The sequence below is a fragment of the Nannospalax galili genome, unplaced genomic scaffold, assembly GCF_000622305.1.
Source record: "Nannospalax galili isolate Female #2095 unplaced genomic scaffold, S.galili_v1.0 scaffold1532, whole genome shotgun sequence".
NCBI lineage: Eukaryota > Metazoa > Chordata > Mammalia > Rodentia > Spalacidae > Nannospalax > Nannospalax galili.
In genome coordinates, this window is record NW_008330832.1 from 538764 (window position 1) to 610852 (window position 72089).

The 72089-nt window shown below is 47.8% G+C and overlaps 1 protein-coding gene across 2 annotated transcripts; it reads right to left on the bottom strand.

Annotated features, from left to right (window-relative positions):
- Nucleotides 1-17909: 17909 nt before the first annotated feature.
- On the bottom strand, nt 17910-58157 carry Phf2 (PHD finger protein 2). 2 transcript variants are annotated; one of them, XM_008852682.3, is made up of 21 exons: nt 58025-58157; nt 53953-54067; nt 45153-45313; nt 41990-42131; nt 40282-40468; nt 38793-38955; nt 37681-37768; nt 37226-37332; nt 36653-36744; nt 35422-35511; nt 34562-34930; nt 33331-33450; nt 32781-32896; nt 30541-30719; nt 30370-30440; nt 29556-29716; nt 24657-24931; nt 22469-22564; nt 21874-21983; nt 20567-21014; nt 17910-19820 (listed from the first exon to the last, which is right to left on the bottom strand). In XM_008852682.3, the coding sequence occupies exons 1-21, from the start codon at nt 58137-58139 to the stop codon at nt 19732-19734; spliced, it is 3294 nt and encodes a 1097-aa protein (XP_008850904.2). In that variant the 5' UTR covers nt 58140-58157; the 3' UTR covers nt 17910-19731. The 2 variants fall into 2 exon arrangements, with proteins under 2 accessions (XP_008850904.2, XP_029411816.1); XM_029555956.1 differs by having other exon boundaries at nt 29556-29719.
- Between the last annotated feature and the right edge of the window lie 13932 nt (nt 58158-72089).

A 72089-nucleotide genomic window follows, 5' to 3' on the forward strand; every position in this document is an offset into this window, starting at 1 on the left:
AGATGACTACTGTAGTTCCCCCCACCCAACCCTTTCTGTCAAAATGGCTTTGGCTGTCTTTTCTAGCACTTCCATAACAAAGCATCACAAGCCTGGTGGCTCAAGAAATAGAAACTTATTCACAGTTCTAGATGCTTAAAGTTCAAAATCAAGGTTCTTTCTGGAAGTACTGGCTCCTCTGAGGGCTATGAAGGAAGGATCGCGCCCCACCTCTCCCAGCGGTGTGTGCATACGGCCTTCTTACTCAGCTGACATGCCCCTTGTGTGTGTTTGTCTCCAAGCTTCCTCTTACTATAACAGCACCAGAGGGACTGTGTTAAGACCTGCCCTAATAACCCCATTTTAACTTAATTCCTCTGCACAGGCTTTGTCTCCAAATAAGGTCATGTTTTGAGGCTAGAGGTTGAGAAATCAGCATGTGAATTTGGGAAGATACAGTTCCACCCATAACGCTACTTGACATGCTGTTCTATGTGGATTTTATAACAAGCTTGCCTAAGTCTACCAAAAACCTCGAGATTTTGATAGGAATTACATTATGCCTATTGATCAGTTTGAAGATCTCAGCCATTGTGGTCCTGTGGAACTTTACTCCATGAACATGGGATGCACCCTGTTTATTCAGATTGTCTTTGATTTATACCATCAGCACTCCATGACTGTGGCCATTTTAGAGCCTACACCTGTCTCCTTACACTGAGACCATGTGTCCCTGCTTCCTTCTCCCTGGGGTGGGTGTGAATGTGGTGTCATTTCAGTTTCAGTTCTCAAATGTTCGTTTCTGGTATATGCAAACATAATCAACTTTTCTGTGTTGATGTTTTAATCTTCATCCTTTCTGAAATGTTTTGGCTTTGTATTTTCCTTTGAGTTTTCTATACCTGTGGTAGTTTGAATGAGAAGTGTCCCCCACAGGCTTGAGTATGTGGACCCTTGGTCCCCAGTTGGTTGGCAGTGTTTGGGGAAGGTCATGGAACCTTTAGGAGGGGGACTTTGTTGGAAGAAGCAGGTCACCAGGGTGAGCTTTGAGAATTCATAGCCTCGTCCCACTGCCCGTTACTTCGCTTCCTGTGTGTGTTTGAAGATGTGAGCGTTCAGCTCTCTGCTCCAGCCTCTTCTGACACGATGCTTTCCCCATCATGATGGACTCTTATCTCTCTGGAACTGTAAGCCAAATAAACTCTCCCTTCTATGAGCTGCCTTGTTCATGATGTTTTATCACAGCAACAGAAAAGCAACTTTTATGATGTCTGCAAATCACAGATTTCATTTCTTTCTTTGCAAGTTGTATTTCCCTCGCCTCATCGCAGTGCCTAGACCATCCAGCACTGTGTGAAGCCGTGACTGTGCAAACTCGAAGGGAAGTGTTCTGCAGCATCAAGCATGGCATTAGCTGTCAGCATTCTGTGCGTAACCTTTAGCAAACTGAAGTAGTTCCTTCTGTTCCTAATTTGCTGAGGTTTTCTTTTCCCTGAATGGCAGTTGGATTTCATCGGAAGCCTCTTCATCAATTGATAGAAGTATACAATTTTCTTCATCAATCTATTGATACAATTGGATTTCATTGTTTGGCTTTTAAATAATGATGCTAATTCCTCAATTGTTGTTTCCTAAATTTTTTCAGTGAAAACATTTTGGCATGGAGGGTTTTTTGTTGTTGTTGTTTGTTTCTTTGCTTGTTTTTGTTTTTTAGTCTTTTTGAGATGGGATCTCCCTGTAGCCCCAGCTGACCTGGAACTCGCTATGTAGACCAGACTGGCCTCAATCTTACAGAGATCTGCCTACTGAGAGCTGGGACTAAAGGTGTGTGCCATCATGCCCTGCTTAAGATTCCTTTTTTTAGATCTAAATGACCACTTCAGTTTATATAATAGTTATCAGAATTTTCCACTCCTCTCATTTATGTTATTTCTACCACTTGTGGTTTTTGAGAAATTGGTCTGTTTCTTCTAAGTTTTCCAGTTTATGAACATAACTTTGTTGTGTTGATTGCCCTTATTGATTTTAAATGACTATGGAGTCTCTTGTGTATCCCATGTTTGAGTCTTGATATTAGTAATTTAGGTTTTCTATCTTTTTCGCTATAAAATTAACAACTCTAATGAGTTTTCCATTAATTTTCTTTCTTGTTTTCCATATTTTCATAGCTCTTTGCTTTAAATGTTATATTTCTGTCTTTTGGATTGTTTTGAGATATCTGCTTTTATTTTTATTTTTTAATATTTTATTATTTTTACTTTACGTGTATGCGTGTATTGCCTGCATGTAAATAAGTGTATCCATGTCATACAATGCCTGCAGAGGACAGAAGAGGCTGTCAGATCCCCTGGAACTGGAGTTATGGACAGTTGTTAGCTGCCATATGGGTGCTGGGATTCGAACCCAGGTCTTCTGCAAGAACAGTCAGTGCTCTTATCCACTGAGCCATCTTTCCAGCCCCTTGCTTTTATTTTTTAAGATTTATTTTTGTTTAAATGTATGCATATGAGAGAGAGAGAGAGAAAGAGAGAGAGAGAGAGAGAGAGAGAGAGAGAGAGAGAGCACACACGTGTGCATGTTGCAGGTGGTTATGGAGGCCAGAAGAGGGCATCAAATCCCCTGGAGCTAGAGGTGGTTGTGAGACATCCATTATGGGTGCTGGGACCTGAGTTCTCCAATATATTTGCTCTTCTCTTCCTGATTTCTAGAAGTGACATTGTCTTAATCTGTTGAGGATGCTGCAGCAAAAATACTATGGTGTGAAACAACAATTCATTTTTCACAGTTCTGGAAATCCAAAATCAAGATGAGTTTGTTGTTTAGTCTGCAGCTCATGGACTATTGACTGCTTGTGTCCACGCACAATGTGAGAAAATACTAATCCTCTACAGTCTCCTCTATAAAGGCACCAATCCTACTTATAAGAGCTCCACCTCTGTAAGCTAACCACCTCCCAAAGGACCCACCTCCTAATACAACTGTGTTAGGGGCAAGGATTTCGGCACGTGAGTTTCAAGGATGGGTACACAAGCATTCACTCCTTCCTGAATGTGTATAATTAATTTGAGACCCTTTCTATGTTTCTACTGCCAGAGTTTCTGGCCAGGGATGCAGCTCAGTGATAGAATGCTAACCTAGCATGTACAAGGTTCTGGGTTCAAATCCCAGCACCACCAAAAATAAATAAATAAATAAATAAACTAATGTGTTTATGCTATAAATTCCCTCAGCACGTTTTTAACTAAATGTTGAATGTTTTCATATATCTTGATTTTCACTTAGTTTTATTTATTAATGAGTTTTCAATGAAAGTTTCTTTTTGCACCATATGGATTATTTAGAAAACTGTTATTTTCTGTGCATTTGGGGTTGAATTTGACCTTATGATTTCTAAGTTAAATCAATATAGCCAAAGAATATCATATGTATGGTTCCAATCCTTTTAATTTGCTAACGTGTTTTATGACTCACTATGTAGTTGATCTTGTTTATTTTTATTTTTTTGACAGGATCTCCCTAGTCCCAGCCTGCCTGGAACTCACTATGTAGACCAGGCTGGCCTCAATCTCATAGAGATCCACCTGCTTCTGCTTCTTGAGGGCTGGGATTAAAGGTGTCCACCACCATGCCCAGTTTGATTTTGTTTATTATCACATGGTTATTTAAAAAGAAACATTCATGGTGTGATTGTTTGATGGGATGGTCATGTTCTAGCAATTGCTGAGAGTCACATGTTCATGTTCCAGACACAGTTGTCTATTCTTTTTACGTTGTTGGCTTTTACTTTATTGCTTTGAAGCTCTGTTGTTTAGCACATTAACACTTTGGTTTGTTATATCTTCCCAGTAGACTGATGCTTCTGTTAGTGTTAAGTCTCTCTTTTCTTCAGTAATTGTCTTTGCTCTAAATTTGACTTCACATTCTATTGACATAGGCACTTATTCAGATTAAGTTAATGATTGCAACACATGTACCTCTTTCTATCATTTTATTCTCTGTCTTTATATATGAATTTCTTGAAGCTACTGTATAGTTTGGACTTTTTATTCATACTGTTCATCTCTGTCTTGCAGTTGACATATTTATACTATTTCCATTTAAAGTAAAAACTGACATATTAGAACTTAAGCCATCTTATCTTATCATTTTCTATTTTCTTTTGTATTTTGCTCCTGTTTTTTGTTTTCTATCCTCTCCTTGATGTAGGTTATCTGATAAAGTTTGAGAGTTCCATTTTTGTTTAAGTATTATAATTTCCTTGAGAAAGGTCTTGCTATAAAGCCCAGATTGGCCTTGAACTCTCTATACACTCAGACTCCTGAGTGCCAGGATTACAGGTGTGTGGCTCCATGCACGGCTGTAAGTACATGGCTTTGTGCAGTTTGCACAGCATTTGCTGTGGGTATTACCACATGTATATTTCACTCCTTGCAGCCTAGTCATGTGGCTGTTTTACCAGTTTGAATGGCAAATGGAAACCTCACTTCCATTTAGACCTCCTTTACGGTTTCAGCTTTCCAAACGCAGTGGCCTTGATCATTTGTTCTTCACACATGGTGCAGCATATCTGAGGGCACTATGACTTTCGTTTCAACCAGAAATATGATTAGAGAAACTCTGTGGTGACGCGTTCGTGCCTATTTTGTTTGTGCTTTTATCGGCTCCATTTATTTCTGGTTTTTTTTCTCTATTCTGTTGGTTTTTCTTTTTTTTGATTTATTTTTATGTGTATGAGTGTTTTGCCTGCATGTATGTAAGTACACCGTGCATACAGTGCCCATGGAGGCCAGAAGAGGGTGTCAGATCACCTGGAACTGGAGCTATGGACTGTTGTTAGCCTCCACGTGGGTGCTGGAAACTGAACCCCGTGTCCTCTGGAAGAGCAGCCAGTGCTCTTAACCACTGAGCCATCTCTCCAGCTACCTTCTTTCTTTTCTGAATGTTACAATCTTTTTGTTTGTTTTTCTTTTCCTTTTTCTTTTTGAGGCAGGATCTCCCTGTAGCTCCAGCTGGCCTGGAACTTGACCAGGCTGGCCTCAGTCTCAGAGATCTGCCTGCCTCTGCTTGCCAATTACTGGGATTAAAGGCATGCACCACCACACCAAGCTGGAATGTTCCAGTCTTATTATGTCACTGTTTTCTGCCTGTAACAGAATCTCTTGCAGGTTTTTTTTTTAAAGATCTGGTATGTATGCAGCATTTATATTTATTGCTTCACTATTCACAGTACCCAAGTTATGGCATCAGCCTAGATGTTCATCAACTGATGAATGGATAAAGAAAATGTATTATACACACATACACACACACATACACAATGGAGTATTACTCAGGCATAAAGAAGAATGAAATTATGTCATTTTCAGGAAGATGACTGGAACTAGAGATCGTTATGTTAAGCAAAATAAGACAGAAGTAGAAAAGGAAATATCACATGTTTACTGCCACACACAGAGTCTAGATTTTTCAAAAAGACATGAAAGTAGAAGGACATTATTTGGGAAGAAGGCACTGAGGAGAAAGGAGGACAAGAGTCATTAAGGGAGGGGTGAGTGTAAGCAAAGTACATGATATACGTGTGCGAAAATGTTATAAGGGGCTAGGGAGATGGTTCAGTGCATAGAATGCTTGTCACACAAGTGTGAGGACTTGAGTTTGAATCTCCAGCACCCACGTAAAGCAGAGTGCAGTAGTGCATGCCTATAATCCTAGTGCTCCTATGGTCAGAAGGGAGGCAGAGACAGGAGAATCCCAGGACATTCACAGGACAGCTAGCTTGACACAGGAAGCTTTGAATAAGCTTCCTCAAATAAGGAGGAAGGTAAGGATAGGCATCTGAGGTTGTCCTCTGACTTGTACATGTGAGCCATGGCATGCACTCACCTCCCCCACACACACATAAACACACACTCATAGACATAAATACATACATTCAGAGCTGACTTACACTCTGTGTTTTTTCTTAGAATCGTTCCAGTAGCTCTTTTGTCAATTTTTTTAGGAATTCCTATGGACACAATAACACATCTGTGAATGTCATCTAACCTGCATGCCTTGTATTGGCTTTTCTCCCCATATTGCACTGGCTGACTAGAGCACTGACTGGAAGAATTGAGAGTGGACATCCTCTCTCAATTGTTTTGGGGGGAAGGTTTAGTTTTCTTACTGTGAAGTGACATGCATAGATGCCCTTGATCAGACAGATGTATCCCCTCTCTTCCTGAGCTCTAGGGAATCTTTGTGTTGTATAGGTGGACAATTTATCAAGCTGTCTTTTAATTTTTTTTTTCTCTTTTTTGTTTTGTTTTTAAAGAGAGGCAAATTTAACACATTTTCCCAGAAATAACTTGAAGCAGGTTACATAAAAATATCTACACAATGAAGTTTAAGGGGGGAAAATAGGAATAAGAAATCAAAGACCAAAAGAATTGCCAACATGGGGTCAGCTTTGGTGGAATAATGAAGGTTTCCATTAGCCATTAGCTCTGTTCCTTTTTTTTTTTTTTTTTTTTTGAAAAATCCTAACAAGTTTTTTGGGCTTGCTAACAGAGGATAGGGTTGGGGATTATTTACACAAGAGTGGGCACCCCACATTTACTGCTGTGCTGGAAAGTCCACACTCAAATATAGATCATGTGACTTCCTGACAGCCACACAAAATGATAAGAACACCTCATGGTGTTCGCGGCTTAGTCACTCGCCCACATGCAGCTAAGGTCAACTGATTAGGTGGGTGGGGTAGCTGACTCCCCTTTTGACTCCTTGATGAACATGGGAAGGAGGTGTGACTATAGCTTGCCAGCACAGTGGTCGGAGGACACTTCCAGTTAACACTCCACCCCTTCCCCAGGCTCTTACATTCTTTCTGCGGACCTCTTCTGAAAAAGTCCCTGAGCCTTGGAGGGGGTGATAGGTGTGGGATGATCTTCCTCCCATTGTGGCAAGGCATTGAACTTTCATGTCTCTGCATCATCTGTTTTCCATGGGCTGTTGGCCCATTTCAGTGGGATTCCATCTGCTATAAAAATCACAAACAGGAAGAAGCAAGAACATCTAAACAGTGGCTGCTATAATAACTTAACCTATTGGCACAAATACAAATACTCAGACAGTACTTTAGCAGGTGCATCACATCTGTCTAATGAAACAACTGCAGTGGCTTCCCACCGGGACCTATATTCTCCCCTGCCACAGGGGGTTGGCCTGGTCTACAGTACCAGATGTGTGTTCCACCTCTAGGAGCCAGCATTATATCCAATAAAAAATTTGCTTGTTGTACATACACTAGAAGCGTCACTATTGCAGTGGCTGGAACATTTCGTTTGGTATGTTCATAGTGCAGCATGCAGGGTCCGTCACTGAGCAGAATTATAGGGGGTAGTTCTCCCCCAGGTATCTGCATGTTGCCTTCTGGCACTATGAAAGTCACCAATCCAGTGGCATGGAGTTTCCAGCTTAGTCCAATCTTGATTCCCCCCTCTCCTGTGCTCACGTCATATGGTGTCTTCAGCAATGGGTTTTACAGTCTGCTTCTAGTGTACAGCCAGTTTATGTGCATGAGTGGTTTGCTTCCATGTTTGTAAGTGTGATGCCTACAGAGACCAGAAGAGGGCATCTGGTCCCCTGGAACTGGAATTACAGACTGTTGTTAGCCACCACGTGAGTGCTGGGAAACAGAACCCAGGTCTTTTGCAAGAGTAACCAGTACTCTTGACCACTGAGCCATTTCTTGGTGTCCTTAAGTGGTTTTTTTGATCTGATGTTTTCCTTCTTTATTCACAAAATATGGAAAAATACATCAACTTGACTATGGTGCATCAACTTTGCCTTCTAGAGATAAGCTAAAACACAGCATATTGTCCTTTTATATATTGTTGGTTTTTATTTGCTAACATTTTACAAAAAGTCTGTATATGCAAAGGACATTGCTTTTAGTTTCTTTGCAATTTCTTCATATTATTTTTTAAACACACTTTATTTTATTTTATTTTTTGGTAGGAGAGGCACATGAGTGGAGGACAGAGGACAATCCAAGGGGGTTAGTTCTCTCTCTACCATGTGGGTAAAGAGAGATTGAACTCAGGTCATCAGGCTTGGTCGCAAGCACCTTTATCCACTGAGCCATCTCCCCGGCCCAATTCTACTTTGATACCAGAGTAGTACTAGCCTTGAAATATGAGATGTGGGGCTGGAGAGATGGCTCAGTGGTTAAGAGCACTGACTTCTCTTGCGGAGGACCTGGGTTCAATTCCCATCACTCACATGGCGGCTACAAACCATCCTTAACTCCAGTTCCAGGGGAATCTGAAGCCCTCTTCTGACCTCCGCGGCACTGCATGATACGGGTGCACTCACATACATGCAGGCAATACACTCATAAAAATAAAATAAAAATAATAAATATCTTTTAAAAAAAGAAAAATGAGAAACAAAGTATGGCTTCATCTATTTTCTGGACAATTTTCCATCATACATCATCATAAAAATATTACTAGACAGGCTGGAGAGATGGGTTAGCAGTTAAGAACACTGACTGTTCTTGCAGAAGACCCTGGTTTGAATCCCAGCACCCACATGGCAGCTAACAACTGTCTGTAACTCCAGTTCCAGGGGATCCGACAGCCTCTTCTGACCTCTGCAGGCATTGCACAACATGGGTGCACTTACCTACATCCAGGCAATACATGCATGCACATAAAATAAAATAAAAAATATCACTAGAATTCACCAATGAAGTCATCTGAGCATAGACTTTTCTTTCTTGAAAGTCATTTTAATTATAAACTCAAAAATATTTTTAGTTTTTATTTTTATGTATGTGAGTGTTTTGCCTGCATCTATCTATGTATATTATGTGCATGCCATGCCTATGGAGACCTGAAGAGGGCATCAGATTCACTGGAACTGGAGTTACTGATAGTTGTTAACTGCCATGTGGGTGCTGGGAACCAAACCTAGGTCCTCAGGAAGAGCAGCCAGTGCTCTTAACTGCTGAGCCATCTCACCAGTCCCTCAAACTTATTTATTCTTTGGTTTTTTTGAGGCAGAGTCTTCCTGTAGACCAGACTAGCCTCAATCTCATAGAGATCTATCTGCTCTCTGCCTTGCAAGTGCTTAAATTATAGGTGTGTGCCACCATGCCTGGCCCTCAAACTTAATTTTTCGTATCTTTTTTTAATTAAATCTTTGAGAGTTTCATAAAATATTTTTTGTGACAGGGTCTCATTATGTAGCCCTGTATATCTAGAATGCAGAGATTTGCCTGCCTCTGCCTCCCGAGTGCTGGGATTAAAGGTGTGCGCCACCACGCCTGACACCATGCACTGTATTTTCATCATAATCTCCTCGCCCTCAACTTCTTCCAGATTCACCCCATTTTTGTAATTTAAAAAAATATTGAATTTTTGCAATGAGGAGTGGATTTAAATACTATCAAATTATGTTGTATGAAAATTTCAAACTTATCTCTATGTCAAGAGCTCATGCTGGTTTTGGTCCCTTATTGTGTCCATTTTGGTTATCTGCATCTTTCAAGGGATTTGCCATGTCATCTAAGTTGTCAAACTTAGCCAAACTCAGGTGATCATAGTTTGTTGTTACTATTTTTTGTTCATTTTCAAAATTTTTGCCTTTTATTCATGTTCATACGCATGTATATGTGAGCATGTATGTGTTGTATGCGTGTGTACATATGCAGGTCAGTGTACTTACGTGTGCCTGGAGACCAGAGGAAGGCATCGCATGCCCTGTTCCGTCACTCTCTGCCCTGTTCTCTTGGGACTGGCTCTCTCACTGAACCTGGAGCGAGGCTGGCAGCCAGCAGGCCCCAGAGATCCTCCTGTCTTTGCTCTCCACAGCACTGGGATTACAGGCATGTGTGGCCATTTCAAGATTTTTATGTGGATATTGGGAATTTGAACTCAGGTCCTCGTGCTTGTGTAGCAAGTGCTCTTACCTGCTGAGCCATTTTCCCAGGCCCCTATTGCTGCTGTTACAATTTTTTAGTATTTTATTTTTATTTATGTGTATATGTATTAGCAAATATGTGCAGGTGCCCATGGAGGCCAGAAAAGGGAAGGTATTGGATCCCCCCTAGTTGGATACAGGTGGTTAAGAGATGCCTGATATGGGTGTTGGGAACTGAATTTGAATCCTCTGGAAGAACAGCAAGAGCTCTTAACCACTGACCCACTGAACCCTCTCTCCATCTCCCCAGCCTTTGTTGCTTTTGTTGTTGTTGTTGTTGTTAACAGACATGGTCTCTACATACATAGCTCTGGCTGGCCTGGAACTTGCTATAGTTTGGTCTCCCGAGTGCTGGGATTAAAGGCGTGCGCCACCACGCCGCGCTTCCCTGTCACTGTTTTTAAACCTGCCATCCTAACCGTGCTCTTATTTTGGTATTTGAACTTCATCTTCACCAGATTTTTTCTTAGTCTGCCCAGGGAATGGTGTACTGATATTATTGATCTCAAAGTATTGATTCTTGATTTCACAGATTTTTCTCTATTGTTTTTCTATTTTCTATTTCCTTGAATTTTATATGGCTATATACATTTGAAGTGAAGTAATTAAAATTAGGCGAAATTTCAGTATCAGCGTTCAGTCCTAATCAGCTACATCTTCAATGGTGATCACTCTGTTAGGAACATCTCTCCTTAGACCAGGCTGCTGGGCAGCCCTGCAGTGCGGGGTGGAGTACACTGTTCAAGTAGCCCAATTGCTCTTGGCTGAGTATTTTCTCTAAGCTTCCCAGAGTTGCTAGGAGAACTAGGTAGCTCTCACATCCACCCTGTCCTCACCATGGCCCTGGCCTTGGATCCAGCTTATGGCCACCTCCCTCTTCCTGGTCCTCAGAGCATTTGGTCTATTCTCACTTCTGCTTCTAGAGCAATCTCGCTCAGTGAGTCACAGGCTTTTCACTGCTCCTTGTACCTGGGCTCCCATGAGTAGATGCATGTCACTTTCAACCCCTGTATGGCCAAAGGGTAGGAACTAGGAACAAAATCTGACTGAACCAGAGATCCTTATGGGATTGGTTTATACACCTCACCCCAGAGTTGCTTGGGAAGACAGGTTCTAGGCGCCGAGCCCATTCAAGTTCAGGGTAAGATGGAACATCTAGCAGGCATGAGTGATACCTCAGTCCGAATGCAGTCAGGCCAGAGATGACTTGTGTGGAATAGCTGCTCTGGCAATTCCAGACTTTGGCCCCTGTGTCTGGGCTTCTGGGAGGTCCTGGTTTGCCCATCAAAGGTGATAGCAGCCTGAGCTGCCTCACCACCTCCTGGTCAAGCCCCTGACCACCTGTCTGATACCCTCGGCTCATGAATCACCCTGGCCTCACAGGAGGAAACAGCGATAACCTCAGGCCCCAGCAGGGTCACCCAGATGCATCTGTCCTAATCCTCTCTGCTGACCTGGCTCAGAACAGCCTATTCCTTCCTGCCCCAGAGCCTGTCCCAGCTCCCCAGTATCATTCATCTTGACTGACACACCTTCCCCTTGTCCCTCTACATCCCCACTTCCCCTCCTTCTGTGTATCCATAGTATCTTGCTTAGAGCTCTACTTCCTCTCCCTCCTTTTTTCCTGTCAGGCCCCTTCTCTTCTTGTAAGACCTCTCAGGTAGCTCCTCTTCAAAAAGCCATTACTGCCCCACCCCTGTTCTCCTTCAGAGATCTGATTACTCAAGCATCCATAAGATAGGGATCCTGCTGTGCACCCCCTGCCCCCGTAACTCCCAAACCAGCTGGCATGGGGTCAAGTATAGAGACCATTTTCCAGGGCAAACTGGGCCACAGGGAGGCCTGCTTGACCACCCCAAGGGTATCCTACTCTGTATAGCTGTGGGACTTAAGAAGGGGGCCCCAGAATGTCGGAATCTCATTGACAGGCAGTAGGGACCCATAGATGGCTGAGCTGGAAGGCGACCCGAAGAAAGGGTGCTTCAAAGCTGAATATGGGGGCGGTGAAGAGGTGAGTGACACGGACTAACCAGACCCCTGTGGATAGGGTGTCCAAGGTGGGGGGTGTCCCTAGGAGGTGGTACACTTCCTCTCTGAACTGCTGTGTGGACACAGCCTGAGGCACATAGAGCTTTCAGAACTGCTTCTTAGATCTGCAGACTGGCAATCTAAGGAAAGCTCTAAGGGTTCCATGGGTTGTAGACACGTCATCACACAATGCCATGGAAACTATTAAATGGTATCGAGTTAGGACAGAAAACAAAACCCAGCATGAAAAGACAAAAGAACAACATTCAAAATTTGTCATCTGCATCTACCTCCAGCCCCCACTGCCCCCTTCTAGGAGCTGCCCACCTACCCCGGCAGGGCTGCTAGACCCCCAGACACCCTAACCCAGAGCCCAGACACTGATTAAACTCCACACCATGAGTAACCCAAACACAGGGAAGAAGGATTCCCTGTAATACTGATGCGACACACACACCATGCATGTGGGGGAGCGACTCAGTCGCATGCCAGCATCAGCTGTGAACTGTATCGTGTCCCAAGAGGCAGAGCCAAGCAGTTTATGGCAAGGAAGTAGGCTTTGTCTCCCTGACTCAGGTGAAATAGATGATTTTCAGAGCAGTGGTAGGGTCCTAGGTGACCCTGTGTGGGCCTTCCAGGAGCTGGCATGGAGCTGATAAGGGTTATCTCTGAAATCCTGGTGGCACCCAAGGGGAACATGGTTGTCCTCAGGTCACAGTCCATGGGGGAGCTTCTCCTTAGCTGAGTGATCCGAGCTCCCAGATTCTGAAGGCTTCTGGAGAAAAAGGCGTGTGGTTCTCAAGTGTAAATGGAGGAAGGAAACACATTTACGTAAGAGCTCCTGGCTCAGTTGGTAGGGTGCTTGCCTATCACACACCAAACCCTGGGTTCTATCCCCAGCACCATATAAACCCAGCATGTGGTACATGCCTGTAATCCCAGGATTTGGAGGCAGGAGGATCAGATATTCATGGTCATTCTTGGCTGCATAGAGAGTTTGAGGCCAGCCTGGGTTACAAGACTCTGTCTCAAAAGAAAAAGTTCTCTTTGACTCGAAGACAAGACATGCTCGGTCTACTGCTGTTGGACAACACTGAAAGAAATGGCCTCTGCAGCATAAAAAGACAATGGCAACCATGTCCCGGTGGCCTATGTATTTATTAAATCAATGTAAGTATGAGTGATGAATCAGGGCACTGCCTCCTGTCTTGTGTGCAACACGCTGCCTTTCCTCTCCCATTCAGGACCAAGTAGCCCCAGAAAGTGGTCCTGGGGGACTAATATTCAGTTCTCCACACTCTCAGTGTCTCCATATAGTACCAGGCACTTGGCTGTCAAACTTGGCCAGGTTGGGGTGGAGGACAGCACTACTGCCCCATTTTACAGGGAGGAAGTTGAGGTCCAAGGTTACTTAGTTGAAGAGGGCAGAGGGGGACCGGTCCCAACATCGGAACCACTAGTGGGTGGGGTGCACCCCCTCTTCCTGCTCCTTTTTACCACCCCCAGTACATCCGCTGTTTGGTAAACACCATGTCTAGGGGTGGAGCAGGATTGGGATTTGGATATTGGGCTGCCTTGTGGGGCCCAGTGTGGCTGGGCCAGCAGCAGACAATTAATTACTGGGATCGTGCTAAGGCCGGGCAAGGGCCCAGCGCTGGGTGTTTACACCGCACTAGTCTGTTTGGGGCCAGCAAATCCGTGTCAGATGTTAATGGAACTGCATCATTTTTCTGCTGTGGTGGCATCCCTGGGGTTGTTTGGATGAGAGGAGGCCGGCTGGACTCAGACTGAGCGGTGGGCGGCTCAAGAGGGAGGACGCCATCTGTCAGGCTGTAGACAACTCAGCAGGCTCCCATCCCATGGCCTTCCCTCCTACAGCAGTGGACAACATTTCCCAACACCCCCAAACCCTGTCCCAGTCATGGGGCTCTGGGAACAACAACAACAAAAAAAACCCTGTGAGTTGTAAAGAAAAAAATTACAAAGGATTCACTCCAAACTATAAGGACACTAAAGCCTAGAAACAGTTAACATTTCATTGAACACTGTTCAATTAAACAATAGTGTTCAGCTGAACATCCCAGGAAGATCCAGCCATGTGTTCAAGGTTTGCCCGGACCACTGGGCAGCCTCCACTGGCACCTCACACCCCAGGAACTCTTGGGGAAGGTCTGGCCACCTGAACAGGACAGGTCTTCCTTTCCTATCACATGGATTTGCCCTTTCATCAAGAAAGCAAAGGACAGAAATGCTCAGAGAGGAAAAGTGACAGGCCCAACTTCACACAGGTAGCTAGGACCTCTGAGCCCGTGTGCAAAGGAAGAGAGAATCAACTCCTACAGGGGCCTGGATAGGGATATTGGACACCTCAGGAGGAGCTGTCCTAGAATACCTCTGTGGGAGGAAGTGGCAAGTGCTAGCCAAGGACTAGAGAAGACAAGGGTAGCCCTCATCTTGGTCTTTCCACTTCTCAGTGCCTCTTAGCTCCTCAGCAACCTTGCCCTTACCCTAGGGCCTTTGCACAGGCTGTTCTATCTGCCCAACAGTCTCTCTTCAGGGTCTCAGGGGTCTGTGTATTCTAGAGTCACTCCTCAGAGAGGCCTTCCCACCCAGACTGGCTGCCATGCACCCAGCCCTGTCCCTTTCATGGGCTTAGGCTTATAAGGAACAAGGTCATGGTCAGTTAGCTACAAAAGAACTTGAGATCCCTGCCCAGCACACAGCCTGACACCTGAGAAATGTGGCCACACTGGCTATAAAGTCACTTGGGAAAACTGCAGCCTTCAGTCCCGATACCCAGTGTCGCATTTTGAATTCCTGTGCCGCCTTCCCACTGGCACTGAGTCAGGGGCTTCTATCCAGAGGGCTCCGAACAGTAACCCTGGGCAATGGGCCTCTCAGCTCTCCTACCACACCTCTGCTGAACTTCCTGATACCATAAAAAGTAGACCAGAGACCCTTAGCTACCATGTATCCCAGTCCATCCCTCCTTCTGTGTCCCTACCTGCAAACCAGTCTCCTCCCTTCAGGCAGAGCAGTCTGGTATGGATGCAGACCCAGGTCAGTGTGGGGACAGAAAGACCCAGAGGGAAGTGAGAGGGCAAAGGTGGTGGGTAAGACGCCTGCAGAGCCATCCTGGCCGCCATCTGCAGGGGTTCTCTCTCAAAAGTTCATTGGGCACTACTTAAATTCTGCTTCACCAGCTGTAAGTCACCGTGCCTTGGTTTCCCCATCAGTAAAGCATGCTCCCAAGCCCTCTGTCAAAGGGTGGTGGTGTGGAGTGTAAGAGATTATATTGTCACCAGTGTTTCAAATAGTTAAGAAAGGGCTCGTGTGATTTTTCCCATCCCCTTCCCAACACTCATACTGAGTTACTATCCCCTGCCCCAGGAGAAAAGTAACCTCTGGCCAGGGGCTGCCCAATTCCTGGCCCTGTCCTGCCCCCTGCTGTTCATTTTGGGCATTACCCCCACAGGCTCCCAGCTGGATCCTTTTCTGACAACTGCAGATTCAGGGACTGGCTTTGGGACCAGGTGGACAAAGGTTCTAAACAAGTTGGACCACAGGGATAGATTGAGTGACCCTAGATACATAGAGTGGTGACCTTGCTGAGCTTCCCGCCGGGCACAGAGAGGATGGAAACATGCTAAAGGTGGGAGTAGGAGGAGCCCCTCGCTTTTAGATCAGTCATGCTCTGTCTGCTCACTTGCACTTCTCTGAAATCCCCCATGTGGGTTCACCGGAGCCTTCTCAGAGTTGGTTGTGGTCCTTCCTTTTGGTTTGCCCAAATAGTGGCAATGTGGATCTGGCTCTGCTTGGGCATGTGGGTACCTGTCCTGAGTCTCAGTGGGTACTTCTCCATCCTTGCATTCAGAAGGCCAGCAGGAACCCCTGAGAGGCTGGGTACCACCACATCAGTCAGGTGAGGTGAAGGTGGTTGGTTGCAGGAACAGCCAGTCCAGAAGCCTTGGGAGTCTGACACTGATGCCCCGGGAATGGCTCTTCCAAATTCAAGCTCTAAGAGCCAGATGAGCATCATGTGTTGGGCCCAGCACCTGCCAAAATGGCTACAGTGGCCTTGAGCCATGCCTGTCTGAGACACTGTGGCCCATTACCCCCTGGACTGGCTTCCCTGGATTTCCCTAGTGCTGGAGTCACAATTCCTGGGGACAGGTGGGACTGACCTAGGAAACACCAGGGCCTCCGTTCTCTTTGCCAGTAGCTGTGCTACTGAAGCTGCAGCCACGGGTTCAGACCTTGGACCTGAGGGAACACTGGTAGTCAGGGCCTGGCATGCATATATTTCAACTGTAAGGTAGCCACTGAGGGCAGAAGAGGGGACCAGAGAGGAGCAGTACTAGGCTCCTGGTGGCTCACAGAAGCCAGTGGTAGTGGAGGATGAAAGAGTTGTGGCCTGCCGTGTGAAGGTTGCCCATATTCTCTGCCCATAGACAAAGAGGCTGTCTGGCACACAGCACATAGTTCCAATGCCCAGGCCTAGCTATATGACGCAGGATGACTGATGGGCAGGCAGCACAGGATGGAGCTGGGTCCTGGGAGATACTGAGTGGCCTTGGGAAGCCCCTCCCAGGCCCTGGACCCTCCAGCTCCCTGAAAGTTCTCCCAGCCACTTTTGGTTAGGGATGGAGCCACCAGGCCCAGATAGCCCCACTGCCGGGACCCTGGACTCTGAGCCTGCCAGCCTGAGGGTAGTGAGAGGCCCACCCAATTGGGGTGCTGCTGCATGGAGACACCCAGGGCTGGGTGCTGGCTCCTGTGAGGCACGGATAGGGTAAGAGCAGCTCAAGGCAGTCTCTTGAGGGGTCATCAGGCTACCCTTGGCTTGTTAGGGTCAAGGACATGCAAGGGTTGTACATACTAAGATACCTGCAACCTGCAACCAGTATGGGCCCAAGGCACCACCTGGTGGCAGCACTGGGACCCTCCCCACCCCCATGCAAGAGGTTGCACAGGGTCCCTTCCAGGAGCTCAGCCACTCAGCTCAGGATGGAGCCTCTCTTCTGAGCATCCAACAAGTGCCAGATAACACAATGCTCAGAGAAAAAGGACTCACCCAAAGTCATGTCACGTGCTACATATCAAAGGGTATAAGGAATCATAGCCACCAGTTCACACCCATAACCCTGGGTCTCCCTGGGGATCTGCTTCCAGGCTTGCTTAGGGTGCTGGCAGGCGGGTCTCATGCTGGCTCAGCTCCTTGTACCTCAATGCCTTGGGCAGTCTTGGTCACATTCTGGCCTATAGCTCCTTATCTGAACATTGGAGCCCTCCCTGCCCAGTTCTGGTCACAGTTACTGGGTGAGACCCAGACACACATGGGGCTGGGATAGCACAGACACCTGCTCAGCAGGGTGTGGTCAGTAGGCAGGGCCACTCGCTGGCCATCATTGGAACCCTTCATTCTCACACAACTGGCCTGCCTAATTGACCTACACTTGCCTTGTGTCTGTTCTATCCATTGTCATCAGCCTCCCCATGCCCCATCCCCAGATAGAACGGGGCCTCACCCAGTTCCTCAGCATGGGCAGTCATGTCATCTCCACAAGACACTCTCCCCACCCTGTCTTTTTAGTGAATGTCATAGGGGTTTCTGCTGGCTTGCTATGAATAATATGGATGGAAGCTGGAAGGTGCATCCCAGGGACAACCCTCCTGGGCTGCTGGAGTCAGGCAAGTCTCAGTGGAGAACACAGCCAGGCCCATGGCTGAGCTGCCGGGTCGGGGTCTTGGGCAGCTGCCCTGGGGATCCCAGGAGCTCTTCTGCACGCTCCTGCTGGACATCTTGGGGCACAGTAGCTTTGGGGTGCAAGCTGAGGCTCTACCTGGGGAGCACAGGAGCTGGTCCAGCCTTTGAGGAGCCCCCAGGGTGACAACAGTGGAGGGTGACGAAGGAGGCAGGAACAACACAGACATAGTTCTGTACAAAACCTGAAATATTTTTACTTTTTTAAAACTTTGGTCTAAGATGCCTTAGACCTCATGGACTCAATACAAGAGTAATATGAACTGGGAAATAGAACACTTTAATAGCCACGATAAACTTTGTTAGAAATGTACATGTCGCCAAAATAATAATAAAATTAAAAAGAGAGAGAACAGCTTGATGCCTGGGTTAAGATTATAGAAATGTTCACAAGGACAGGGTCAAGGAAACTTTAAAAACACCAGTTCTGAGTAAGCCTGGGGCCCGCGAGATGCCCCCCTTCCAGCCCCGGGCCCTGGGGATGGTGTCCCTCCAAACAGGACAAGGGGAGTGGATAAGGCCTCCGCCAAGCTGCATTCCCTCATGGACAAAACATCCAGGTAATGGGTGTATAAACAAAGCTCATAAGAAATGTACAAATATAAAAAGCTACAAACATTAATAAATTACAGCATCACAAAACACAAACACTTCACAAGGTGCTAGTAAAATAACTGTATCCCCAACCCCCTCGTCATACAAGAAGGAGAGCGAAGAGCTGGTATAGACTGAAGACGCAGCTTCAGGGCGTGGGAAGGGGATCTCTGTGTACTATCCGCTTCTGTAAAGACAGAGTGTAAGGCTGCGCAGGCGCCATTGTTTTTCAGGCAATACCTTAGTTCCTAAGGAAAAATAAAAATAACAACAAAAGGAAAGGAAAGAAAAGGGGAAAAGCATTGAAACCCGACCGTCCATCAGAGTCGGCAAAAAACTTGTATAAAGGTTAATGAAGGACTCTATAGAAAGAAATTCCTAAAGATACTTTTACTCTTATAAAAAAGAAGTCATTTAAAAAGCTATTTACACGCTACAGTCTATGAAAAATATGCTTCCAGAAATACATCTAAAATGAAAATACAGGATTGCCTGAGAAACAAACCCAGCTCCTCCGTGTCAATGGGTGGACACGCCACCTGGGATGGCCCACACTCATGATGCCACACAGGGGCTCTCACAAGCGCCACTGTGCTGGCTCTAGCCCTGTGGCCCTGCCCACCTGCCTGCTCACTTAGGGCAGGAAGCCTTGGCCTAGAAGTGCGCTCACTGCAGGGCTCCTCCACGTGGCTTAGCCTGGGTCCCCTGGACCCTAAGTCGTGGCTGAGACATTGCCCTTCCCATGGGACCCCACAGTGGCTTCTCCACCCCACTAGCACACCAACCTAATTGTGGGTCCTCACCATCCCAGACAAATGTCCTTGGGCATTTGGGGTATGACATCCACTATCTAGCCTGCTACCTGCCAGCTGGGGCGCTGGGGCAACCTCTCCTCACTGGCCAAGTGCTCTGTAAGACTCGCTCAAGAAGAGGAGGGTGGGAACATGTCAACAGTTCCTCCTCGATCTCATGTCCTTTGCCTTGTTTTAAGCCTTTGGAGGCTGCCAGCCTGGGGCCAGCTCGGACTTGGGCTGGTGAGCGTGGCTCACTGCACCTTCCTCGAAGGCCTTGTGCTCCCAAGCAGAGCCATGGAGGCCACCAGGCTCCAGTGGGGTGCCTGTGGCTGTCCTGAAAGCTGAATGGTCCTCAAGTTGGCAGGGCCACTTTGCAGGAACTGGTCACTCTAAGCAACTTGAGAAAAGGTGTCCATGTTCAGAACGAGGGACGGCCACTCTCCACTCGCTCCACCTGCTCAAGGGACAGATGCTCATGTGGGGGAGAGGTGGCTGGGAGGAGGTGAAGCCCTCCCTAGGCGGCGTGGCTACCACCTTCCTGGGAGGCTGATGCAGCGGGGCTCCAGGGGTCCTGAGCAGAGCAGAAGGATCCTGGCTTTCTAAGCCTTAAAGGAGCAGTTTCCCGTTCCGGTGGATCTTTAAAATCTTCCCAAGCCTTTGCTTGGCGGTGGCCATGCCCTTTTTTGTACGTTTTCCTAAGGAGGTGGGGAAAAGGGCACAAAAAAAGATGAGTGATAGCTAAGGGAAAATGGATCCTGCAATCTCCCTAAGCCCTGCCCTACCTCTGTAAAATGAGCAAGCCAGGCAAGCCCCACGCTCACAAGTCCTCCATGGACCCAAAGCACCTGCTCAGAGGTGCTGGGATGGTCTGAGCTGGGACCCTGGGGGCCACAGTAAGGTGGACTCAGCTCAGGATGGCATAGCTAAGATGTGAAGCCACCCTGGGTCCCAACCCTTGGCAACAAGGCCACCTCAAATGCCACCAACAACCACGCCACCAAACCATGGCTGTTGGGCCCATGCTAGGGTACAATCACGTGAGGCAAGGGAGGCCCAACATCAGCCCTATGAAGAGAGATAGGGTGCCAGAGGGCCTGGACTGCATGACACCCTAACTCACAAAGAAGGGTCTAACCTAGCAGCCCAGCTCATGTCATTCACCCTTGGCAAATGGCCATGCCAGAGCCCCGAAAATCAGCCCTAAGGTATGATAATCAGTGGGCTCTTTTTAGGCCTCATCTCCTGATCTTTAGACTATTTCTTTCACATGACCGAGCAGATCAGCTGCAGATACTCATGTGAAAGGCAGTGGTGGGTGGAGAGCAACTATCTTGAACTCCAGCACCTACTGACCTGGGGCCACAACCCATACCCCTCGTGGTGTGCTGAGTCTGGGGCTTTCTAAGGCTGGGTGAGGGGCAAGGCAGAACATAGGGGGTACCTTTGGCAGCGGTGTTGTTGGGGGATGATGCAGAAGGCCTCCTCTGTGTGAGAAAGACTCCAGGGGCCATGGGCTGGGAGGTGCGGCCAGCTTGGGCCCCTGTAAACATGCCGGCCGCTGTATACTCGTGGTCAGCCAGGCTGCTGCTGTGTGATTCTGGCGGGGGCTCAGGTGAGCTGCTCTCCTGTGAGGCCTGGCTGCTGGCTGTGCTGGTGGAGGCCGGGGTGGTGGAGGCCGGGGTGGTGGAGGCTGGGGTGGTGGAAGTGGGGGTGGTGGAGTCCGAGGTGGTGCCCGTGGAGGTGGAGACGGAGGCAGAGGTGGAGGCAGAAGTGGAGGCAGAGGTGGAAGTGGAGGTGGAGGTGGAGGTGGAAGTGGAGACAGAGGGGGAGGCAGTGTTAGGAGTCGGCTTCCTTTTGGTGTTTTTCTTCTTCCTGTTTTTCTGCTCCTCCTAGGAACAAAGGGTGCAGGTGTGCTACCATAAAGCTGCCTCAGATGCATGAAGTTAGGCACAGCCAGCTCGATCTCTGCCCAGATGCAGGCCTCGAGGAGCTCAGACCTCCACTGGGTGGGCAGGGTGAACAGCAGTGGAGAACTCAGGGTAGAAAGGCTGGCCCATGAGAGGCCACTGTGAGGTCTGCTAACAAGCTGCCCATCTACCCCATCCCCAATCAGAGCATCATCTAGGATAAGCTCATCTAGGATAAGCAGCCAAGGACCCAGGAACCTGGGGTCTAAGATGTGGCACAGGGCTTGGCAGCTGCCCATCCAACCTCTCTGTACAGTGTCACCCTACCACCCCACCCTGAGCTGTTCTGGTGCTCTTGATCATGAAAGAACATTCACTTTCAACCTATTCACTTCCATGGGTGCTTAGATGGGGTCAGCCTGGGCTCTGGGATGTTGCCTCTAGTGGGGTGAGCTGAAGTTGACCAGCGAGAGGTGGTAAAGAGGAACAGGTGGGGACAGTCCTCAGCTCCTGACTGAGCACAACTTAAAGGGGTGCCAGGACCCCTGGGAACAGGAGGGGTCCTCAGAGGCACTGCAGATGAAGAATGTGCAGGGCCCTCTGGCTAGCAGAGACCAATGTCAGCAAGAGATGCCTGTTTGGGGTGAGGTACATAGACTATGGATCCAAGATCCCCTGAATGTACTCAGAATTTGGGACCAGAAGGACTATAATCAAACATCCTGAAACCTGACAGTCCCTAGCCCAAGCAATCTGTACACAGTGGCTGAAGTGTCTGGAAATCAGCCGAAGTGCAGATGATAAGGACCTACCCTTCAAGGACCCTCTGGTTTCTCCTCACCTGCTGGGACAGTTTGGCTGCAGCAGCTGCCAGCCCAGTCTCGATGGAGGCCACTCTGGTCCCCTCACGCACAGGCCTGTCCTGTCTCGGCACCGAAGGGCCAACCCTGGCTGCAAAAGACGGGGAGGGCCATCCAGTCAGGCTTGGGAGGGGGGCATCCACCCCAGACTATCCCTGAGTCTAGGGTGCCGTGAGGGATGGGAAGTCACTACACCTTGCAGTCCCCAGGCTGCTGCCACACTGGGATGTCTATGGGCAGTCTGGGAGGCCCAGCAAGCTGGGAAAGGACAAGCAGGCAGGCAGGGGGCCTTGAAAGGTAGGCATGCCTAATCCCACTTGCCACCCCAGCTGGTGTCCCTCAGTCACCACAAAGAGTGACCTTCAGATATGCACATGCCCATCCCAGAGCTTCTGATAAAGGACACTGGAGAGGAAGGGCAGGCCAAAGGGAAAGGTTCTTGAGTGAAGTCTGGGCTCAGAGGTCCCAAGGCACAAAGAAGAGCCCCAGTCAAGGGTCCTATGGGAAGCTGACTAATCTCCCCTGAACAGGCCCAGAGCCAAGCACCCTTCCTCAGTGACTCCCAGCCCACTATACCTGTGGGGCTATAGGGAGCATCGTCTGAGCCTTTCCTCTTCTTGGACCGGGACTTGAAGACAGGGTTATCTTCGTCAGACTCCAGTGAGGGATAAACTGAGGGAGGCAATAGGAGAGCAGGCCTGAGTAGCTGGGGGATGTGCTGCAGTGGCTCAGGGCCTTCCTGAGTGGTAGCCCCAGAGCTCTCCTCAGACCTGCCATGCAATGACAGCTGTCACAGCAAGGGTGCCTACACATAGAAGCTGAGTGCCCAGACTGCCAGCCACGTTCACCCCAGCCTGGCCTGGCTCCCAAAAGCCTTTTGTCCATATAGATGCTCTAGGAGCCTGGGACCTGCATCCCTACTAGAAGCCGTTGCAGTGAGGGTTTGAAACTGAGAGGGTTACGGGGCCAATCCCACCATCTCTGAAGCCCCCCAGACCTGGCCAGCAGGTTGGGAGAAGGTGACTGCCCAGAAGCTGCAGTGACTTCCCCAGTGTGAGGCCGGACCCTGTGACCTCCAAGGCCAGTGGAGGAACCTCCAAGATGAGCGATTCTGGAGGTGGCAGCAGGGCCTGCATGACTGAGCTATCTCAAGCTCACCAAAAGAGTGGGGAAGACAGGAGTTCACTCTGCTGCCAATTTGTCTGTCAAAGCAGGGCACAGCCACCACAGGACACAAAACTATCTGGCAGCTGCAGGACAGAACCCACCTCTCAGGAGTTCTCTACTTCACAATGGCACAGGTCAGCAAAGCCCCAACCTCTGGCCATCAGCACAGGGGCTGAAGAAGGTGCTGGACTAAGCCCAGGTGTACCTGTCCCTGGGGACCATGAACCTGGGCCAAAAGCAACACCCCTGCTGTGATACTGGAGTGTTTCCTGAGGTGGGGTGGGCTGAGTCTGACAAGCCCTGCTGGGTAGGAGGTATGCTGGCTGTGCCAATGGCAGAAAGCCAGAGCCACAACAGTTCCTGACCGTATGTGTGGCTACAGGGTCATCTTGGGCCTCAGTTTCTCCATCTTATAGGGCACAATAACCCCATGGCAACCTGTCACGTAGGCCCTCAGAAAAGTAAATATGCAATGACCAGTGACCCAGCAGGCCCTCCCAGAAACACAGCCAAGGAGGACAAGAGTATGAGTCCCTACCTGTATATCCGTGTTCATGGCATCAAAAGAAGAGCCCAAGGACCCAGGGATGGATGCAGACATGGAGTTATAGTACATTCCCCACCCACAGAAAGTAATTATTACTCAGTCTTAGGAAGGAATAAAACTGGGATTAGAGAAATGGTTCAGCAGTTAAATGCATTGGTTCAATTCCCAGCACCCAACCCACACCGTGGCTGACAACTGTCTATAACTCCAGTTCCAGAGAATCCGACACCCTTTTCTGACCTCTAAGTACATTGCACATGCACTTACATACATGCAGGCAAAAGACTCAAACACATTAAATTAGATAAATAGATGAGATAGATAGATAGATGATAGATAGATAGATAGATAGATAGATAGATAGATAGATAGATAGATGATAGATGGATGGAAGGATGGATGGATGGATGGATGGATGGATAGATAGATGATAGATGGATGGAAGGATGGATAGATGGATGGATGGATGGATGGATGGATAGACAGACAGACAGACAGACAGACAGATAGATAGATAGATGATAATTTTTTTAAAGGAAGAAAATTCTGTCATATGCCACAATATGGATAGACCTTGTAGTCATTCTGCTGAGGGAAATAAGTCAGTCACAAAAAGTCACAGATATGATTCAACTAGACAGCATGCCCGGAACAGGCAGATTCACAGAGCCCTGAAGCACATGATAGTGGCTAGGGCTGGCAAGGGGGCCAAGAGGGAGGGGAAGCTTACTGTAGATGGAGAAAAGGTTTCCTTAAGTAGGGACGATGTTCTGAAATGGACCATGGTTCACAGGTCACCAAATCACATACTTTTAAAGGATTTTTTTGCGGGGAGAGGGTCTCGCTATGTAGCCCTGGCTGGCCTGTAATTCACTATGTAGACCAGGCTGGCCTCAAACTCACAGAGATCCACCTGCAGAGTGCTGGGATTAAAGGTGTACACTCCTACACCCCACCAAGGGTGAATCTTACAGCCTGTGGACTGCAACTCCCAGTTCTCAGCAAGTCCTACCCCTGCAGGCTCTGGCCCTGGCCTTCAGCCATACTCACCATAGTCTGAGTCTTTGAAACAAGCATCTAGGTGGTCCTGATCCTCCTCGTAGTCATCCAGGTCCACGCTGTTCTTGGCGGCCCTTTTCAGCAGGCGCTTTCCTGTACTCTTGCTGCCACCACCATTCTTCCGGGCACCATGGGCTGCCAGTGAACCACCCTTAGCTTGGCCAGTGGCCCATGTGTTCTGCAGGCATGAGTCAGAGGCCTGTAGGTTGGCCATGGACAGCATTCCCTGAATGGCTTCCTGTGTGCTGGGAGAGGCAGGAGGCTGGCTGGAGACACAGAGACAACAGGTACTCAGCCACGGCCCTCAGCCCATAGCTCTCAGCCCAGGGCACCTGGATCACAGGCTAGAGCCACAGCCCAGAGCCCAGAGCCTGCAGCCCAGGTCTTGGAACCACAGCTCAGTCATATGCCTGGCCTGGGAGACCAGCAGATGACAGGGGATGACATGGGCTTGTGACTCCCCTGTAGAAAAGGCCAGGGAACCCCCTCTGTTCATTCAGTCACACTCTAGGGAGGACAAGAGGTCCCAGGACAGAGATGGGTCACAGCTAGTAGACACACAGGAGGTAGGTGGGATCAGGTCTCACACCATCCTGCACTGGATTCTCCCAACTTCACCCTGCCAGCTCTCCACACCTCCCAGCAACTTGGACCAACCATGATCTCAGTCCTAGCCAGGGGCATTCCTTCCCCTCACTCTGCATGGAAATAGAGAAGCCCACATTCTTTCTATGACAAAATCTCCCCAGGTGACTTATACCAACACCTGCACCCACACCCTCACCTACATCTTCATCCATACCTGTACCCTCACCTAAATCCACACATATACCCTCACTCCACACCTGTACCCTTACTCTCACCCTCATCCACATCTGCACCCATACCCTCACCTATGCACACACTCTCATCTACACTTGTATCCACACCGTTATCTACACCTGTACTCACAATTATATCTGTGCCCATACCCTCACCTACACCTGCACCCTTATAGACACCACATCTATACCTGCATCCTCATCCACATCTATACACGTACCCACAGCCTCATCTACACCTGCACCCACAGCCTCATCTACACCTGCACTCACAGCCTCATCTACACCTGCACCCACACTACACCTTCAGCTGTATCCAAACCTACATCTACACCCACATCTCTATCCTTATCTTCTCCTTTACCTGTACACATATCTGCAACCACAGTTCTAATGATATCCACCCCTGTACCCACACCATTTACACCTGTACCACAGTTACAGCTATACCTGCATTCATTCCTGCACACATATTTACATCTTCCTCTTTACTCACATCTGCAACTATACCTCCAATTATGCCTTTACTCACCCCTACACCCATACCATTTATACCTGTCCTCACACCTGTGTCTATACCTGCACCCACACATCTCTTGGTCAGGCACAGCCACACCTCAGCTCAACCTCTCTGGGACCCCTCCACACAGACACTTGAACTTCCTCTTGCACCCTAGTCTTCCTTGCCCTCCAACTCTGGGTGGGGCTGCCATAGGGTCCCATCTGCATTCTTCTGCTGAATACTTGTCTCATGCCCTTTCTGTGTTCTCCCAGAAATGTTCTTGTCCTCTGCCCCATGCCCTCACCTCTTCCTGGCTGCACTGGTGCCCCGCCTTCCAGAAAGAACACTCCAAACACACTCTGCTCACTGTCATCTCACAGGGATCTGGACACTGCTGGACAGCAAGAACACCTTGGGGCTGAATCTTGGGTGGCTCCTGCCCTCACCCCCAAATTCCCACCAGATCTTCCAACAGAATCCAGCTCTGGTTTCCTTGGAGCCTTGTCCTTGCTCAGCCTACACATTCCCTGCAGCCAAGACTCCCCACCTGTCTAAACTGGAACCACCTGGACAGCTTAAAAATGCTTCCCCCATACCCTATCAGGAGACTGTGAGTCAGGATCTGATACAAGCTCCAGATGCCCACAGAGAACCACATTTCCCACAGCTCCACATGGGCCTGGCCCAACGGGGGCTTCCTTCACAGTCTTTTTCTGGTCCTCACTCTACCCAGCTCAGTCCAGCCCAGAACAGAAAGGCTTTCTACTCCAGCTGGTAAAAAAGATTCTGTCACCACCAGGGACACCAGCTATACCAGTCACCTAGATGGTCATGGTCCAGACTAGAGGCATACAGGACCCCAGTGTCCCCTCCTAGTCCTTGGCCCCATTCCTCCTGACTCCTTCATTAGCACCGTCTTTTCTCCAACTGCTCCCTTGCTAGCTCCTGTATTCCTAGGAACTACATGCAAGTACCTGGAGCACTTTACAAAGACCGCTGCAAGGGAAGGAAGGCATCACAGCCCCTGAGAAGAGGGTGGGCTGGAAGATGAATGCATGGCAAGCCCAGGACCAGGATGTTGATGTGTGACAGCAAGCACATACAACACTGTGCAAACTGGTCCCTCACTACATGTTTCCCTCCATTTGCTGAAGATGGCACACATGTGAGGCAGTGATAACAGACTGCCTAGGCACAGACTCAAGTGCCCAGGCAGAGGCTCTACGAGGGACCTAGGAAAGCCACTGTTCAGAAGCATGAGGGTTCTAGAAACTAAGACCCTGTCAGAGGGGAGTCAGGGAGATGGAGCTGTCCCCATTGGGGGTACCCAGGCAAACTTGGACAAAAGCTGTCTTTAAGGCCAATGCCCCACAGACCGAAGGATGTTCCTGAGCTTGAGAAGGCAGCCACAGTCCTTCACCAAAGCTGCTCCCAGACCAAAGCCACAATGGAAGGCCAAGTCAAACAGTCCTGAGCCCAGAAAGCAATGCTGGGAGCCATCTTGCCCTTCCCCATGATACCACTTGGGCCATGTGCTGTAGGCCAGCAGTTGCCCTGGCACCATCCAGCTGTGCCATTCTTACAGATTTCTCTGAGCAGGAGCAAGAAAAGACAAGGCAAAGGCAAAAAGCTCCCCTTATACCTCTAGGAACAAAGCCTCCCAACCCAGGCCACAGGGAAATGTCAGGATGCCCACCATGAGGGTCCCAAACTCTAGTGGCAGAGCCCCATTGGAGCTCACTTGGATGTGAGCTGCTCACCCATGCCATCTGGGTGACCCCAAAGTGGGGACTGCATACCAAGCTGGCCCATCTGTCCACATGGTCGCTAGAGAATCAATGAGCAAAGTTTAACCAGTCAGCATGGAAAATAATACTTTAATCCTCCAATTATCATACCAAAATCCTCTCTTTTTTCCCCCAGCAATAAACACTAAGCAAACCATCCACAAGAAATTAACATATTTTCCTCCATTTTCTTCAGCTGTTTTTTTCCAAACAACCAATACTTAAAACAGAGCAAATGGACCATCAAAAACTGACCTATGCTCCAAATGGGAGATTTTCAGAAAGGAACTGCCTACAGCAGGCTGGGGGTGGGGGTGGAGGAGCCAACCTCTGAGAACTGGGTAGGCACAGCAGGCCCATGTGCATGTGTGAGGGTACATGCAGTATCTACGGAGCATACTCTCCAGAGTTATAGCTCAAGGATGCAGCAGCTCTGGGTTTCTCATTAGCAGATGAGCAGCCCTCTCCTGGCCTCACAGATCGGGGCATAGGCTACCCCCATCCCCATCAGAGTTCTATTTCCATGCCCCTCACCCCATGGTCTATTCTCTACAGCACCCATGGCAGGGTACCTGGTGGCTCTAGGCCCTATCTGCTCTCTTCCTGGATGGCCCAGGCTCATCCCATGCCCCCAAATTCTGAGGGTTCTCCAATGAGGTCATGGGGGACCCAGGGTGCTGGGGGGTGGCTCTCAGACCCCAAGATCAGTCAAGGAGGTGTTAGCTAGCACATGCCTCCTCCCAGAAGCCAGGGATCCCCTATGTGGGCTGTGTGGAGCCCTGTACAGGGCCATAGCCTTCAGTGGGGAGAGGCCACAGTCAGGCTTTACCACACGGCCACCAAGGTTTTTGCCTGCTTCATGACAGGCTGATCGAGGAACATGAGCCCAAGGCCAAGCATGCCCCTCCTGTCACACTTCACTTACATTAAAGGAAAGTGCCTGCGGCTGATTGGCTGTGAACATGATATTGCATTCAAAAGAGTAATTTATGAAATAAAATATGGCCAACTAATTTAGCAAAAGCTCATTTCAATCAGGCCCTTAATCCGCCTTACCGGAATCCCTATGTCATCTAAGAGCAGGCCTGACCTAGGCATCCACCTGTCCCGAGCAGCCTGGGTCAGGCTAAGCTGCTGCAGTGCTGCCTAAGGTACTCAGCTCTGAACTGCTCAGGCAGATGCTGCAGTAGGAACTTAGGAGGGTCTCATGGGCTATGCCTTCTTGAAGATGAGGGACCATGAGGGTCCAGCACTCACAAGTGGATACAACCCAGTACCCAACAACTCTTCAGCAGACCCAAGATGGACTTCTGAGTAGAGCTAGCCCAGAGCCTGGGCCTGCCTCTGCCACCTCCAAGTTATAGGGCCAGGAGTAGACTGTCTAAGCTCTTTAAGCCTCACTTTCCCCAACTATACAGCTGGAGCCTGCAGCTGTCTTGAGACTAGAGAGCTGGGAAGAACTACTGTTCCCCACGTGTGCCCTGGAGGGCCTTTAGGGGAGGACTGTGCCTACCTCAGTTACTTGTTGGTGGCACATATAGAAATGCCACTAAGATCTCCATGAACAAAAACAATGGTAGAGTAAAAACCCAAATCAACAACTTGTGACTTTAACTGAGACCATCAAAGGATAAAGGAAGCCCAGCCTTTCTATACCCAGCTCTCTGCAATCAGAAGCTGAAGCCTACATCTCCACCCCACAATGTGCCCATGCCAAGCTGTGCACCTGCCAAGGCAGGTGGCTGCTCTGTGAGTGCTGTGGGACACAGTTGAAACCCACCTGTTGGGATTGTACTCAAGTGCCCCAACCTCCTCGCTGGCCTGGAGCAGGTCCAGGATGCCGGCCGCTGAGCTGCCACTCTCCTTCTTGACTTTGGCATTGCGGCCTGGCTTGGTGTCTGTGTCGATGTGCAGAGAGCCCTCGTCAGAGGAGTCATCGCTCTGCTGAGCCAAAGACAGAGCAGCTGGTCAGGGCAGAGCCCTGGGAGGGGATTACTTTTTCCCTACAATGGGAAATGTGTTTTAAAGAGTCCTATTCTAATGAATGCTACAGAGTGGCCCCAGGCTCGTGACATGGTCTCTCACGAGGCAGGCAAGGGTACCAACCTTTCCCAGGGCCCCTGAAACCACAAATGACAGAGTTGTGGTCATACTCCACACTGCTTTTCTGAGTAAAACCAATGATCTGTCTGGGTGCCATGGCTAAATATCTGAGGTCTGGATATGCTCTCCTGGCAGGTGGCTGGGGGGGGCGGGGGGGACAATGTTCTACCTGGCCTCCTTAGGAAGCATGGGACCCCAGTAGTGATCCCATTCCCTAAGAGAGGCAGCCTTGGAGGTCATCTTAGTAGTGGAGTCCCAGTCCCTGTCACTTCCTGAGCCAGACAAGCTTTGCTGTGTTTATCGCCCTACAGGGCAGGCCCAGCTGGAGGAGCAGCTCATCAGCTCTGGCGGCCAAGGACTTAGGAGGGCTTCTAACCCTCCTATGCCAATCCAAAATTGGAGCCCAGTCCACAAGCAGGAAGAAGGTGGATGCCTTGCCACCTAAAGCAGAAATGCACTGAAGAATCTGAGTGTGCAGCTGGGTGGCTCACCTTGTATGCTGCAGAGTCCAGCTTTGGCTTGGCCACAGGTGTCGCAAGAGCTTCCTTCCTGTCTAACAAGACTGTAAGCACAGCAGATAGGAAGAAGTCTAGTGGAGGCCTTGGGTGGGGACAGCCTGGCCAAGACCACCCCCAACCTCCTACCCACCCCACCATACTCACAGGACAAGTCCCTTTTAGGGGCGTTCTTCTTCCTCCTGATGGGAAACTCATCGATCTTGAGTTCCCCGTCATCTGATACGTACTCATACTCGTCCCGCACTGGCTTGCCTTTGTCCTCCTTGAAGTTCTGCAAGGCCCCAAATACACCAGGGCTGGTAGGGGGCCTGAGAGCCTTGGAGCTGGAGCAAAAGGGAGTAGGTCAGAGGGTTGTCCCAGGTCCTGAAGTCAACAGGCAGCAGAACCTCCCAGGGACCTGAACCAAAGCATCCTCTTGGAGGCCAAGCAGCTGGCGAAATACTAGGCAGGGACTGTTTAGCCCTCAGTCTCTACTGTGGGATTTTACCTGTCCATAAGGAACAGAGAGCCCCAGTCCTACAGTCTCCACCTTTGCTCCACATCCCCTATATGAGGCCTTCATATACACAGTACAAAGTAAGCCCTTCCCTGGGCAGTTGAAGTTCAAGGGTGTCCCACCCATTCTGGGCCTGATTAGCATAGCTCCCCTCGTCAGTCACTGGAATCCTGTCAGCTAAAATCAGTCTTAGGTGGGACGAGGATCAACCTTCAGGCCCTTTTCTACATACTCATTCAGAAAAAAATAATTTCAGGGCTAAGCCACGGTATGCCTGCACTGGGCTGTGAAATACTGTGTATCTGACTCCTTGCTGGGGTGAGATGGGACTGCTGCAGTAAGTAGCATCCACGTGCTTGCCCTGTGAGTAGTTCTTGCCTGGGCCTCTTCCCCAGGTCTTCAGGACATGACTTTTCTCCATAGAAAGGACAGCAGGCTAAGCAAACTTCAACAATGTGCTGGGCCATGGCAGTCTCCAATACCCTCAGGAAGGGCTGTAGCCAGCCCTACTGCCTTAAGGCTGGGCCACAGAATACCACACACATGTATACATGTATACACATGACTCTAATGTCTCATCCATTTCATCTGCCTAGTCTAAGCTGCATGGCCCTGTCATAGAACCGATGCCATTAAAAAGTTTCTCTGGGATGAAATCAGGATAGCAAGACCAGACCCATGTGGGTTCTGCCCACTGAGTGACTGTGAATACATCCACTGTTTTTCCACCTACAAGAGTCTCTTCCTCCCTTCTCAGAAGAGGAAACAGATGCTGCCAAGTCAGACAGGAGGCTGCCACTCCTGTAGGCAATGGAGTCATCTCATTGGGACATGTCTGTCACCCCTTCAATGCTTTCTGGGGTGTATGTGATGCAGGGTGTCTTTGTGGTCCCCCTCCTGTTCACAGCTAATACAGGCTGTTATAGCCATGCTGAGGCCCATCTTGGCTCCCAGGCTGGTACCCTTATTCTCTCAGCTCAGCTTAACTCCCTCAGGCCTGCAGCACCCAAGCCCACACATCCTTCCCCATGGCACCCATCATAGACATAATCGTGGGTAGATTCATGAGTTTACTAAGTTCACACTGACTGTCTTGTCCCACTGATCACTGGGCTCAGAGATCTGTGAAATGACCCCCTACTTGTGTCTTTAGTACCAGTACATGATAGCTCCTCTGTTAATGGGCTGTCTGTCTGGCCCTCACGGAAGCAGTACTCTCTACCCACTCTGCAGGTGGAGCACACTGGAGACAAACATAGCTCTCCTGGGTTTGTCAAGGTGTGCTGTGCAGAGCTGCAGTGAGTGAGATCAGAGGCTCGGAAAAGAACCCAACTGACAGTGCCAACTGAGTGCACATTACAGGTATGTGTGATGCTGTGATGCACATATGGTGTGGGGTGTACATACGGTGTGAAACATGTACAATGTGTAGGATGTGAGGTGTCTGTGGATACGCATGTGACTTATGTATGTGTGGCATGGATATGTGAGGGGGTGCTGGCAGAGGTTATGATGCAATATGCATGTTTGTGTATCATGCAATATGTATATGTGAGGATGTTAGGTGTATGGTGTGAATTATGATGTAGGTGTGTCCTTGGGAATGTGCATGTGTGAGGGATATGTCTGTGGGAAGGGATGCACCTGTGTGAAGGGTTTGGTGTGAAGTATGATATAGGCATGTCCACAGGAATGTGCATGTGTGATGAATGCGTAGATGATGTGGATGTCTGTATAGTTGTGGGGGGTGATATGGGTACCTGTGTGGTAGATGTGTGTGGTACAGGATGATGCATAGTGTTTATGTATGTGTGATGTGGATGACTGGGGAGAATGTGTGTGTGATGTGGGACATGTGCATGATCACCCCATCTAGGCTCTCACATACCCCAGGAGTTTTCTGTTGGAGAAAGAAAAGGAGAACTTGTCCTTATTTCCAGTCAGGGGAGACTTCTCCAACCTCTGCTCCTCTTCCATCTTCAGTAAGGAGTCAGGTTTGCTGTTCTGAAAGCAAGACCAAGGTTTTCCCTGAGCCCCCTGGGATGTGGGGCTAATATCCCAGCCTATGTTAGTGGACAGTAGTGGGAGCTGGGGCATGCTCAGGAAAGCTGTTCATAGCATCCACAGCTGCCTGACCATCTGCATGCAGGACCCACCCTGGAATGCTGCCCAGCCTCAGGGAGCAAAAGCATAGATCAGTGCTGGGACCATGAAGATAGTGAAACTCAGTGGAGAAAAACACTGTCCATGGGGAAGACGGCATACTTAGCTTTAAACTCATACTGCTCACAGGGCACGGTGGTCTGTGGGAGGCCACATGTGCTCCAGACTCAGACTTGTTTCATGGCCCCACCTCCAGGGGACAGGCAGACACACATCTGCACATACCCTTACAGGCCCACATCGCTGCTCACATTGCATACACACTTGCTTCTCACCTTGTACTTCCACTTGGCCTCTGACTTGCTCTTAGTTTGCTCCCGAATTTCCAGCCTTTCCACATCATTCTGTGTGTGGACTGTGTCCTTATTGGGAACACTCAGGACGCTCTTTGGGGCCTAGAACAAAGCAGTCATTACCCAAAGGTAAACATAGAGGGTGGGTGGGACTTGGGTCATAGACAGAATCCTGGCTACTCCTGCTGGTCCACACATGGCACGTCCATCCATTCATCCACTTGTTCATTCTTTCATCCATTCATTTATCCATCTGTTCATTCACCCTTTCATTTGTCTGACCATTCTTCACCTATCAATCCATTCATCCATCCATCCATCTACCCACCCAGCCACCCAACTGTCTTCCTATCCATATGTACACCTACCCATTCACTGTCCATCTGTCCCTCATCCATCTATCTATCCATCCATCTATCCATCAGTCCACCAACACATCTATCCATCCATCTACCCACTCACTCATCTACTCATCTGTCCGTCCATCCATCCATCCATCCATCCATCCATCCATCCATCCATCCATCCATCCATACATACATACATACATACATACATGTATCCATTCTTCTTTCCTTTCCTGGAGGAAGCAGCACAAGTAGAATATTGCATCTCTCTTGGAAGGAGCTCACAGCCAGTAGGACTTGGTCTCAGGGGTTCAATAAGACCCTCTAGTAAGAGTAAGTTCCAGGGCTGGGGCCATCTTTTTCTCTCCACAAAGCTCAGGCCCTCAGAGCAACTATTTCCCTCCTTTCAATCCCCAGCTTTCTCCCAGATGTTTTATACATCTTCAGGCCTCAGCCCCAAGCTTCTAGTACTCTGGAACTTATCTAAGCAGGGTGGACTCATCCTTAAGAGCAGCATTCTGCCCTGCATCAATCTTGTGGCCCTCTGGGGTGCCACCTCTGCCACAGAACAAACACCCTGTGCTACCTCTCCAGGAGGGCCTCAATGCTCTACGGTGCTGACTGGGATGTTGGCCTGAATGTTTAGGCCTGGAACAGGCACAGGCAGGGAAGTACATTCACTGTGCAGACTTATGCACAGTCAGACCTCAGACTCTTGCACTCTCCTGAGACCTTACCTTCACAGCAAATTTCCCCTCCCCGCCCAGCAACAAGTCCTGGAAGGCAAAGACATGTCAGGCCCAGTTGTGCCCTGTGGCTGTGGTGCCTCAAGTAGAATGATATGGAGAGGGACTCAGGGGCCCCACCTTTCCCTTCTTGGGTGGCTCCATCTTGGTCAGCGCCTCCTTCGTGTGGGCTTCAAGCAGGTCCAAGTTGGGGATGGTGGGCGAAGCTGACTCCCTGCACTTCTTCCCTTTCTTTTTGCTCCCATCCTTAAGCTTCAGGGTTTTGGGGGGCTTGGGCGGCTTGGGGAGTTTTGGGGACTTGGGGATTTTGGATGGCTTGGGCATCTTCACAGTCTTGGGAGTCTTTTTTTTAGACACTTTCTCTAGGAGAGATCGAGGTGGGGTAGCCTCAATGGGTGATGGTGGTTCCTCCTTCTCCCGGTCCCCATCACAGACCTCATCTGAGGAGGCTACAGTGTTCACTTCTGGTCGGACAGCTTTGGAGGCATTCTAGGGCGAGGAAAGGGGAAGGTCATAAGTGTTCCTTCTAGACCACAGCCAGAAGGGTCCCTTCTCAGGAGACCATCATAGTCATGCTGGAAGAGGCAGTTAGCCCAGAAGGGACCACCTAGGCCATACCATGTGACACACTCATCACATTGCCCAATACTGTCAAGACAGGTCATACAATCCACACCACTCTGTGACACACTCACATTGTCCCATACTATCACCCACATGGTCCCCTACCTCTTAGGGCTCTTGCCCCTCCCCAGGCCCAAGAGGCTGCCTAGCTCTTCCAGACTCAAGGACTGGAATTGGGGTTCTCTACTATGTGAGAGATGTGGCAAGCCCCACTCTTCTCTCCCTCTATGTCTCCTCCCCATGTACCCACACCAGGCAGCCAGCCCCTGAACCCTGGGGATGAGTACTAATATAGGGAAATTTCCCTGGGCAGGTGGGCTCTGGGCCCATCCTTGTCCCCATCACCCTGGCCCTACCTCACTAAGTCTGATCTCTCTGGCCAGGTCCTTGATGAGCTGCGAGGGCCTGAAGTGCTCAGGGAGTTCGTCCTCATGCTCTGCCAAAGCCTGTGGGACAGCAGGATCAGTGTCAGCTTGGCCACTCCAGTGCCTCAGCCACTTCCTACCCACCCAGCTGGACCACAACCACCCCATAGGGTGAGCCCTACCCAGTAAGAAGGTTTTTGGTAGGCCACTCCACACAGGGGAACACTTCCTACCCACCCAGCTGGACCACAACCACCCCATAGGGTAAGCCCTACCCAGTAAGAAGGTTTTTGGTAGGCCACTCCACACAGGGGAACACACTAAGTCTGGGCCTCACCTGAGGCTACCACTAGCGGGTTGTGGAGTGGACACAGGCCTGTTCCCTCTTCCCCACCATGTAGCTCAGGTGAGGTGGGAGGGGCTTTGAGTCTCAAGGAGACGGAAGTCACAAGATGGCCCTAGAAGGTTACTAGCCACCCTTATCACCTGGTGGGTGAGACAGGCTGCACATGTGGTTCCTTATCTGGGCCCTGCCTCAAGGTCCTCTGAGGCCTCTACTTGTTCTCCCTGACCAAAATGGGACCCCTGTTCTCTCAGGCAGCAGTTGTATAAGTGAGTAGATAGTGAGAGCCCCTAGTAGCAATGTCCCAAAGGTGAGCAGACCCACTCCTCCTTCTGTAGCTATAACCGAAGTAAAATGAGAAAGGAAACAGAAAGCTGACTTCTTTGGTGCCTCTGTCTGAAAAACACCTCCCACAGGCCAGAGGAGATGAGCACATGGGATCATGGGAGGAGCCAGGTCATAGAGCAAGTTAGCTTGGGCACCAGGCAATGTGGGCTGTTGAGTGAGAGGGGTCAAGAGTGTAACCCAGCACTTCATGTCCAGATCCAGGTATGTGGTCATTGTACCAGATGCTTCCTGGGTCCCTCCCTGCCCCTCCCAGGTTAACAGAGTTGTCCCTACCTGAGGCTCCTGAGGAGATCTAACCCTGGAGCTAATGACCTCAAACTGGCCCAGAAAACCTACATCCAGCCAACACATTCCTCAAGGGTGTGAACCAGTGTCAGTGAACCAGCTTGAGTCAGCCTGGACAGACAATGCTTGCCCCTTGCTGTGTGGGACACAGACAGCCTGGTCATCATCACCACCTGTTCCTTCAACCTGCTCCCTGTTCCATCACCCCATTCCCTCAACCAGAAACACAAATAACCTGCTTCCTACCTGCTTCTTCGTCCATGACCTGAAAGCACCATTGAGAATTTTAGCTCCCTGGACTAAATGAGGGGGCAGCTGCTTCCCAGACTTGTGAGAACCTGGGGAAGACACAACAGATTTATGTGATGGCTGCCTAGACCACCCACTGCAAGAGGCCAGATTGTACAGGCTCGGCCTTCCAGAGGCCTCTGCCTAGGCCACCTACCCAACTGCCAACGGTTCTTCTTAGAATCTGAGGTACCTGTCTACCCAGCATCTGCCCTCTAGGGGAATGGCTAACCTCCCATCTCTTCCCATCTTACCTGAAGCTTCCCAAGCAGGACCCTGAGCAGGCTACCAGGCTCTCCCCTCTCTGCCCAGGACACCCAGCCCTGCCCCTAGTGAGGAACTGTGCTCTTGCCAGATGAGCCATATACCAAGTCCCCAGGTGCCTTCTTATGCCACTTCAGGCTGTGTCCTGAAGGATATGATCAGGCCTCATAAAGGCAGCACCCAGACTGAGAGAGCCCAAGCCTGGGCCAGGTCACCCTCCAGACCAGAGCTGCAGACTCAACTCACCCAACCTAAAGTGACAGGTACCTTTGAATGCCTCCAGCAAGTGCTTCCCCATGTACCAGCAGGCAGTTTCAAAGTTGGGAAACTGAGTCAGACTGCCAAGTTTCAATCTCCTTTCCACCTCATATGCCCTGGAAGCCACAGCAAAGAACTGTTCAGTGCAGGGAACATCAAGTAGGCCATGCCAGAGAGGGAATTCAGGCTACTGAGCCAGTGCAGGCCTCCCTACTGTGTCCAGTGTGACTGCCATGGGTAGAGGCAGTGGGTTGCTGTCATTAGAGAGCTTGGTCACAATCCAAGAAAGGTACAGCAGCATTCATGATCCCAAACCATCACTAGGCTTGCCCTAGCCAGGGACATGGAGCCCACCTTCCCCTTCAGCACAAACAGGTCAGCAAGGCTAGGTCTACAGAACTTAGGCCAAGGTACCCACCAGAAGACCTGGCCCCAGGGAAGACAGCACTGCAGGAACTACCTACCTCATCTGCATCTCCACACTGAGGCTGTGGAGGAAATGACCTGAGAAGGCCAGGCAGTCCACAGGGGTGAGTGTGGCATAAATCCAGCCTGGGAGAGACAGAAAGGAATGTGGCTAACCTCCACCTTGCTCCCATTCCTACTCACTCCTGCCTCTGCCCAGCATGAACTCCATGTCTCATCAGTCTTGGCCTCACCTAGTACTCCCACCTTCCCTGATCTGGTATCACCTACCCTCTGAGAGAGTTACAGGAAAGAGTGTATCTGAAATGGCACAGGCTGTTGAACAGCCCAGCACCAGACAGATGGAAACAGCCTGGGAGCCAAGGGGACATGCTCAGGGCATGCCAGGACAGCACTGCCATCAGGATGGTAAGCCTAAGTCCCTGATATGCCCATGTAGGGGTCAAAAGACACAACAGAATTGGAGCTTTCACTCTCCCTGGGAGCTAAGTCTTGTCCCAAAGTTTTCTCAGGGGACTGAACTGAGGCCCAGCTCTAGGAATTCCATGTCTCATGAAGTAACTGTGAGGAAGCCTACAGGGAAGAGCAGGAGTCAGTGACCAGAGCTCAGAAGAGCTCTGGGGCTGCATTTAGATCCTGATTTTAACTGAAAAATGGCATACAATCACTAGAAAGTCTGCATCTATCTGCTACATGGTACTGAGGGCCTACATTTCCCTCTCAGGATGTGATCATGTTACTTTAGGGGAAGGAATCATTCAGAGTTGACTTTTCATGCCCCTGGGATTCACTCTCACAGGAGAACCTGGAGGCCTCAGCTGCTCAAGTTGCGTTTTAGCTGGCACTGGTTCAAGCATTCCTTAGGAACACTTCTAAATATCCACCCTCCTCTTCAGGTACTACTGAACCAGGTCTCCCATACTAGAACCAACTGGCCACACACTCAAGTGGCCTAGTGCTAAGTGGGATAGGCCTAACACCCAGGCCTCCTGCTGTGAAAAGCCTAATGCTGGTCTTTCCATGGTACTGGGTGGGGGCAGGTGGCAGGACGCCCAGTAGTAGGAATGTAGCAATGTGGCTTGGGGAAAGGCACAGTGACCATGACAAAAGTTAGCCAGCCTGTGCCCCATGCATGTGGAGTCACACTCACCTGAGGGGATGAAAAGGGTCTGACCCTGCTTGACAGTGCACTTGTAGCACTTGTCCACCTGGTCAGCAAAGAACATCTCGCTGTGGTTGGAGGCCGACCGCCAACGCTCATACAGGGAAATGTTGGCCGAGGCGGGTCGGATAAGATAGAAGATCTTCTCCCCCTGCCAAGAGAGATCATTGGTAGGGCTAAAACGCCAAGGATGTGGGGCAGAGTCCACCTGGTGCTGGAAATGCTGGAGTGGAGGACATAGTCTGCTAGGTACTGGGAATGCTGGGTCAAAGGGCAGAGCCCTCTGGGTGCTGAGGATGCTGCAGTGGGAAAAGAACCTGTGGGGTGCTGGAAATGCTGCAGCAGGGGCAGAGCCCAGCAGGTGCTGGGGACACTGGGACAGGGACATAGTCTACCAGGTCCTGGGGAAACTAGAGCATAGGGCAGAGGCCAATAGGTCCTGAGGATGCAAAGGCAGTAGACAGAACCCATTAGATGCTGGGGATATAGGGGCAGGAGCAGAACCCACCAGTGCTAGAGACAATAGGCCTGGAGTAGAGCTCATCACATTCTGGGGCCTGGTGATGGGCCTGACTTGAAAAGCCCACTCAGGCCCACCATTCCCACCTACAATGCTGCTTTTACAATTCAGAAATTTGCCTCTTAGGAAGGTTCTAGATATGTGAGCCCAGTGTGATCAGAAGCTGCACATACCATCATTATTCCATGGCACTACAAATGTCATGTATGCCCAGGGAGTAACAAAACTGTGAATATCTGCCCAGCAAGTCCTTAGCAGTTCTGTTCTCAAGAGCTTCTGGGCTTCCAGGCTGGATTAAAGGACAGTAACTATTTCCTGGCCATGTGCAAAACCAGACTGGGTTCTGTACCCAGAGCAGCAAGAGCCTCATTCTCAAGCTCTGGAGCTAAGATGGGCTCAGAGAATACTGTGATGGCTTGCTCAGAGCCTGGCAGGGTCAAGACTGGCACCTGAGTCTAGCACGCCAGCACAAGCCACAGCTGGTTTAGAGAGCTGTGGTTTGCAGCTGACAGAGCCAGAACTCAGGGTTTCTGCTGATATTTGCATCTCATCATACTTTTGGTCTCCTTCTTGCTCCAGTGATGAGTGCCCCCCAACCCTCCCAACTGGCTCAGCTGCCCACCACCCTGCCCGATGGCTTCTGTGGGGGTCTGGCTCTGGTTGGCCCCCTTCCAAGACATCTTCCCTACACCTCTACTCTATTTTGGGTACTAGGTGGCCCAATTGTAAATGAGCCCCAAAGACATTAGAAAAAAGAGACACACATATGTCACTCATCTCATATGCCCCTCCACTCATCTCCTTGGCCTGCAGCCCCAGGGCTGGCCATGTGTGTTCACCCATTCAGGAATGAATGACTTCCTGGCCACAGGCAGGGTTTGGAGGGACTGCAGTCCTGAGGTGAGGACAGAACTTGGGAGTTGAAGAATGAGGTGTGTCCTGAGGGGTGTAGCTCACCTTGAGCACATGGTACCAGGCAGAGGCTCCCCCAGAGTCAATGTGAAAGTCAGTATAGCTGTCCTTCACACAGATCAGGCAGTACTTGGTCACTTTGGGCTTAGCCAGCAATGCGTCGTCAGGCCAGTAATTTTCTACCCAGGATAGTTTCTTCACTATGTCGGGTGGCTCCACGAAGCTGGACATTCTGGGGCCAGAAAAATAAGAGTGGTCAACAGAGTGGGACCCAGGGCCTCTGTTTTTAATGCACTCTTGGGTAGGAACAGTGCAAAGCTCCTCCCAGGCTACCTCATGGACCTGTGGGCCCTGGGCATCGTTCTCACTTTATGGATGAGCAATCCTAGGGCTCCAGAGGGGGGAATGAGCCCATTCACTGCATGTGACTGCATAGGTGAGGTTGGTCTCTATTCCCAGAAGAAGAATGTAGGAAAGGCCTTGGGGGGGGGAGTCTTTAAATTGCCTATCAGGGTTGGCCAGCATTGGTGCTGTGGTACCACAGGACCCTGAGAAGAAATGTTTCTCACACATGACCCTGAGCCTCCTGTGCCATCTGAAAAAAGGACATCCCTCTCCAGAGCAGAACGCAGGCAGCCCAGAGACTTCTGTCTCATTGAGCTGCATTTAAATCAACTAAGTCACTTCCAAGGAAGGTGGGAAAAGGAATAGGTGGCCTGTGAGTCAGTGAAATGTCACTATCCTGGGGAAAAAGCCAGGATGTTTTAAATAGCAAACTCGGCAGCCCCTACACAAGGACGGAGAACCGGATCTGGACTTTCTGGCTGCCTCAGGCCAGAAGGGGTTCCTCATGCCTTAACACTTGGTGTGAGCTCCTGTGGACCCTTGCCCATCCAACTTGCCTCCATTTGAAGGCCATGCGCACCCTGACTAAGCTTTCTGGAGTGGCTTCTTATAACCTGATCCTCTGCATCCATGCTACATAGAAGTGGGCCTTTCCCATGCTCAGGAGTAGGGGAACACCCTAGACATAGCACCCAGTCCCTCAATGTGGGCCATATAGATTCTGCCCCTGGGGACCACCTCTCTGTGGGACAATGGCATAGAGCCTTCACGTCCATCTCTGCTGACCCTGATGCACATCTATCCCAGTGATTCTACTTGGTCTTGTATGATCCCAAAGAATGCGTGCCTGCCTTCTGCAAACAGACCAATAAAAACCCTCATGGGTTTTTGCTCATTTGGATGAAAACTTAGGCCCCATATAGGCATTAGTTCCCAGGTTCCACTCTCTCTCTGTGCTCTGTGACCTTTGTAGGTGGTATGACCTCTAGGCTTGCCATGTACCCCCAGGACCTGTGGCTCTCCTAATCAGCAGAGAGGAGCTCTCCATCTTAAAGATCCTAAATGAAAACACCAAGAATTACAGCCTAATCCTACTGCCCCAACCTCAACACCAGGCAGAGCCTGTGCCTAACTGCTCCCAAAGACACACCATCCCACAGGCACCATGCTGATGATAATGGCGGGGATGTAGTCAACAAGGTGCATCTGTGTGTGGCCTCATGATCACACAACTCCTTACTTTCACCTGAGTTGTTCAGTGTGTTTCTAGAGAAAGGAGACTGGAGCCTGTGCAGTGATGGACTGGGTTTCTCAGGCAGCTCCCACGATGGCAGCAGCTCCAGGTAGGGCAGGACCCTGAAGCAGCCCTCACAGCCCTCAAAGCCCCCACACCAGGACAGCATGTCACCTGGTATCTGAGAACTCAAGGTTGGTCACGTTGAGGACACGCTTGCGGTTAGTACTGTAGTAATAGTCCACAAACTCCTTCAGCTTCATCTTGCAGTCCTTCTGCTTGGTGACGTCTGTCACATCCACGCTCCTCTCTGGCCCTGGGGATAAAGAGGGAGGGCATGAGCATCCCAGGAAAATCGTGTGACCTCTCTTAAGGACAGATGTGGGATGAACATTCCCATATCTTCAGCTGCCCTTGAGCATGGCAGTGCCTCCCCCCAGGATGGATAGGGTCTAGACCCTAACATCCCCCCTACCTGCCATTGCCCTGGGTTGAGAGAGTGACCAATGCTCCTTTCCTGGACCCAGTGACACTATGGCGGGGGGTAACTCTCAAACCTCAGTGAGAGAGGCCAGGTTCGCAATATAGAGATGCCTAGACAACTTGAGCTTCAAGTAACAACAAAGACGTGTTGGTGTAACCACCTCCAAATACTACAAAAGTTAGAAGAGAAGAACCCTGCATTTCAAGGGCACTTTTACTTTTTTGGTCTGGATAACTAAAGACTTGGTCCCACGCTGTGTTGCTATTGGGAGGAGGTAGAACCTTAAGGAAACAGGGCCTAATGGAAGCCGGGTCACTGGGAGCAGGTTCCTGGAGAGGACTGTAGAACCCTAGGCCCTGTTTCCTTTCGCTCCCTGGGCTCATAATACAAGCAGTATGCTCCATCATACACAATCTTTGTCAGCGTTCCAAAGCTAACGGGCCAATGGTTTATGAACTGGTACCTCTAGAATCATGAATCCAAATTAATTTTTTCCCTTTCTAAATTATTTTCCTTAATATTTTTTAATAGTTACAGGAAACTGATATAAGCACCAATATGTTATTCTAACTGATCAACTGCCAACTATAAGGGAAAACACTTTCTTGTCCTTTTTGGAGCTGATGAGGAAAAGTTAAAGCTCTTCAGCTGAAGAGGAAAAAGTCTTGTAGAAGATTCAGGATTAAGAAAGGAAGGAGCAAGACAGAATGAATGAGCAAAGTAGCTGTCTTCCAGGGTCCACAGCGGCCTCTCAAACACAAGGTAGAGGCTGGTGGGGTATCTGTGCACAGGAACCTGGACACCAGGTCCCACTGACCACGGCAACATCACCACAGGTTTGTGTCAGGCACTATAAGTATCCTCAAGGATAGAGGTGTATCCACCTGAAGGAGGTCCATAAAACCTCTGGTATAAGCAGACCTGTGAGCTAGAGCCTACAAGAAACATTTGGGACACAGTGATCTGCTGGGCACAGGCACACCAATAACCAATCATGTCCTGGATATGAGAGGTTCTGTAGGACCCAGAAAACTGACAGAATGGCAGGGGAGTGTGGCTGTCACAGAGAAAGACTTCAGGGACATGAAAACCAAATGCCACATGTAGGTCCTGTTTGAATTCTGAGCCAAACAACCAAATGTAAAGATGCTTTATCTTGTATTTCTGGAGACCAAACCCAGAACTGTGTGCGTGCGTGCGTGTGCATATGTATGTGACAGCGTGTGTATGTCTGTGTGTGTACACATATGTGGAGGTCAGAGGACAACTTTTGGGAGACGGTTCATGTTTTCCACCTTCCTTGAGGTAGGGTCTCTTTCTTGTTTGCTGCTGTATACTTCAGACTAGCTGGCCTGTAAGCTCCCAGGTGATTCTCCTGTCCCTCCCTCCAATCTCACAGAAGAAATACTTGGATTATAGATGCACAGTACAACACTGGCATTTTATGTGGGTTCAGGAGATATGAACTCAGGTTATCAGGCTTGTGTGGCAAGTGTTTAACCACTGAGACATCTTCCCTTTTTTTTCTGGTGTAGGAGGACTAGGAAGAATTAAACCAAGATATAGCATGTCCAACCTGCAGCCCACAGCTGCATGTATCGCAGGATAGCTATGAACACAGCTCAACGTATTTATAGATGTCAATACCATGTTACAATGTTAAAAGACTAGACACCCCTGTGATTCTATCAAGGAATTATGACTAATGTTGTGGTGCTGTGATAGAATTGTGGTTATGTTTAAAAATGATGTTAGGGGGCTAGAAAGATGCTTAGCAGTTAAGAGCACTTGTAGAGGGCCCAGGTTTAGTTCCCAGCACATACTGGAGGCTCATAATCAGTTGTAACTCTAGTTCCAGGAGATTCAATGCCCTCTTCTGGTCTACGTGGGTACTGTACTGCATGCACATGGTGCACAGATATACATGTAGGCTAAAACATTCCATATACATAAAATAAATCATGTTAGGCTGCACAATGGAGTTTTATGGGCAAAAAGATGTTCGCAAAGATATTTGTCTTAAAATACTTCAAGGAATAAAAGTTGGGGGGAAGACAGAAAATCAGTGCAAAGTTGGTAAGGTTTTATGACCAACAGCTAGGTGCACAGGCTTGCTAATCATTTCCCTTATTTTGTGTGTTTAAAAAGTTCCATGAGGGCCAGGTAGATTGATCACTGGGTAAAGCACTTGCTGTTAAACACAAACACCTGAGCTCAGATTCCTAGCACCCATGTAAAAAGCCAGGCATGGCCATGTATGCGTGCACGTGTGTGTGTGTGTGTGTGTGACACATCTGCACTGGGATGGCCATAGGAGGATCACTAGGATTGCTGGATGCCAGCTTAGCCAAAAAAATGGCAAGCTCCAGGTTGAGTGAACGACCCTTTCTCCAGTGAATAAGGAGAAGAGTGACTGAAGAAGATACCTGAAATAATCTTCTGGCTTCCATGGGTGTGTGCAAAGCTGAGCACCCTCAGACACATTTGTATACACACATACACCACACATAGTAAAAAAATAAGCAAGCAAATAAAAAGTACTATGACTTTAAAAACTTAAGAAGAAAAAAAGAATCATCAAAGCAGTAAACACTTCTAGGAACCATTTCTCCTGCTTGTGCAGACAGCTACAGAGGGGCCCCAGTCCTTATGGTTGGGACTCAGAGCCATGGTGACAGAGTGGGTCTCTCAGAGCTGTGACAGGGTAGAGTTAGTGTCCAAGTTCCCAGAACAAAGCCTAAGTCTCACCTGCTCTTATTGGGTCAAGTACAAGGCCAGGATGCTGGAAACAGTAGACAGAGCACGATCCCCCTACACCAGGCTCCCATGAGATGCAAAAGGGATCGCACTCACCCACATAGTTCTCCACGTCACTCACGTAGAAAGTCGGGGCAGGGACGGCCAGACCTAGCCCATCTTTCTTGGGGACAAGGATGGGCTCAGTAAAGCCATGCTCCTCCATGTAGCCCACAGTGAGTTGGCTGCCTGGCACACGGGATACCACGTCTTCAGCACTGTGGAGGAAGGATGGTCAGAGGCCTCACCACACCAGGTCACATGCCTCCCATGCCCCTGGAGGAGTCTGGCCTGCAGAGGCACCCTGGCAACAACTGAGGCAGCTGTAGGCAAATGTGGTGCCGATTCCAACAACCCCACACCAGGAACAGAGGCACATGAGTCCACTGGCACCCCCTTATGGAAATACGGAGGTCAGGCTCCACAGTGGTGAAGAACAGTGAGACTGTCATGTTCCTGAAGGCTGCCCAACCTTCCCATAGGAAGGCAAGGAGACACCATCACCTAGGTGCCCCCCCCACCAGCATGGCCTAAGACATGAGGGTAAAAGCAGATCCTCTCACTGCATCCAAGTGGGCTTGGGCACAGGACCTTGTTGGGATGCATGCACCATGCTGGGGAACACTATCTGGGGAGATCCCCACAATGGGCAGGTCACAACAAACCCAAGGAGAGTACTGTCCAAGAGGAACCCTGCTGGGCAGGTCACAGAAAACTGGGAGGGGTGGCACTATCCGGGGAGAGCCCCACTGGGTAGGTAACAGCAAGACCAGGGGGAAGCACTGTCTACAGAGAGCCCTGCTAGGTAGGTCATTATGAGACCTGGGGGAGCACTCTCTGTGAGGAGCCTGGGTTTAGCAAATCCAGGGAGAGCACTGCATGGAGAGAACCCATCTGGATAGGTCACAGCAGTCCAAACCATCCAATTCCCATTCCTGTCACAGCCCTGAGATCTGGGATCTCAGCACAGCATGAAAACAAGATTTCTTCTGGGGTGATGTTGCCTTTCAGGCCCTGGGCTAAGACAGGAGGCCTGGGTCCCATGCAGAGTAGTTATAACCCAGCCAGGGCTATCACTTGCCCCTCCTTGACTTAGCTTCCCTATCACACCACTAGGACTTATCCAGCTCTAGGCAGCCCAACTCTACATAGAACAGTAGCCACCAGGTCAGGGCTGACAAGGGGAGGAATCACTGTGACCACAGATGGAATTCCCTATCCCTGCCCCCAAGGAACTCAGCAGCTCCATGGCTGGGAAAGTCTTAGAAAAGGCCAATGGAGAAAAGGGTAAAATCCAAGGTGCCTTCTGTCTCTACCTGCCCAGACCTGTCTGTTCCATACTTCTACCCCAGAGGTGATGGGAGGACCAAGCATCTGCCAGGCTGTTCACTGTGACCCTCATCAGAGCATCCAGTCCTTGCCTGCCTCCTACTGGACCCTGCTGCCACCACAGGGCTAGAGACAGATCACAAATGACTACCTCAGCATGGACACATCATAGCAATCTTCCAGGGGAAGAGGGGCCCAGAGAGTGTGGCTGCTCAGGGCAATAGCTGATGCCCTCTTCTCCTACTGCTATGAGCTGGGTTCTACCCTGAGTGTCCAGGTCCCACTGAGCCACTGAAAGCAGATTTCTTCAGAAGAACGCACACAGTTATGTATGCATGGGGGACACAGCTGGGCATCATGCCAAGGCCTGGTGGGGCTTGAGAGAAGACAGGAACTGTGCCAGCAAAGGCCACTATGGGGCCAGTCGGAGGCAGGGACAGGAATGATTAGGCTGCTGGAGGGCAGTCATGGCTCATACTGCTGACTCAGAGCACCAGGGAGTCAGGGCTCTTTCAGTCTATAGCTCTGTCCACTGCCACATGCACAGGGGGCTCCTGGAAAACCAGGGTGGGAGCGTAGGGTGGCCACTGGGAGGATGCTCAGTGCCTCAGCCCTTGAGCAGACGGGAATGAGGGAACAGAAGTGGCAAAGGTATGTGGAAGAGGACTAATATGAGCAATGGGGGCCTGTGGAGGGAGTGTGGAATTGGGGACAAAGAGCAGATTAAGAGCTAAGCTGTGAATGTATCAGATCTGAGACACATGCCTAGCTCTCCAGGGATGTACTAGCTTGATGTCAGGTCAGAAGCTCAGAAGAGCCAGAAACGAGAAAGTCGTAGAGCCTTAGAGCAGAGGTCAAGAACAGTCCTAGGTAGGCAGTACCTGGGCAGGATTGGTGGAGAGCAAACAGGCAGGTGGGAGAAAACCTGAGGAGCTAAGGACTTCTATGATGGTCAGTTGTGGTATCCAGTTTTGCTGAGAGTAAAGTTAGGATCAGGGTTTAAAAATGTCCTCTGGTGGAACTGGAAAGATGGCTCAGCAGTTAAGAGTGCTGACTGCTCTTACAGAGGACCCAGGTTCGATTCTCAGCACCCACATGGTGGCTAACAACGGTCTATAACTCTAGTTCCAGGGGAATATGATGCCTTCTTCTGACCTCCGCAGGCATTGCATGACATGGGTGCACTTACACACGTGCAGGCATAACACTCATACACAAAAAGTAAAAATAAATAAAATATTAAAAAAAATAATGTCCTTTGGTTTGCCTGAGTGGCAACAGTGCTAAGGTAAACCAGCAGAGTGGGTGGAGGTGAGAAAACGTATGCAGAAGGTCAAGGAATCCAAGGTAAGCAAGATATACTCTGGCAGCCAGACGAAGTCTCTCATGGGGGCGGGGGGGGACCACAGGTAGAAATCAGCTTTGATAATAAATCCAGATCCCAGGCCCTTGACCCACTGGTGAAAGTTCTAAATTGGCATTAAATCCATTGATCCCAAAGCATATCTGAAACTAGGAAGTTCAAAAACACCACAGAGAAAGACATTCACAGAAACACCTCCCAGGGAAGCCTCAGCAATGTTGAGACACAACATACAGGCTACGGTGGAAAACAAGCCTGCTGAAAAAGTGTGCCTCACAGAAGGAAGAGAGCTCTAGGAGGGAGAGGACCTAAGAACCAAGGCTGATAGGACACCAGAAACGGAGGCTTTACGACACAAATACTAAACACATTCCTGTGATACTGAGAGGACTGGGCAAAGAACAGGGCACATGAAAAAAGAAGAGACGATGTTGGGAAAGACTTTTGTAAGAATTTTAGGAATTAAAAAAAAAGACTGAAAATTTTTTAAAAACCCAATAAATGGATGCCATGGTAACTGGCTGAAAATGAAGAGAGTGCATTTGAAGAGACATTAAAACTGACACTGACAATGCAGATGAAAGCCACCAAGACAAAAAACAGAACCCTTTTCAGAACTGAGATAGGCCTTCTGGTGGTTTGAATAGGAAATGACCCCCATAGGCCTAAATATTTGAAACAGCTGATGGCGCTGTTTGGGGAAGATCATGGAACCTTTAGGAATATGGCCTTGATAGAGGAAGCATTCTTCTGGGCTTTGAGAAGTCATAACCTTGTCCCACTTCCAGTTTGCCCTCTATGCTTCATGTTTACAGTTGGAGATGTGAGCTCTCTGAGCTTTTGGCTTGTGCCACCATGCCTGCTACTTGCTGCCGTGCCTCCCTGCCATGATGGACACTTCTCCCTCTGGATCCATAAGCCCAAACAAACTCTTCTGTAAGTTGTCCTGGTCTTGTAGAATGTGGCTTCTGTTTAAAACTCTAATATGTAGTAAAGAGCTTGGAAGTTATCACCTCTACCCTCACAATAAGAAAAAAGCTAAACTGAAAATTAAACTAAAAAATAGCCTTCAAGATTGGAACATAAGATCAATGTACAAAAATAAAATGTTTATCTGCAAACTCCCAATGAACAGTTTGAAAATGAAATTAAAGGGTTGTGGCTACAGCTCAGTTGGTAGAGTACTTACCTAATACACATGAAGCCCTGGGTTTGATCCCCACCACCACATAAAACTAGGCATGGCAGCATATGCCTGTAATCCTAGCACTCTGGAGGTAGATCAGGAGTTCAAGGTCATCCTCAGCTACATGAGGAGCTCGAGACCAGCCTGTGCTATATGAGACCCCATCTAAAAACACAGATCAAAAGATTTGGCCATTGAAATGGCTCAGTGGGTAAAGGAGTTTGCCACCAAGCCTGATGACCTGAGTTTGATACCTGGGCTCTGCATGGTGGAAGGAGAAGACTTACTCCAGCAAATTGTACTCTGACTGCTACATGTGCATTGTGTCACACACACACACACACACACACACACACACACACACACACACACTTTAAAAAAGAATTAAAATTTCATTTACAAAAACAACCAAATGAATAAAATATTTACAAATACATTTTAACTAAAATGTGCGAAACTTACACTCTGACAACCACAAATCATTGTTGCAAGAAATGTCAAAGGATCTGAATAAAGTGGAAAGCCTCTTATGTTCATAGGCTGAAAGACTTAGCATAGTTAAGATGGCAAAACTTCCACCATGATCTACAGATTGAAAGAAATCCTTTCCCTAATCCCAGCTGGCTTCCTGAGAGAAACTGACAAACTGATCACAAAATCCATACAGACCATGTGAGAGACCCAGAATAACAAAGCAATCTTTTAAAAATATTGTATTATTTTAATTTTATGTGTATGAGTGTCTTGCCTGTATATAAGTGCACCGCTGTTGTGCAATGGTCAGAAGAGATGTCAGATCCCCTGGAACTGGAATTATGGTTGTTAGCCACTGTGTGTGTGTGTGTGTGTGTGTGTGTGTGTGTGTGTTGAGAACCAAACCTGGAATCTCTGCAAGACCAGTCAGTGCCCTTAACTGCTGCGCCCTCTCTCCAGCCCACAAAAGCAATCTTGAAAATGAAGAATAAGTTGCAGGGCTCACAGTTTTTGACTTGAAAACTTACCACAACTACTGTACTCAAGTCACACAGTCCTGGCCTGAGGACAAACACAGATCAGTACATAGAACTGTGTCCAGACATAAACATGGACACTTAGAACCAAATGATTTTAACAGGGGTACCAAGACCATCTAATAACAAATGATACTCAGCAAATGATAATGGGACAAATGGATAGCCACATGCAAAGAAGAAAAAACGCCATGTGTGAAAAAAGAAAAATGAAGTTAGATTTTTAACGTCATTTCATATGTAAAAATAAACTCAAAATGTATCAACGAGCCAACTAAATGCTACAACTACAAAACCTGTAGGAGCAAACATAGAAAGTTTCAAGTTTCATGCCTTGGATTTGGTCAAGGATTTAGATAAAGCAACAAAAGCTCAAGGAATAAAAAGATTAGAGGAAATGGACCACATCAAAAGTACTTTTCTGGGGCTGGAGAGATGGCTCAGTGGTTAAGAGCACACTGGCTGCTCTTACAGAGGACCCAGATCAGTTCCCAGCACCCACTTGTACACAAAATAAAATAAAAGTACTTTTCTGCTTCAAAAGACATCATTAAGAGAGTCAAAAGACAAACCACCAAGCAGGAAATAATATCTGCAAATCTTACAAAATGGGCCCACACCTAGTATATATAAAGAGGGGCTAGAGAGATGGCTCGGCAGTTAAGAGCAAGTACTGCTCTTGCAGAGGACCTGAGTTCAGTTCTTAGCACCCACACTGGACAGGTCATAACTGCCTGGAACTTCAACTCCAGGGGACCTGATACCCATTTCTGGCCTCTGCAGGCACCTGCATTCACATACAGATACCTTCACACAGACACACATGCAAAGAACTTTTCTAAATTTAGAATACGCAAACAGCCTGTACAACACAACAACAAAAAGCTGTTTTAAAAAATGTGAGGCAGAGCTGGGCGTGGTGGTGCACACCTTTAATCCCAGCACTCAGGAGGCAGAGGCAGGTGGATCTCTATGAGTTCAAGGCCAGCCTGGTCTACATAGTGAGTTCCAGGACAGCTGGGGCTACAGGGAAACCCTGTCTCACTCATTTCACCTCTCCGCTGCCCTCTCCCCTTCCCCGCCCCCTCCCTGGTTCCTTCTACTTTCCCCCCTTCTCTCTTGATCCCTCTTTAGTGGGAACACACACACACACACACACACACACACACACACACACACACACACACACACAAATGTAATTAAATTTTTTAAGTGTGACGCAAAGGGCTGGGGAGATAACTCAGTTGGTAAAGTATCTGCTTTACAAACATGAGGACCTGAGTTGGATTTCCTATTTAAAAAAGGAAAGCTGGGCATGATGGCAAACGTGCCCAATGCCAAGGAGATATCGAGACAGGTGGGTTCCTGAGCTTTACTGGCCAGCCACCCTAACTTACTTGGGAGGTTCCAAGCCCCTTAAAAACTGTGCTGGATAGCTTTAGTGTCAACTTGACACACCTGGGTTGAGGGAGCCTCAGTCGGGGAATTGCCTCTATTGGACTGGCCTGTGGCCATGTCTGTGGGGCATCTTCTTTATAAGTGATGTGGGAGGGCCCAGCCCACTGTGGGTGGTGCCACCCCTGGGCAGGTGGGCCTGTGTTGCATAAGAAAGCAGGCTGAGCAGGGGCCAGGGGAGCAAGCCAGTAAGCAGCATTCCTCCATGGCCTGTGCTCCAGCTCCTGCCTCCAGATTCCTGCCCTGAGTTCCTACCTTGGGCTCCCTGATGAACTGCGTGTGACCTGGGAGATGTAAGACAAATAAACCCTTTCCTCCCCAAGTTGGTACTGGTCAGAGTGTTTTGTCACAGCAGTGAAGAAACAAACTAAGACAAAGACCCTGTCTCAAAAACAAAACAATGCCTGAGAAACAACACCCAAGGATGTCCTATGGCCTACCAAGTACGTGCACACATGTATACACATGCCCATGCGCATACATGAGCAAAGGATTTCAATAGACATTTCTCTAAGGAAGAGAAAGAAAAGTTCACACTTAAATGAAAAGATGCTCAACGTTTGCAGTCATGAGAGACATACAAGTCAAAATACAAGAAGAGAGCTGGGTGTGATGGCACACATCTTTAATCTCAGCAACAGAGAGACAGAGACAGATGGATCTCTGTAAGATCAAGGCCAGCCTGATCTACATAGCAAGTTTCAGGCTAGCTGAGGTTACAGGGAGACCCTTCCTCTCCCACACATACAAAAAAAATACAAGGCGAGACCACTTTACATCCACCAGGGAGGCCAGATTCAAAAGCTCAATAACAAGAAGAGCCATCGAGAATATGGAGAACTCTCCTCCTGGATGGCTGGTGGGAATGTAACATGGTGCAGCTGTCTTGCAAAACAGTCTGGCAGTTCCTCAGACAGTTAAACAGAATTACCATCTGACCCATCAGCTCCACACTAAAAAAAAGAAAACATATGACTGTACAAAAACGTGTACATAAATATTTAGACCACAATTATTCATAGTAGTCAAAAAGCCAGAAACAGCCCAAATGGCCATCAGCCGAGAGACGGATAAACAGCAAGTGGTTCAACCAGACAATGGGATACTATTCAGCCAAAAAGAGAATGAAGCCCTGACAGACGCTACAATGTGGATGAACCTTGAAAATGCTGAATGAAAGAAGCCAGTGATTCTATTTATAGGAAATGCCCCAATAAGCACATCTACAGTCAAAAAAGTGGGTTAGTGGTTTCTTAAGGCCACTGGGAAGGGACAGAAGTCGAGGGTGACAGAAAAAGGTGACAAGATTTCTTTTGAGGGTGATGAAAAGCTCTAAACACCAACAAAGGTATGTGCACACTCTATAAACATGTCAAAAGTTGCTGGACTTCGAATGGGTGAAGTGTGGTATGTGAATTGCATCTCAATAAAGGTCGGAAGAGCTAGAGAAGCAGCACTCTGCCCAGAGGGGGCAAGGGTAAACCAAGGCTGGGCTTCCCATGAGAAGTCACACAAGAAGGGAAGCGATATTTAAAGCATCAAAAGAAACCCACCAACAGGGGTGGAGAGATGTTCAGAACAGCATTGGCTGTTCTTGAAGGAGACCTGAGTTCAAATCCCAGCACCCACATGGTGGCTAATAACCATCCATAACTCCAGTTCCAGGGGATCCAACACCCTTTTCTGACCCCCTCAGGTACTGCACGACACAAGTGCACTTACATACATGCAGGGAATACACAAATGTACATAAAAAAGGAAGAAAAAAGAAACCTACCAACTGAAAACTCTTTGCCATTAATATTATCCTTCCAAAGTGACAGAGAAATAAAGATTTTTTTTCAGATAAGTAGAATCCTTCTTACAACCATGGGTAATTCAGAGGAGCTTCCTGCAACTGCCTTTTCCACAGGGACCCTTGCCTGCCCATCACTTTGCCAGCTGAGTCGCAGGCAGAACAAGGGTGCAGGCAGCAGTAGAGGGTGCCGAGGGCCTCCAGGTGGCAAGAACATGAGGCAGGTTCTTAGCATACCGGGTGGGAAAAAGGTACTTTCCACCCAGGGGAAGAAGGCCTAACAATGTGTCCCCAGGAGGCACTGACAGAGGGGAGAAGTGACCTATGTGGAGCCCTGGAGTTACAAGCAGAGGCTCTGCTGCCTCCAGGACAGGTTCCTGCCTCTTAGGTCTCTGGAAGAGGGAGTCCCCAGTGAAAGACATATGGACTGACAGGGACAATACACACAGCCTTCGGCATAATGACCAGGAGGTGGAAGGAGGAGGCAGGGTTTCAGTGGATGGGTCTACCTCTCAGACCATACTTCCTGGGACCCACCCACCTGTGAAAGATTTGACCAAATGAGAAAAGCCAATCACCCGTGGAAGGTGATTCACCTGGGGAAGGTCCAGCCACCTAAGGAAGGACCAACCACCTGGGTAAGGATGGGGGCCAATCCACCCACATAAGGAAGTTCCACCCACCTGTGGAAAGCCAGTCCACCTGTGCAGTTCACCTACCTGGGGAAAGTCCGGCTCCGCAGCTCCTTGATGAAGAGCTGGCTGCCATTCTGCACTGGCTTCATGTCTGGTGTCTGCCCAGGGCCATGCTTGTGCCAGGTCCGCTTTTTCTTGACTGTGTAGGAGACAGGAGGTAGGTCTGTTCCAAACACAGCCCCCACCCAACCTCAGGGTCCTTACACCCACCTCTGTTAGAAGACCCAGTTGGGCATCATAGGGGGCACAAAGGAAGCTAGGGGAGCCCATGAAAACAGCAAGATTCAAAACCTCACCTGAAGACTCCATCTGCCCACACCAGTACTCCCTCAACCTCATCCCCACCCCTCACAAAGGAGCCCTAGGTCACCTCCTCATGCAGAACCAAGTCTGTTAAGACCTGAAAGGTCCTCAGCCCAAGAGCCCACCATCCCATAGCTGGAAAGTATGTCCTGCCTGGCCTCCATATGAAGACCTGCACCTTCCTGCCAGGACCTGCTCTGTCTGACAGACCCTATCTGATAGCCCTCTTTCCCCACTTCCCCATCAGGGTGCAGGCCCTCCCTTTGACAACATGCTGGTGAAGACCACCTGGGTGTGGGAATGTCAGGTATCCCCAAGCAAGGCCTGGTGCTGTAGCTGTCAGTCACCCATCTAAGCAGCAGAGGGCAGTGCTGGGAACACCTGGGTTCTCACCCCAACCCCACAGGACATGGCAGTGATGGCCTGGGTTAGGGATGGGTTACAGGTGCCATCAGCCAAGTGAGTCTGTATCATCACAGCTATGATTCCGAGTGCTGTGACTTCAGTGCTGTCACTTCTGGTCTCTGTCACATGGGATACCTTCCCAAGCTCCTATCTAGGAGCCCTGGGGCTCCTACGCCAATATTTTGTTGGTCAAATAAACCGATCTCACTGCCTTGACCGAGGCTCATGGACTAAAATCAGCTCAAAGAACATTTTAGGTCAGTGTGGGGTTTAGCCAAACAATCCCACCACTGTGGCTTAAAGAGAAGGCGGTGTGAGAGGGCCTGGCTCCCGCTCCTCCTCTCTGTGCCCATTTCAGGCCCTGACCCAGGCCAAGTTGATAGGGGTAGGAAGGGTAAGGCAGGCTTTGGGCCTCCAGAGGACTCCCTGTACCAATCAAGGGCTGGAGGGTCCTCTTGTCACCAAGGCTCTGGGAATGGAAGGTGTAACTAGAGCCAGAGTATCACAGACAGGTGCTGCTCACAGTGCAGACTTGGCTCAAATCTGAGAACGCATACTGGCAGGAAGGGCTACAACCTGGGACCTGATTTCTAAAGCAGAAAATGTCCTTCACAATAGTGAAGGTCTAATCCCAGTGTTTACACAGTCCTCTGAGTACACACATACACACATGAACATACTTTCAGTGACGGCTTGGCCCCTACATCTATATGCTGAAATTCTCAATCACCAAGGTGATCAGGAGGCAGGGCACCTGAGAGGTGACTAAGTCATGAAACTGAAGTCCTCATAACGGGGTTAGAGACCCCAGAAGGCTCCTCATCCTTTCACTCTGTGAGAAGGTACCATCTATAATCCAATAGCAAGGACCTCACAGACACCAAATCCACCAGTGCCTTGATTTTGGACTTCTCAGTCCTCAAAATGGAGCGAAATGAATTTCCTGATCATTCAAGCCACCCAGCCTGTGGCATTTATTACAGCAGCACAAATGGATTAACAAACACATATGCTTGCACACATCACTCCCAGAGAGCTAGTGGTACCAAATGGGAATTGGAGCTGGCACCTGGGCTCCTGGCTGACTGGGAGACCTCTGCCCAAACCCCACCTAGACCCAGGGGCAGGGCCTGGGTGAGATATGAGTGTACATGCCTCTTGCAGTAGACAGGACAAGCTGTCACAGCTGGGCAAAGTCTGTTTTTGAGGATGCCTGGGGACATCAAAGAAATCAAGCTGTGTTCACCACTGATGTTACTTTCTCAACCCTGAACCACACCATCATTCTACCCTGTGCAGACTCAGGCAAGAACTCCCAGATAACTACCCTGTAAAACATCTGTAAAGACCAGACAAGGCTCCAGCCCAATTTCCAACTCTTTCCTTCCCATCAATCTGGAGTCTCATCTGAAATGATGCCCACATGCACCTGTGTATGAACCATCCAGGGCAGTGAAGTCTCAGCATTCTCTAAAGCACTCTCACCACTCTCCTCCCTGGGAGGAGCAATGTGTGGCCTACCCCCTCCACCGCCCCAAACACACACAAGAACACATCTTCTGGGATGTCTTGTTCCCGACTCTGCTCTGCCCTGACCCAGCCTCCCAGGCCCCATAGTACCACTCCAGATCCTGGTGGAAGCTCTGATATTTGTCTGGTTTCTGATATAAAGATAAGGAAGCCCTGAGCATAACAAGGGACCAGGAGCATGAGAATACTTCTTCCTGTCCTTATTCTACTTTGAAACCATCACCAGAATGACTTAGCTTGCCCCAAGTGGCACACTCTGAACATAAGTGCTGTGTGTCTGAGGAAGTCTGAAAGGTGTTCTTAGGAGTCCTGAACTGGAATCTGGCAGCATAACCGGGTGTTAGAGACATACTAGAGGCAAAGCCGAAACTAGAGCAGCCCCAACATCCCAGCAATGCAAGCAAACTGGCCAGACCCTGGAAGGGGCAAGAGACTGCAGCAAGGGCCCAGGAGAGAGACCCCACCCAGCACCAGCTTCACCAGTAACCAGGTCAGCTTCCAGTATCTCCAGATCCTTCATCAAGCCTTGGTCCCCTGGAGTGTGAGGACCACGCCCCCACTGCCTATGTCCCTTCATTGTAGTGTGCCCCTGCTCTGTTGTCTGTGTATCCCTGATGCCTGAGTCTCCTGTTGCCTGTACCCCCCGCCCCACTGTCTGAGTCCCCGTTGCTCATATCCTCCACTGTCTGAGTTCCTTGTTGCTTATGTCTCTCCACTGCCCAAATTCCTACCCTCCACTTTACCCCCTGCCTACATGCTCTCTCATCTTATCTTGCTATGTCCACAGAACTTGCTCCACAGAACCAGGGAATATGGCCTCTCGGCTTACACTGGGCACTTGGATGAGGTTCTCTTGAAGGGGAGTGATACAGAGTGACTCCCCTAATCCCCAAGTTTAGTCAGCCCAGAACTCAGGCATAGGGTATGAAGAGTGAATCAGCCTGCAGTGTACATGAGTGTTCAAAACATCAGCACAGGCAGGAACCCAGAGCATGGACACACACATGCACAGAGGTCTAGTCCCCATGTCCCTGCAGGCCACAGCATGGCCTGCCACTTGCAACTAAGACTTGGCCTTAGAGCTCAAAGCCTACTTGGATGAACTTGTACAGTATGAGCGGAGCCTACACTTTGGGTATACCCAAGTACCTGCTGCATAGCACGGCCCAGAGATTAAGGATGGGAAGGAGAAGGCTTGGAACACACAGCAGCAGGCATTGTGGGAAAGTCAAGCCCTGGAGACTTTCTATAGGGGTGCTAGGTAGGATAAGCATAACTGCTGGAGGATGGGTAGCAGAGTTACCTTCAGAAGCATGAGCAGAGGGTCTGGGCTACCTAGTGTGGCTATGGCTGGCTGGATAGAGCTGGGCTGAGCTGGGGGCCCTAGAAACCCCTTTATCACCTGAGCCCCCAAGTTCACATCCATGATGTGGGCTGGCTTGCCCACTATAGGATCTTTTTTTGTTTTCTAGTGTATTTTTTTTATATTTTATGTATATGAGTGTTGTGGCTGCATGTATGTAATTATACCTGCGTCATGCAATGGATGTCAGAAGAGGGTGTCAAATCCCCAAGTTAAGGATGGTTGTTAGCTGCCGTGTGGGTGCTGGGAGTCAAATCCCGGTATTCTACAAGAGCACCCAGTGCTCTTAACCACTGAGCCATCTCTCTAGCCCCCAATTATAGGTTCTGAATGTGGTTCTGGTTGGGCCTTGGGGATGGTGGAGTCTGCCCAGAACTCAGGAGGGCAGGAGCTAATCATAAGTTAGCTGGGCTGCAAGAGTCCTCAGCACCAGGGTCGCTAACCTATGACCCAGTAGTTCTCATGAGCAGGAGGCATGTGGGCTAAGGTACTTACGGGTGGACTTGCCATGGGTTTTCTCACAGTTCGGGCAGTGGTAAATGTCGATGTCTGGTGCCTCTTCCTCTTCTACCCCAACACAGCTGAAATAAAAGGAGACAGTTATCCTCATGTTCAGTCTCCCTTGGCACCTTCCACCGCACTCAGGGGAAACTCCTCCTCACCACTGGGGACAGCTCAATGGGACTCTGCAGGACAGTGGTCCTTGAGGAGGGAAAGGAGAAAGGGGCTGTAGAGCTGCCCTCCTCAGACATGAATCTGTAGCCAGATCCATGCACACCTGGAGATGTCCACCCTGAAGACCCATGGCTAGGCCACTCATCCAACAAGCCTACCTCAGTGAAGGCAAGGGGGTATCTAGGAGCCAGTACATCACTCTCTAGTGGCAGCTGGGGATTGGAGCACAGCAAACCTGGGCAGCCTGGAACACCCTGAGGGCCACACCACAACAACCTGCCCCACTTGGCTTCAGAGGGTCAGAGCAGGGTAAGGAAAGGTACCAAGATGCCCTCTTCTTCCCTGGAGTATTCCAAGGCCCTGAAAACCTGCTCAGAAACTTAGCTCAGGAGACAGCTACATGCACTAGCCTGCTCACAGCCTAAAGCCACTTAGGGAATGAGGGCAGTGTCAAAGGATACAACCTACACCATCAACAGGCTCCTAAAGAATCACACTTGAATCACACTCAGCACAGTGCACTACTCTTTGGGTCACAAGTGACAAAAAGGAGGCCAGTTAGAGGGGCTGGAGAGATAGCTCAGCAGTTAAGAGCACTGACTGCTCTTACAGAAGACCCGGGTTCAATTCCCAGCACCCATGTGGCAGCTAGCAACTGTCTGTAACTCCAGTTCCAGGGGATCTGATGCCCCCTTCTGACTTTCACGGGCATTGCACAACATGGTTGCACTGACACACGTACAAGCAATACACTCATACACATGAAATTGAAAAAGAAATTTAAAAAGAAATTTTAAGATGCTGGGCGTGGTGGCGCATGCCTTTAATCCCAGCACTTGAGAGGCAGAGGCAGGCGGATCTCTGTGAGTTCGAGGCCAGCCTGGTCTATATAGTGAGTTCCAGGACAGCTGGGGCTACAGGGAGACCCTGTCTCAAAAAGCCAAAAGAAAGAAAAGGAGTAGTAGAATATGGTCAGAACTCCACTAATAAATGGCAGGCTACAGGGACAGGCAACTCCCATAAGAAAGAAAGTCAATCGATTGGAGAATGTGTCAATGTATCCTTCCAGTGAGCAAAGAAGCCTAAAGAGAACCACTCAGTATATTTTTAAGTGGGTATTCCCCAAGGGCAGTCCCAGAGACTCTACCCAAGAGGAGCTGACAGAACTGCCGACCTGGAAGCCACCAGTGTGCACTAAACAGCAAGCACTACAAATCCGTCAGAAATCAATGTTCCCAAACTGCTTCTAGCAATATTTAACATGACTTGTAGAAGTTGTTGTTTTGTTGTGTGTCAGGAGAGTCAGTATCAACTTTATTTTATACCTGTTAAAAAAATAAGTCGGAGGGGCTGGGGAGATAGCTTAGTCAATAAAGGGCTTTTGTGTAAGCATGAAGACCAGAGTTCAGGTCCTCAGCACCTATGTGAGAAAAACAGAGTGTGGAGGTGCACGCTTATGATCTGAGCATTGGACAGGTGAAGACAGGTGAGCCCCTGTGTCACTGGCCAGTCAGCCTAATTAGTGAGCCTTTAAGTTCTAGTTAGAGACCATGTTTCAAAAGAAAAGGTGGGCAGCTCCTGAGGCATTAACCCAAGGTTGACCTCTGGCCTCTACACATAGGTGCACACACACATACTCCAAAATAGGAATTTTTAAAACACTGAATGTAAAGGTAAGGCGATTGGAAACTAAGGGTGGAATGATTCCTATGGGCAGGCATGTCGCGGAAGCTGATCATAAAAAGTCAAGTCCCATGTGCCCATTAGATAGTGTGTTCACTTCAGTGAATGAACACAAGGAAACCGTTTAGGAAAAGAAAAAGTCAACTCAGCAGCAGACATCAGAAGACGACTAGAAACAGTCCTTTGACACTGCCCTCATTCCCTAACTGGCTTTTGGATGTGAGTGGGCCAATGCCTGTAGCTGTTAAATGTTCCCTTATAGGAACAAAATACACCACCCAGTGTCCCTCCCTCAATTGGCTCACCCATAGCCACTAAAAGTGATGAGTGATAAGGCCATGTAGAGACAGGTAAGTGACCAACAGTCTGACCCAGAAGAACAGAGACGAGAGTAGATCAGGACATAGGAACCTAGCTGGCTACATTCAGGTGGAAGAGGGTGACAGATTCCCACTTAAAGTGCTGAAACTCAAACCACCTTGAAAGAAGCATGTGGTGATGCAGATGTTGGGCCTGACCCCACACCCGACCTCTGAGTCTGCTACTCTTCTGCTCCTGCTAAGAACTTGGATTACATTCCCCAGATGAGCCTCTGCATGACTCATAATCACCTTGGCAACAAGAAGTGCTGTCAAGACCTCCTTGGACCAGAGTGATGGAGCACACTGGGAAGGGAAGCTTGGGGCAGTTGGGGCTACCTCCAGGGACATCTGGGTTCCTCTGCACCTGACTGGTGGGGAGGGTCTTTTCCTGACTTTTGTATCCCTCAAATATCATTTGATGGTGGGGTAACATATCTCTGAGCTTGTTTCCTCATCAAATGAGGCCCTCTTAAATATTACTCAAGGAGGAGGTAAAATACGTCTAAGCAAACCCAGATAAGGAAAGAATTAACTAAACCAAAAGTTGGCAAGCTCTTACCTAGACTGACCAAGACAAAAAGAGAGACAACTAAAAGAAAGATTACTAAAACCAGACATGGAAGTAAAGATATTATCATTGACCCTAAGGAAAGAGGAAGAAAGAGGGGCTGGAGAGATGGTTAAGAGCACTGACTGCTCTTGCAGAGGACCCAGGTTTGATTCCCAGCACCCACATGGCGGCTACGAACTGTACTTAACTCCAGTTCCAGGGGAATCCGAAGCTCTCTTCTGATGTCCATGGCATTGCCAGGACACAGGTACACTCACATACATGCAGACAATACACTCATACACATAAAATAAAAATAATAAAATATTTTTTTAAAAAAGAGGAAGAAAGAAAAAAATACAAGAGAATACTACAAATATTTATAGACCAACAAATCAGACAGCCCAGACAAAATGGACAAAATCCTAAGAACACATGAACTGCAAAATGTAATTCAAATACAGCTTAGTAAGATAAGGCTCAGTGGCAGAGAGCTTACTGAACATGTTCAAAGCCCTGGATTCCTACCATCCAGCAATACACCCACGCACGCACGCACACACGCATACACTCACAAAACAGAAAAACTGACCAGATCTATAACAAGAGATTGAATCATTCCTCAAAAACTTCCCTCAAAAGAGAACTCCAGGGGCCAACAAGATGTTCAGTGGGTAAGGGCAACTTGCCACCAAACTTGACAACATGAGCTTGATTCCCTGGACCCACATGGTTTAAGGAGAAAAAACACTGCTGCAAGTTGCCTTCTGACCTCCACATGTGCACATGGAATGTGTGTATGTATGTGAGTATGTGTACACACAAAATAAATAAATTTGAAATGTAATAAAAAGGAAGCTCCAGAACAACCACTAGCATATTCTAGCAAACATTTTAAAAGAAAAATACCAATTTTCAGAATAAAAATATAAAAGTAACATTTCCTAGTTCATTTTATGAGGTCAGCAACTATCTTGATTCCAAATCAGACAGATACAAGAAAACAACAGACCAACATGTCTTACAAATACTGGTAAAAATCCTCCTCAGACTATATCACATGAAATCCAGCAGCTTATTAAAGTGATTACATCATGACCAATACCAGTGAGACTGATCAGAGGAATGGGAGGTCAGTTCAATACATGCATTAACCCAATGTTTCAGTCCCTGCAGCATCACCTCTGACTGCAGAACGGGTGTGCATCTTTCCCCCACTCTTGAGGACAGAGGACAAAGAGAGTAGTGCTCACGTGGCCCTTTCTCCCAGGCTGGACCAGCACCCTCTTCTGTTCCCATCTCTGTTGATCCTCCCCCAATCTCTTTCTTTCATAAGATGTTTCCACCTCCATATTAACAGAATGAAGACCTATGTCAGCATCTCAATGGATACCAAAAACTCAGCTGACAAAATCCAACCTGTTCATGATATTAAAAAAAAAAAAAAATCTACAAACTAGGAATAGAAGGGAACTTTCTCAGCAAGATAAAAGGCCAACATGCAAAACTCACTCCTAACATTACATAGTGATGAAAGGCTGGCAACTTTTCCTAGAAGACCTGAAATAAGGCAGAATGCCTGCTGTTGCCACGTCTACTCACCAGTGTTAGAAGTCTTAATCAGAGCAACTAGGCAACAAAATGAAATTAAGAGCATTCACATTGGAAAGGAAGAAGTCAAATGATCTTTATTTGCAGATGACATAATTATATATGTAGAAAATTACATGGAAACCATATACACAAAAAATGCTGGTGCTAATAAATAAGTGTAGACATTGTAGGATGCAAGATGAAAACACGGTTTTATTTCTAGGCAGTGGCAATGAATAATCTGAAAATAAAATCAAAAAAGAAATTATGAGAGCATCAAGAAGAATAAAATATTTGATCGATCCTTAAATTTATATGAAATTGTAAAGGACTCCAAACAGACAAAGCGACCTTGAAAAAGAAAAATAAAGTTATATTGTATATTTCACAATTTCAAAGCCTACTACCAAGCATTAGTAACTGAAACAGCATGGTACTGCCACATGACTAGAAATACAAAGCAACAGAAGAGAATTAGACCCCAGAAATAAACCCATACATCAATGGTCAATTCATTTTTGACAAGGGCTGCAAGATCATCAATAGGGGAAGAATAATCATGTGTGTGTGTGTGTGTGTGTGTGTGTGTGTGTGTGTGTGTGTGTGTTATATGCTGTATGCACACAAGTGTATAAGTGTACATGCCTGTGCACATGCATGTAGAGTCCAGGGCAGAGTGTTGGGTGCCTTTCTGTACCACTGTCCATCCTACTGCTTTGAGGCAGTCTCTCTCACTGAACCTGAAACTTGCCATTTTACTAGGCTGGAGCTCTCAGGATCTGTTGTTCCCCACTCCTAAATTCTGGAGTTACAGGCACACACAGCCAGGCCTAGCTTTTTACATCATTGCTGGGGATTTAAAATCAGGTTCTCATGCTTGCAAGAGCAAGTGATCTTAACCCTTGAGCCATCTCCCCAGTCCCTGAATAATCTTTCCAACAAATAATAGTCACAAGCAAAAGAAAAATAATGTTCATCTTACACCCTCCACAAAAAACAACTGAAAATCAATCAACCTCCCAAAATATAAGATCTAAAGTTATAAAAGCATCAGAAGAAAACATGATGGAGCTCTTCATGATTTTTGGATTTGGCAATGGATGACCAAACATAACACCAAGGGCATGAGCAACAACAACAACAACAACAAAAAAAAAACACAAACCGCATTTTATCAAAGTTAAAAACTTTTGTGTATCCAAGATTGGTCACAGCAACTTTTCATCATGGATGGGGGAGGGGCTGATGCGGCCCCACTCCTTCCTGAGGGACTTACTAACAATTAAGTGTTGCCGGGGAAAAGGGTGTCATTTATTCAGTGGTGAGACACCGTTACTGCCTGTGCTCCAGTAAATACTCCCCTCATCCATGCTCATGCAGGCAACATTAATTAAACTCAAAACCTTTAAAAAAAAAAAGGACATGAAGCTAGGAGGGAGACTTGTTGGGAACAAGAGTTTCAGTGGGAGAGGGTAACAGGTGGTGGAAAAAGACCAAAATATTTCATACACATTATGAAGTTGTCAAATAATTTTTAAATATTAATTAAAAAAACATTTTGTGTGGGGCCAAGAAATGACTGACTCAGTGGTTAGAAGCACTGACTGCTCTAACAGAGGACCCAGGTTCAATTCCCAGCACCCACATGGCAGCCAACGACCATCCATAACTCCAGTTCCAGGGGTATCTGGCACCTTCTTCTGACCTCCGCAGGCATTTCATGACACAGGTGCACTTACACACATGCAGGGATAACACTCATACATATAAAATAAAAATAAAATTTTAAAAAAACATTTTGTGCATTAATGAACACTGTCAAGAGTGTAAAAGGCCACTTACAGAATCTAGTAAGGGTCTAGCAACCAAATATATAAAGAGCTCTTACAGTTCAATAAGTCAGTATAATTTAAAAATGGACAAATGACTTGAACAAACATTCTCCAGAGAAGATATATAAATAGACAATAGACACAAGAAAAGATGTTGAACACCAAGTTATTAGAGAAGTACAAATCAAAGCTACAATGATGGGGGCTGGAGAGATGGCTCTGCAGTTAAGAGCACTGGCTGCCCTTGCAGAGTACCAGGGTTTGCGTCCTGGCACCCACGTGGTTGCTAACAACCATTCATAACTCCAGTTCCAGGGAATCCAACACCCTTTTCTGACCTCTACAGGCACTGCATGACATGGGTGTACTTACATACATGCAAGAAATACACTCATACACATAAAATAAAAAATAAATTAAAAAAGCTACGGTGAGATACAGCTTCACACCCAGTGATACAACTACAGGTTTTTAAAGGAATGTATTTATAATGATGTAGAGAAAATCTGACCCTTCTATAATTTCCCCAATTGAGGAAAGGTAAAATGGTATAGACATTATGGAAAAAAGACTGGTTTCCTTAAAAAAAAAAAAAGCATAAAATTAAATATGAGCCAGCAATTTCACTCAGGGCTATATACCTAAGAATTAAGAGTCAGCATCCCATCAATTCCCTGTATACAAATAACAGTGGGATGCACAATAACCAAAGGGGAGAAGAGGCATCTAAACAGCCAAGGACAGGTGAGTAGAAAAACAACTGTAGTCATACAACAGAACACCATTCCATCATTCGCCATGAAGTTTACATAACCCACAGCATGAATCAAAAACACATTGTGAGAAAAGCCCAACATGAAGATATCAATACGGTATGATGGCACTGAAATGAAATGCCCATAACAGGTAAGTCTAGAGAGACGCAGGCCAAGTAGGGGTACCAGAGGGTGGAGGAAGAGGGGGAACAGGAGCTGTTGTTTGATGGGCAGTGTGTTTATGACCATGGGGCAGTGGTATGTGGACATAGAGCCTTCACATCGCTATGGAGCATTCACATCACTAACGAAGCATTCATACCCAGTCATGGAGCAGTCACACTAGCCAGGGAGCATTTACATTGGTCGTGGAGCATTTACATTCTTACTAGACACAGAGCATTCACACCAGCCACACAGCACTCACACCAGCCATGGAGATTCACACCAGAGTATTCACACCCACCATGAAGCTTGGGCAGAAGGGCTGGCTCTGACTTGCTTATCAGGGAATTTCCTTCTTAAGCATGTTTCTAGTTTCTAGAATGGATTTGCTTATAGAAAACCCAAGCATAACTGGTAGAAATCATGTATCTCCCTAAACATGAGGTTAGTCACTGTTAGGTCTAAAGCCACATGTTTTGCCAGGTCCATCCAAATGTCCCTGATGGCCAATGCTCTGTGATCCTTGTAGAAATCTGAACATCCAGCCCAAAGGAAAGGGGAAGCCTTAGTTCCATCGAGTTTCACTGCCACCATCACTCCACTTGTAAAACACAACAGAAATGGCCCCAGGCCTTGAAGCAAACCAGAGCAGACAGGAGAAGGAGTGGACATGGCACCAAGGGATGAGGCCCTCATGGTGACTGAGCCAAAAGAGGCATTTTAAATCTGACTTCTAACTCATTTAAAGGCATAAAATCACACTTGCAAGTTTATTTTAAAAGGGCGTTTGTTGGAAAGAAAGTCAGCAAGGCTCACAGGTTTGTCACTCTAATTATAGCCACGTCAAAAGTCAGACATGATTGTGCACATTTGCAATCACAGAACTCTGGAGGAAGAGGCAGGAGGATCACTATACATTCAAGGCCAGCCTGGTCTATATAGTGAATTTCAGGCCAGCTAGGCCTATATAGTAAGACCCCATCTTAACAAAAAAACCAGCCAAGTTAGGGCTGGCTATGTGCCTAAGAGAGCTGTCCCCTCTCTCACCCCACAGACACAGAGAGAGCACTCCCTCCCCGAGCCCTGGAGGGCCACTACACCTACTCTTGGGCCCAGTAATAAGGACAATTCAGAACAAAATATCAGGAATCAAAATACAAATGACCAAGTGAGTCACAGGCACCCAAGGGAGATGTACCGAGTGATAAAGCATGTATTAAGGAGGCAGCCATGAGAAGACTGTTTTCTACAGGAAAATCATGTAAGGAAATGGTATTGGTCTGACCAGTGATTAAATTGTGACAGTTTACATGGACACAGTGCAGTATGAAATGCCCACTAGCAGAGTTCAAAGGATGTTTCTGATTGTGTTAGTCAGCACCTCATTACTGCGACACAACACTTGAGATAATCAGCTTAAAACGAGATTACTTTGGCTCATAATTCTAAAAGTCTCAGTCCACGGTTACTCAACTTGTTTCTCTGGGCCTGTGGTGCTGCAGTACATCATGGTGGGAGCATGTAGAGTGAGACAGAGAAGGCCTGTCCACCTCAGCAGCTGGGAAGCAAAGTGAGAAGTGGGCGGGGAGCTAGGCATGCCCTTCAAGGGCACCCCCCCCACACCTTATTTCCTCCCACTAAAGGTTCTGCCACCTCACAACTGCATGCAGACTGGGACCAAGCCTTTAACACATGGGCCTTTGGGGAATATTAAGATCCAAATTCAACATGAATGTTATAGACCAACACTCGTATCAGTCTTGGTAGGAGCCTATGTCAGTATGAGTTCATGGGTGGGGAGAGCTGCTATTTTGTTTTTTGGGTGTGGCTATATATGTGTGTACATGTTTTTGAGTGTAAACACGCACACGTGGGTGGGTGTGCATGTGTATATGCATGTATGTGGAGGCCAGAGGTGGACATGAGGTATCTTCCTTGATTGTTTTCCACCTTTTTTTCTGAGTATGTGGCGCTGGGGATTGAACCCAAGACCTCACACATGCTAGGCAAATGCCCGACTACTGAGCTACACCCTCAGTCTTTAAAGAATTTTTTTTGATCATAACAAACTAATTTGGTTTCAATCAGAGCTATTTGAATTTATAAGAATATACAAACTTATTTTAAAAAATATTCTCTGATGCTCACAGCTCAATACAGAATGCAAGTCAAAAGCAAGTGCTAGCAAATGACTTGACTGAGGCCTATAGAATGAGATGCTCTTGAGCAGCAGAGGAAATGATGGAGGGTCCAACCTCTGGCTGGTGACACAAGTTCATGAAAGCCAAGCAGAGAGACTCTGTTTGCCCAGACACTGACCCCTTCCAGCCAATCACCACTCGGCACCAACAAAGGAGGCAAGCAGAGAGAAGCCTTCTAGAGTACAAATCCACAACAGCACCAGACCTTTCTCAACTATGGGGATCACGGCACTTCAGGGGGACACACTGCACCACATGGTCTCAACATCCAGGGGAGACCAAGAGGAGGCAAGCATGCAGTTATGAAAGACCAACCTTTCTGGATAGCAGTGTGTAAGGGTGTATATTTACAACACACAACACCAAACATACTAAAAGCAAAATTTAAAAAAAAAAAAAATAGACATGGATGGGCAAGATGGTTCAGCTGGTAAGGGCAGTTGTAGCCAAGCCTGGTGACCTGGTGACCTGAGTTCGATCCTTAAGACCCACGGGTGAAAGGAAAGAATCAAGTCCCAAAAGTTGTCCTCTGACCTCCACATGGGTACCACTGTGAAAACACACACACACACACACACACACACACACACACACACACACACACAGCCAGCATATACACATGCATGTACACATGCACATAAATTTTAAAAATTAAAAAATCAGCCGGCGTGGTGTTGCAAACCTTTAGTCTGCACTTGGAGGCAGAAGCAGGCAAATCTCTGTGAGTTAGAGGCCAGCCTGGTCTACATAGTAAGTTCCAAGCCAGCTGGGGCTACAGGGAGACCCTGTCTCAGTAAGACAAAAAAAAAAAAAAAAGTCAGTTAAAAATACCCAGATGCAAAGAAAGTATGAGGCCCAGATCTCAATATGGCTGGGATGCTAGAATTATCAGGAAGGGATTGTGAAACAATCCTTTGTGATTAATGTGCTACGGTTTCTCCTGGGAAAAAAATAAAAAACAAACTACAACAGCAGAGACATGGAAGCTTTAAGAGTGAACTGAAAGGCAATGCCTGAGACCAGAAATGCTATAACAGGGGTAGGGAGATAGCTCAGATAACAGAGTGCTTGCCTCACATGCACAAGGCCCCGGGTTCAATTCACAGCACCTCCAAAAACAGGTATGGTGATGCACACCTGTAATCCCAGCACTCAAATGGTAGGACAGGAGGATCAGAAGTTCAAAGCTAGCCTTGGCTGCAAAGGGAGTTTGAGGCTACGTGCTAACAAATAAACAACAACAAAAATTCTCTAACAGAAGGAAGATGGCTTTGATGGGCTTGTGAGTAAACTGGACATGGCTAAGGAAGATCAGGAAACTTGAACACAAAACTGGAAGGCAAAGGGAAAAAAAAATGACAATGCCAAAACAAAATATCTAAGAATCACGGGAGGAACAGTTAGAAAAGGTTTCACAAATATGTAGGGAGAAGAAAAACAGAAAGACAGAGACACATGAAGTCACAGTGGCTAAAAATTTCCCAAAACCAAGCAGGATACCTGCCAGATAAATAGATAAATATATAATCCACTTTGAGGCAAATCATATTCAACACACACACACACACACACACACACACACACACACACACATATAAAATCAAACACAAAGAGAAGATCTTAACAAAAGCCAGTGGGAAGGAGGAAAGCACCTTCTATAGCGAAGCAAGGATAGAATTACACCTCATTTCTCAGAAACCATGCAAGCGAGAAGAGTGTGTAATGAAATATTTAAAGTGTTGGGGGTGGGGGGACACTAGTATAGAATTCTGAGTCCAGACATTTTTTTAAATTTTTAATTTATTATTATTGCATGTGTGATATGAGTGCACATGGGTGCCCGCACACATGTACCATAACTGTGTTGAGGTCAGAGAACAGCTTTCATTGAACTCAGGTTATAAGACTTGCATGCAAGTTTTTTTGGTTTTTTGGGTTTTTTTTTTTTTTTTACTTAACAGATAACAGTGTGTTCAAAATAACAGCAACAATGTGTAATGTGCCTATTGTTTGTGGATAAGTCAAGTGAATAACAATGTTGTAAACTGTGGGAGGGACTCATTAAAATACTGTTTCTTTCACTACCAGGAACCTCTAGAGTAGTGTTTGAACCAGGACTTGAGTTGTCTTAAATGTACACTGCAGACTCAAAGGTAACCACTAAAACTACTTATTTAAAAAATATAGCTGGGCATGGTGGCACATGCCTGTAGTCCCAGCACTTGGGAGGCAGAGGCAGGAAGATCTTTGTGAGTTCAAGGCCAGTCTGGTCTACATAGTGAGTTCCAGGACAGCTGGGGCTACAGGGAGACCCTGCTTCAAAAAGACAAAAAGACCAAAAAAAAAAAAAAAATTACTGCCGGGTGTAGTGGCACACTCCTTTAGTCCCAGCACTTGGGAGGTAGAGCCAGGCGGATCTCTGTGAGCTCCAGACCAGCCTGGTCTACATAAAGAGTTCCAACCCTGTCTCAAAAAGACCACAAACAACAACAGCAACAACAACAACAACAAAAAGAAGTCATAATAAAAGAATGGAAAATAAAGAAAACCAGAAAGTGGAGAGACAGCTCAGTTGATAAAGTGACACACAAGCAATGAGGATCTGAGTTGGATCCCAGCACCCACATAAAAAGCTGGGTACAGCCAGGCATGGTGGCGCATGCCTTTAATCCCAGCACTTGGGAGGCAGAGGCAGGAGGATCTCTGTGAGATGGAGGCCAGCCTGGTGTACATAGTAAGTTCCAGGCCAGCTGGGGCTACAGGGAGAGCCTGTCTCAAAAAAATAAAAAGACAAAAAGACCAAAAAAAAAAAAAAAAAAAGCTGAGTACATAGCTTGCTGCTACAATCCTAGCACTGGAAGGATTTCTGGGGCTTGCTGGCCAGGCAGCCTAGCCAATTGGTGAGGTTCAGTGAGAGATGCTGCCTCAAAAAAATAAGGTTGAGAAGCAACTGAGAAAGATATATACCTGATGTCAACCTCTGATCTCCATATGTACAAAGATTTATGCACAGCACACCCACATGCATGAATCCACATGTGTAACACAACATAAACATACACACAATTAAAAATGCATATAACAAGAGTAGAGAATTGGAAACTAAAATATATGCTAAATATTAATCTAAATTTATCAATAGTCACTTTAAATATGAACGTTCTAAGTATAATAATTAAAAGGCAGAGATCATTAGAGTAAATAGGAAAAAAGACCCAACTATGGTCTACCAGAAACCTACTTTACATATGAAGACTCAGACATACTGAACCAAAGGGATGGAAGTCATACTCTCAAATTTCACCAACTTAGCTGAAAGGGACCAATTCCTTCAAAATGTGTACACACACACACACACACACACACACACACAAGAAATTTGAGGTCTTTATTTATTGAAGAACTCGATCAGTAATTAGCAATTTTCCAAAACAGAAAGCACCAGGCCCAGATGAGCTCACTAGTGAATACTAACTAACAAGTATTTAGGGAAGAAATCATATCAGTCTCTACAACCGATTTCAGAGGTTAGAATTACAGGGAATCCTTCCTAACTCATTCCATGAAAGCAGGATTCCCCAACACACAAATGAGACAAAGACATTACAAGAAAACTATAGACTAGTATCTCTCATGAACACAGATGCAAAATTATTCAGTATAATACCAGCAAATTCAGTCCAACAACAAACATAAAGACCTATATACCATGACCAATTGGGATTAATCCCAGGTATGCAGGCTGGTTTAACATTTGAAATTAAATTTAGGTAATCCATTAAGAGTTTAGAAAAAAAATTACATAGTAAGTGTTTGATTAAATTTAACACTCATTCATGATTAAAATTCTCTGCAATAACTAGGTACAGAGAGGAACATGTGGTAAAGAACATTTACCATGAACAAAACCCCCACAGCAAACCTCACAGTGGGATGGTGAGAAACCTGCTAAGATCAAGAAAAAGATAAGCACATCTCCTCTCTCTACAGCTTTGCAATACCATAATGGAAGTCCTGGTCAGCACAATAAAACAAAAAAAGAAAACTGTTTCTTGGAACTAAGGTACAAGTATATGTCAAAGCTGCCAGCTAGCAGGGTCAATACACAAACATCAGTTTTCTTTTACATACCAGCAATGAGTATTTGACTAAATAATAACAAAGAGACCCAGCACCATTTGCATTACCCTTACCACCAAAGTGAAATGAACAGAATGCCCATTTCTATAGAAGGTCAATATAAGGAAAACTACAAAACTCTGTTGAAAGAAATCACAGTACTGAAAACATACAAAGATAATCCATGTTCACAGACAGAAGGACTTGATATTTCCAGGTGTCAGCCATTCCCAACATGACTAACTTGACCTCTAGAATCTACAGGATACCAGTAAAACCTCAGCAAGTCATTTCATGGAGATTAACACACTGATTATAAGGTTTATGTGGAGATGTAAATGACCCTGAAGAGCCAACACAATAGAACAAAGGAGAACAAACCACTAGTCCCGGTCCTGCTCTAAAGCAACATTGATGGAAACCATGAGGCCATGAGGAATAACAATAATCCACAGAACAGAACACAGAGCCAGAAGTAGATAAAACCATCTGACCTATGACAAAGGAGCACAGACAATACAATGGAGAAAAGAAAGTCTACTGGTGAACAACTGAATGTACATATACAAAAGCGAAAACAAGAATCTAGGTGGAGATCTTACACTTCACCAAAAGGGAAATCACA

What these genes read in the sequence shown, in the direction of transcription:
- Phf2 (XM_029555956.1), bottom strand. Translation starts at nt 58,139, where the DNA reads ATGAGGATAACTGTCTCCTTTTATTTCAGCTGTGTTGGGGTAGAAGAG. An exon ending in TCCAACAGAAAACTCCTGGG is followed by an intron (nt 30,720 to 32,780) that starts GTATGTGAGAGC and finishes CTTTTGCTCCAG; the next exon opens with CTCCAAGGCTCTCAGGCCCC. An exon ending in CAGCCAAACTGTCCCAGCAG is followed by an intron (nt 21,015 to 21,873) that starts GTGAGGAGAAAC and finishes CTTTGTTCCTAG; the next exon opens with GAGGAGCAGAAAAACAGGAA.